The sequence below is a fragment of the Tamandua tetradactyla genome, chromosome 5, assembly GCF_023851605.1.
Source record: "Tamandua tetradactyla isolate mTamTet1 chromosome 5, mTamTet1.pri, whole genome shotgun sequence".
In the NCBI taxonomy this organism is placed as follows: domain Eukaryota; kingdom Metazoa; phylum Chordata; class Mammalia; order Pilosa; family Myrmecophagidae; genus Tamandua; species Tamandua tetradactyla.
The window spans coordinates 83,765,952-83,838,040 of record NC_135331.1 but is presented as its reverse complement, the minus strand read 5'-3'; the positions used below and the strand labels follow the sequence as shown (position 1 = coordinate 83,838,040).

At 36.6% G+C, this 72,089-nt stretch overlaps 2 protein-coding genes and 1 pseudogene across 2 annotated transcripts; 2 read left to right on the top strand and 1 right to left on the bottom strand.

Moving 5' to 3' along the window:
- Positions 1 to 13,422: 13,422 nt before the first annotated feature.
- On the bottom strand, positions 13,423 to 14,349 carry LOC143682569 (olfactory receptor 12D1). The gene has a single exon (XM_077159185.1). The coding sequence runs from the start codon at positions 14,347 to 14,349 to the stop codon at positions 13,423 to 13,425; it is 927 nt and encodes a 308-aa protein (XP_077015300.1).
- A 29,303-nt stretch (positions 14,350 to 43,652) lies between these two features.
- LOC143683176 (olfactory receptor 5V1-like) lies at positions 43,653 to 47,673 on the top strand (annotated as a pseudogene).
- A 4,425-nt stretch (positions 47,674 to 52,098) lies between these two features.
- LOC143682568 (olfactory receptor 12D3-like) lies at positions 52,099 to 53,052 on the top strand. The gene has a single exon (XM_077159184.1). The coding sequence runs from the start codon at positions 52,099 to 52,101 to the stop codon at positions 53,050 to 53,052; it is 954 nt and encodes a 317-aa protein (XP_077015299.1).
- The last annotated feature ends 19,037 nt before the right edge of the window (positions 53,053 to 72,089 follow it).

Sequence of the window (72,089 nt, the reverse complement as noted above, 5' to 3'; positions counted from 1 at the left end):
GGATACTCAATTACTCTGAAACTTCCTCACTGTTAGGTTGGGGGAACGGGGAAGGACACTGCAACTGCAGCTGTGGAGACTGTGTCGCCCCTCCCAACATGGCTTCTGGAACCGCCCCTTCTGGCCACCTGACTTCTGGAGAACCGCCCCTTCCCGATGTCACCTGACTCCTTTACTTAAAAACCGCGCACATCACCCAGGCGCTGACTCATCTTCCTCCATCTTGGGTTTGGTGAGCTTAGACCAGGAGCGCAGAAATAAACCTGCGTGGTTTAAATTTCCCGGTGTACCGTCCTTTTTTCCCACCCTTTCGACTCCTGAACCTTTCACTCACCTGTGACTTTCCCCACATTAACTCTGAAATAGTTCCGTCAATCTCCTCACTATTCTTCAACTCTGGCAACCATGTTCTAACCTTAACACTTTGCTCTAGCTGCTTCTTCTCCCTTACATACTTCTCTACTTTTCCGCAATTGCACCTTTTTGCTAAACGGCATCTTTTCAAAGAGACTTATCCTATTTTATACTGAAAACGATTTCCCATCCTTCTTATCCTATCCTACTTTCTATATTCTATGCAATTTGCTTATTTCTTTTGTTCATTTTCTTCCTTCTTTAGTATGTAAACTCTTTGGGGGTGGGTATGCTTATCTTTTTTGTTCATTGACGTTTTTCAACCTCATAAATAGTATCACAAACCAAAAGATAGTAGGTGCTGTATAAAATGTTCCTTTATTTAATATTACATCAGATCTTTGCTTCTCTATTGATCTCATTTCCAATTAGAATCAATAAATCAGCATCTTCAGGTTCATATTTAGTAAGTGCACACATTTAACTAAAATATTTTGTTTACGATATAGTGAACCGTTTTCCAAATAATGAAACAATAAAATTTTACCTAACCTGCAAAGTTTGTCTCTCGGACTAGGGTATTGGAGAGTTCATAATCTCCGTGGGTTGAATTGTAGTTATAGCAATCATCACAGTCTCCTCAAACCAAATTCCTTTGCCTCTTCCTTAAAATTACCAACAGTGGTGAAACCACAGAGTGTATGAGGTTAAGGTGAGTATTGTCAGTGTTTCTGCTTTTTTGCAACTTGTAATATAATGTATATAAAAGGCAACAACAATGTGAATGAACCTTGATGACATTATGTTAAGGGAAATAAGTCAGACACAAAAGGACAAATATTGCATGATCTCACTGATATGAACTAATTATAGTAAATGAACTTGTATAGTTAGACTCTAGAGTATAGGTTACCAGGGGATAGAATGCGGGTACAGAATAAGGAGCGGATGCTTAATTTGTACAGAATTTCTATTTAAGTTGATTGTAAATGTTTGGAGGTGGATATTGGTGATGGTAGCACAATTGCTATGAGTATAATTAACAGTGATAGATTATGTTTCTGAATGTGATTGAAGGGGAAGTTTTCAGTCACGTGTGTTACTAGAAGTAAAGCTAGAAGACAAAACATAGAACCGCATAACACAGTGAACCTTGCTGTTGACAATAGGCTGTGGTTAATAATATAAATGTAAAAATGTACTTTCACGAATTATAACAAATGTATGATACTGTTACAAGATGTAGTAGTTTGTAAGCTGTCAGAATGTGATATACTAGAACTAGAATGGCTTTTAAAAAGGGAAATTTAGTAAGTTACAAGTTTATAGTTCTTAACCTATAAAAATGCCCAAACTGATGCCTCCAGGGAAAGCTACCTTAATTCAAGGAAAGCCTGTGGGTCTAGAACACCTCTGTCAGCTGGGAAAGCTCTCTAATCTCATGCTGTTCCATTGGTCTGGGCTTTGTTGCTTTCAACCTCTATTACTGTGGAGGTTCTTACTTTGCTTCTCAGGACAGATTTCATATCTTGGCTTTCCTTGCTCTCTCTAGGTTTTGGCTTGCTTAACATCTTATGGTGATGTTTATTGTGGTCCAAGCATCTGCAAACACCTGTGTCTCTGTTCTCCAAGTGCTGGCAACTATGTCAGCTCTGCTCTTAACTTTCTATTAGCACTCTCTCTCTCTGATGGCTCTGGGGCTTCTATCATTTCTCCAAAATGTTTCCTCTTTGAAAGGACTCCAGTAAACTAATGAAGACCCACCTAGAAAAGGTGAAGTCACATCTCCATCTAATCAAAGGCCACACCCACAATTGGGCATGTCACATCTCCATGGAGTTAATCTAATCAAAATTTCCCATCCTATAGTGTTAAATAAGGATTAAAAGAAATGGCTGTTCCAACAAGATTGAATTTGAAATAAAACATGGCTCTTCTGGTGTATGTATTACTTTCAAACTGGCACATTCTACTCTCTGGTCCCTAAAAATGACATGTTTTTCTTATATAAAATGCACTCACTCCACTACAGTATCACAAAGCCTTAAAAGATTTCAGTAAAAATACAAATAAAACACAAAGGTAAGAACAGTACAAAGTCTTATCAAAAGTATGTTACAGGCTTGGTCTCTTGTAAGGCAAAAAGTTCTTCTTTGACTCTGGACTTGTTGAATTTAGAACAAATTATCTGTTGCCAATACAAAAGGAGGGACAGTCTTAGGATACATATTCCCATTTCCATAGGGAGAAATTGGAAGGAACGCAAGGGTCACAGGACCTAAACAGTTCCAAAAATCTGCAGGGCAAACCCCATTAGATTTTAAAGTCTGAGAGTCATTTATCCATGGGGCTTTAGAAAGTGGCAGTCCCACCCTTTCCAAGGGCCAATGCTCTTGCTCCAAATGCTGAGGTGAGTTGCACTGCGGTTTATTAGGTGCACAACCTTGTTCTTAGGTCCACCTTCTCCATACATTGTAGCAGCACTCCTGATATCTGCCATCTCTAGGGCACATACTCAACACTTTCAGAACAATGGGTGGCAGCCAGGCTTCCCCCAATCCCTGGTTTACATGTTCCACCCTCTCTGAGGCCTGAGGTGGTGCAACTCTTCCTAAGCAATGAAGTGGAAAGCCCACACTCTGCTTCCAGGGCAAACTCACCTTTTCCACCTGTATGGATGGGTCTGCTCTCCTAGCCTGAGGTTTCCTGGCTTTAGACCTTAGCTTCCATGGTTCTGCCTATGAAGCCATTTTTCCTTCAATTTGTGCATTTTCTATCTCTTTTAGTCCAGACTGGCAGTGGTTCCATTTATACAAATCTCACAACAGTCTTGCTGATTTTCTATGCAGTATACTGGGATAATAACCATTAGATAGTAGGATGTTCCACAAATCCTTTCTGGATAACTCAATCTCTAATCCTGGCTTTTTCTGAAATGACTAATACTTCAACGTTTGCTTAAATCCCGAAATGGGGATTTAGTCACTGGGGTCTCACTGTCTGGAAGCTTGGAATTTTCCAGACTATCAATTTCTGTTTTCATTGTATCCAAGAATTCAGTTCTCAACTTATCTCTTTCCTCTTGCATTTTACTATAAGCTTCAAGGAGCAGCAAGACATATATATATTTCCACATATAGTTCGGAAATTTCTTCTTCTAAATATCCAAGTTCATTACCCTCAAATTCTATCTTCCATCTACAAAGAATTCCTTTCTTCCAGTTCAGAGCAACATGCTTATCATTTCTGTCTAAAGCCTCATTAGAGGTATCTTTAGAGTCCACATTTCTACAAGCAGTTTTTCAAAGCATTCTAGGTCTTCTCTATCAAGCTCCTCACACCTTTTCCAGAATCCTCTCTTATCCATCTGAAAAGCTCTTCCAGCATGTTTGATATTTTCCAACTACAGTGCTCCATTTCTCTAGTATCAAAATCTGGAGCAGTTTGCAAGCTGCTGGAATGTGATATACCATCAAAAGAATGACTTTTTAAAAGAGCAATTCTAAGCCTATAAATATGTCCAAACTAAGTTTGGACATTAACATATAAATACGTCCAAACTACTGTTTGTCTGAATTTTCATTCATGGAGAGCTGCCTTAATTCAAGCAAGGCCTATGGGTCTAGAATAACTCTGTCAGCAGGGAAGTCACATGGCTGGCATCTGCTGGTCCCTTTCTCCTGGGTTCTGTTGCTTTCAACCTCTGTTCCTGTGGGGTTCCTCACTTTGCTTCTCTGGGGCTGGTTTTCTTCTGTGGGCTTCCATTGGCTCTTTCCAGGATCTGGCTCGCTTAGCATCTCATGGCAACATCTGATAGGCTTCAAGCATCTTTAAACATCTGTGTCTCTGTTCTCTAAGTGTCAGCATCTGTGCCACCTCTGCACTGAAGTTTCTGCTGGCTCTTTCTCTATTGGCTCTGGGGCTTCTATCATTTCTCTGAAATGTTTCCTCTTTAAAAGGACCCCAGAAAACAAATCAATACCCACCTGGAATGGGTGGAGTCACATCTCCATCTAATCACCATACTACATTACTAATCACACTACAATTGGATGTGCTACATCTCCATGGAGATAGTTTAATCAAAAGTTTCCACCAAACAGCATTGAATCAGGATTAAAACAGATGGCTGTCCCAACAAGATTGAATGAGTAATAGAACATAGCTTTTTCTGGGGTACATAATACTTTCAAACCAGCACAGAAGGTGTTGACTTTAAGGTGGTATATGGGAATAATACACCTAACTTAAACTATGGACCATAATTAACAGTATTACTTTAATATTATTTTGCCAATGGTAATAAAAGCACTATGCTATTGCAAATGTCAAAAATGGGGGGGTATATGGAAGTGTATTTTTTATATGGCTTTTCTGTAAACTTATCACTTCTCTAATTAAAAAAAATTATACAATGAATTAAGAAAACATTATGCTAAGTTAAGGAAACCAGACAAAATGAAGCAGGATAGTAAAGAGCATCTGGACTATTGTCATTAGTCCTCTTCCTAGTCAAGAACATGTTAAAAGTTTCAATGCTAGCATCCTAGGGTGACTTAAGACATGACATCATAGCTAGCTTGGATTGTGCAAATTAGAAATAGTTTCCTATTGGGCCTACAGAAATAACTCTTTGAAACAATTTGATGAACACATAATAAGAAATATCTAAGTGCAAGTGGTAATCAACTCTTCTGAAAGAATATGAACACGACAATTTTTGGGCAAAAACAAAAAAAAATCACTGTAGGCTAAAGCCACTATAAAACTGACTGACCCTACCCACCCCTGCTTGTGACTCTCTCTTGTACCCACCCATGCTAATTTCTTTAGTGTGTATTCTCCCTTCCATAAACTTTACTGTTTGTCTGAATGTTCTGTCATCCTTGAATTGTTGCTCATGGGAAGACTCTAAACCTAGAGTAGAGCTTGGTTCTGGTGTCAACAGAGCTCTGGTTACATCTTTTGGTGAGCCGTCCAGAAGCAGTAATTTTCCACGTAAGGCAGCGGTCCACAGAAACTGTGCTTCATTAGTCATTCCCCTTGACATTGATTCTTTCTGCACTGCTTGGCCTTTCTCCTTATCATTCTCTTCCAGGCCACTGTTCTCCTTTCTTGTATTCTTCAAAGCCATCTGTTTTCCCTTGGGGGTCTGACATGTCTGACCCCTCAGAAACATCATTATCTCATGTTTCCTCTTTCTGTTCCTCCCTCCTTTTCTCTCAACTTCCCCCAAGTACATTTTAGCTTTTTTTTCTTTGCATGGGCAGGCTTGGGATTTGAACCCAGGTCTCTGGCATAGCAGAATAGCAGGTGAGAACTCTGCCACTGAACCACTGTTGCCTGCCCCCAAGTACATTTTAAAAGATACACTTTCTCATCTCTTTCTCTGTGAATGGCCTAGAGGCCACTCTGGGAGACTTCTCATTGTCACTCTCCTCACACTCCATATTCATGCTGATGGCCCAGTTTTAATGCTAACCTACATTTTAGCCCTCTGGACAGTAGCAGCTACTGGCCTTGTACCAGGACATAAAGATCCAGTGTGGCCCTTATTTGGTTGCAATTCTTCTGTATTTTTCTTGTATTATTTGCTCTGTTGAATTTCTGAGGAATAGCATGGTCATTAGCCTGCTTTTGGTGCTCTTAGCAGCAGAGACTTCTGGCCTCATACCAACATCTACAGGGAGGTGAAAAGGTAGTGCATTTTTTACAGGGTAAGAGATGGCTCTCTGTTTTTATCTCCTTTTCTTTTTTTGTGCTTTTGTTTGTTAGGTCCTTGCAGGACCAGAGTGGATCCTGGCCTAGATCTTGAGAGCAGCAGCTTCCATTTCCCATCAGCATCCTGGCAACTTTGATAGGCAATGTACCTTCTTTATTTGGTGGGTGCTTTATTTGTTTGTAATATTTCCCTTACTTTTTCCTTTTCTTCTTTTTTCATTACCTTATCTTTCATTTTCAGTAGAAGTAGATTTACGAGGGACTGCAACGTAATACTTAGAATGTCAAGTTATTAAGGAAACATTACAAAATGTACATGTACATTTTGAAGACAGGAAAATATATCCCAGTTAGGAAAAAATATTTCAATAGAAATTATTCTGAAGAAAGCTCAGGCTTTGGAATTAGTAATAAAAAATCTTAGATCAATTCTTTTAAATAGGATCTTTGAATATAAAGTGAGTGACTTATAGAAAGCACATATATGTATCATGCTTTTCTAGCCAACCTGCCAATCTTTCCCTTTAATTGGAGACTTTAATCCATTTACATTTAGTGTAATTACTAATAAAATAGAATTAATGCCAATTTGCTATTTTTTCAAACTGCCTTATGTCATTTTATTCCTCAATTCCTTCATTAATTCTTTATTTTTTAATTAAATATATTTACTAGTTTAATATTTTAATTACCTATTTTTAAATCATATTTTTGTGTTATTTTCTAAGTGGTCCCTCTAAGGATTATAATTTTCATTACAATTTACAAGAGCCTTATTTATGTTAATATCACCTTATATTTAACAGTATACAAAAATCTTTGTTCCTATATAACTGTTTCCCAACCTCCTTTGTGCTGTTATTGTCACAAATTACATATTTACATATGTCTCTATCAATATAGATTCATCATATTTGTTCTATGGAGTTCTCTTTTAAGTTAGATAAGACAAAGAAGCAATATACCAGAAATACATATATACTTTATATTTACCTATACCAGAAATACATATATACTTTATATTTACCTATGCAATAACTTTTACTAAATTTCTCTACTCTTCAGGTATACTTGAACTACTATCTAGTGCCCTTTCTTTGCAGAGTGATGATCTCCATTTATATTTCTAATTGGGTATACCTGCTAGTGACGACTTGCAATTTTTGTTAATCTAGAAATATATTGATTTCTCCTTCATTTTTGAAGGATAGTAATGCCATATATTGAATTCTTGGTTGATAGTTGTTTTAGTTTGCTGTCAAAAGCAGATACCATAAAATGGGTTGGTTTTTAACAGTGGGAATTTATTAGCCTATAAGCTTATAGTTTGAAGGCTGAGAAAAATATCCACATCAAGACATTATCATGCGATGCTTTCTCCCTGTAGACTGGATGCCAGTGATCCTAGACTCATCTGTCACATCGAACATCATGTGGTGGCATTTGCTGATCTCTCCCTTTTTTCCATTTTTTCAAATTTCAATTTCTTTCTTCTGTGGCTCTCTCTCTGTTTTTCTCTCCATATTAATCCTCTGTTAAAAGGACTCTAATAAGAAGATTAAAACCCACCCAGGCTGTTTTGTAACTGAAATAACCTAATAAAAATTTTCTACTTAGAATAGGTTTACACCCACAGAAATGGATTAGCTTTAAGAACATGATTTTCTGGGGTACCTGGAGTTTCAAACCACTGCAATAGTTAATTAAAAAGTTTTACCTTGAGTATCTTACAACAATGTATTATGGTTTTGTTTGAGAAATCAGTTGTTAATGTAATGAAAGAGCCCTAATATTGATGAGTTGCGTCTCTCTTGGTGCTTTCAAGTCTCTCTTTGTCTCCCTCTTTTGACAATTGTATTATGATGTGTCAAGGTATGGATCTTTGGGTTAACCCTATTTACAGTTCATTGAATTTCTTGCATGTAGATCAAAATTTTTCATTAAATGTAGCCATTTTCAGCCATTGTTTTGAAAAATATTCTTTCATCTCCTCTCTCTTCTTTCCTTCTGGGACTCTCATTATTCTTATCTTTGATGTACATTGTTAATTTTGATGGTGTTCCACATATGTCTGAGGCTCTGTCCTTGTTTCTTCATTCCTTTTACTTTCTGTTCCTCAGAATGTATAATATCAATTGACCTGTCTTCAACTTTACTGATTTTTTAAAAAAATATTTTTATTGACAAATCTTCACACACATACAGTCTATACATGGTGTACAATCAATGGCTCACAATATCATCTCATAGTTGTGTATTCATCACCATGGTCATTGTTTTAGAACAATTGCATCACTTCAGAAAAAGGAATAAAAAAAAAAGAAAAAACTCATACAATACCATACCCTTTACACTGCCCTCTCATTGACCACTAGTATTTCCATCTACATAATTCATTTTAGTCCTTATCCCCCCTATTATTTATTTATTTTTATCCTAATTTTTTACTCATCTGTCCATGCTTTTGGTAAACAGAGCATGAGACAAGGTTTTTGCTATATACAGTCACATTGTAAAAGTTATCTTTATACAATTGTCTTAAAGAGTTAAGGCTACTGAAACATAGCTCAACAGTTTCAGGTACTTCCCTCCAGCCACTCCAATGCACCATAAACTAAAAAAGTAATATCTATATAAAGCATAAAAATAACCCCCAGGATAACTTTTTGACTCTGAAATCTTTCAACCACTGAAACTTTTTTTCCCCTCATTTCTCTCTTCCCCTTTTGGGTCAAGAAGTCTTGTTCAATCCCTTGGTTCTAGGTCCCAGCTCATCCCAGGAGTCCTGTCTCACATTGCCTGGAGATTTACACCCCTAGGAGTCATGTCCCACATAGGAGGAAGGGCAGTGAGTTCACCTGCTGAATTAGCTTAGAGAGAGAGACCATGACTAGTGATGCCTGTTCAAATATGCTGTTGAATTCCTCTAGTGATATTTTCATTTTGGCCATTATACTTTTCAAATCTAGAATATCTGCAAGTTTCCTTTTTTTGTGATGTTTACCTTTTTTTTTGCATGGGCAGGCACCGGGAATTGAACCCGGGTCTCTGGCATAGCAGGCGAGAACTTTGCCACCGAGCCACCATGGCCCGCCCAATGTTTAACTTTTTATTAATATTCTCTATTAGGTGTGCTAGTATTCTTACAACATCCTTTACTTTTTTAGACAAGTTTTCCTTTAGTTCTTTGATTTTATTTTTGAATGGTGTTTTGTAACCTTTCTGTACTAAAATGTGACATCTGTTCCCTCTCCCAATTTTCATTGCTTTTTTTGTTTCCTACATGTGGATTATGTTCCTTTTTGTTTACATGTCTTGAAATTTTTAGTTGGAAACTGTAGTTTTTAGGTAGTATATTGTAGTAATTCAGTATAGTCTTTTCCTTTACCCTCTCCAGGACTGATTAATTTTGTTGCTTTCTTATTTATTTGTCTTGTAAATTGGCCAGCCTATTTTAGTGAAGTCTGGTTTGCCCTAGATGTCAAGCCTTCTTTGACTTGCAAGCTTGGGCATGCACACAGTCACTTTTGTATCATTGTCTTGGCATGACTCTCTTTGACTAATTCTCTGATCTCTCCATTAAGCTGCCTGAATGCATTTACTATTACAACTCTCCTATAAGGTTCGTTAATTACTGGCTAATTACTCTATGGCTTTTACAATGCCCAGGGGTCATAAATTGATCAGTGTGTTGTCCAATTAAATTCAGATATTGGTAGTATTTATGTCATTAAGTCATTGAGGACATTTTCATTGAAGGGTTCCTCTTAGGTGTATAATTTCTTGGTTCTCTATGGTGAACTAGTTGTCCTATGGTATAGCTTATTTATTTATGAAGAGTACCTATGTTTACAAAAGCACTCTTAGGCTTAACCTACCACAGTCTGCTTCAAACAAAGTCAGATCCATTGACGAAAGCTCCAAAGGTCTCTTTTCTAATGGAGAGCCTCTCTCCTTGGGCCAACTCTCTAAGCCACTACTCCAGAACCTCTGTGGGGCAGTAGATACTTGTTTTTTTGTATGGCTTTCTCAGCATGGAAACTCTACACTATGAAGCAGTTAAAGTGAGGGCAATTGGATCCTAGTATTCATGGGTTGCTCTGCCTGGGGTAGAGCCTCCATCTCAACTTCATAAGCCACATTTACCAGGGATTTAGCCTCTTCAATGTAAAGATGGAAATGATGAAATATGTTGATGACCAATTCATCCTGGTTAGATTAACTGAGTTTGGGCAGGTAGCTGATGGAAGGGGGAGACCTGTGATCTTGGTCACACCAGCATGTAGTTGAGCTTCCATCAAGCTGAACTAGGAGGAGAGGAGGGATTATGATGGAAGTGGGAGGGAACATGCCAACAGAATCTGGTTGATCTTATCTAATTTGAGTAGATGCTCTTTGATGAATTTTTCTTGATTTGCTGTATGTCTTAAGAAAATTTCTAGTCTATAAAGTTGTTTTTTTGTAGTTTTCACCAGTTTTACTTTTTTGGTTAGAAAGTGGGTCTGCAGAACTACTCATACTGTCATCTTGTAGATGGAAATTATTCTGATTCCTTTTCATGAATTATTTCATGTAATTCTTATAAAACACATATTGATCTTTATCAAGTTCTTTCTCTATCTCTATTGATATAACCAGGTACATTTTTACCCTATTGGGACCTATAGCAGAAACAAGCCAAAAAATAAAATAAATTTGGGAGAATATTTTGACAATTCAGGCTACAATAGATTTCCCACAAAAAATTAATTCCTATTAAAGATTAGTGTACAATAAATATTGCAAACATGTAAGGAAAAAGTCCAGAATTAATCTATATGATCAGATATAGAAAATAGTTGGACAAGCATGTTAAGAATCTTTTAGATTCTATCTATCTTTGATAGAACAAAATTGGAAAACAACTATAATGGTTAAATTTTTAAAAGGGATAAAATGAGAAACAGACACCATAAGAAAAAAACATTATAAAAAAAGCACATTTGAAAAATAACCAAGGAGAACTTCTAGAAGTACAGCATAGCCATTGAAATAAAAACTTGATGAATGGGTCAAATTGCTGATTGAATTAAGTTAAAGAGAAAGACAGAAAAATGGAAGTTAGATCTCAGGTAAAAATTCAAAAGGTGATACTGGACAATCAGAAAGTGATGCATAAGAACACCACGTATTGTTTAAGAGAAAGACTCTGCAGTGAAACTGCATAGGTTTGTAGACCATCATCGTAAATTACTGTCTAAAAACTTTGACCACATTACTTAGCAACTATATATGTCTATTTCCTCATATATAAAATAAAGATAAGGGTTGTTGTGATGTTTAAATGAGCTAATATGTTTAAATTACTTTGAATAGTGTCTGACATGCAGAATGAACCATACGTTTTTAAGCAAATTGAAAAATAAGTCATCAGATTGAAGTGTTATTCTAAGTCCATACAGTAGCTAATTTCAAAAAACAGATATTATGAAAGCCATGCCACTTACTTTTGATGTCCTGGGGATTCCTTTTCCTTGAATGTGAGTGAAAATGTGCTTTTTTGATGAATGGAATGGAGAGGTGATATTTTAGGATTTTTAAGGGTAGGTCATAAAAAACTTGAAACCTCTTCAATCACACCCTCTTTGGCTGCTCCCCAAAAAACAAATATGCATTTGTCAAATAATGGCCACACACCATTTATCTGAAGTCTTATTAATCTTGCAATGATGCCATATACAGTATGACAGTTATGATTAGGACTACTACTCAGTTAAGTTTTGGATCTTCTACAGTCATTATCCAAAGTCCATCTGATTCCTGTAAATGACCACCAGTCTTTAGATATTGAAAGGTGGCACTGATCTTGGCTATCTCTCCTGGAATGTGATACTGCTTTTTATTTAACTCCCTGGCTATATGGGGGAATTTCAAAGCCTTCCCTTAGCCTTCCCTGGTGTGAAGGTCATTTAACATCACCTGAAATCTGGTGTAGGGTTTTCTTTAACTGTCAAATATTTCAATCCCAATTATAACCAGGTAGCTGGGGATATGCCTTTTGGATGTTTCTGCTGTAGCTGGAGAGCCAGTGTAAGCCAGAATTATCCATGACTCCATTTAATACATGAGCTATATGCTCCACTCTAACAGTGGAGTGGAAACGACAAAAAAACAACTTTATTTTGAGCCACGATGATGTTTTCACTTTTGAAGCATCAGTGTCAGACAGATCATGTGTCCAGTAGTTATTGAAATATCTGGTTAATTCCCCTTCCATAGTGTAAAATTTGGATCTGCATAAGTGAATGTAGAAAATCTGAATAGGGAGTTCAGCAGCTGTATATACTTTTTCATACTTTTGTCTGAGTGTCTTTCTCTAAATAAATATAAATGCAGGCATCCTATCATCTTTTCAGAGCAAACAGCCACTTATAGGTCTTAGAAGTGAGAAATGTAATAGCTCTAGAAATAACTTCATAACTTTCAATTTTATGACTATTGTGCCAGGAAAGGAAACTAAGAAGTTTTGATGAATTACATATTTCACTTTTTTTTACATCGTATTATGTTACAACCTGTAAGAAAGATATAAACAGGGAAACAAAACCAAAAAGTAGAAAGGATTTTGAAAAATTATAATTTTCATTGACCATAGGCTGAGGGAAAAATAATACAATGAGATAGAAAGGAATTCTTGAGATTTTTTTCAATCTGCTTACACCTTTAATGATATTTCATAATCATCATTGACAGTTTGGCCAGGTGACTTCTATAAGAGTTCTGGAATGAAGATGCAAGACCTCCTTAGTGAAATATTCATTACTTTATTTTTTTAAATCAGTGATTAAAATGTCATGGCTTTACTTATTTATCTCCTTGCATGGACAATAATCATGGTATAACTCTTACATTTTTTTCTTAATTAACATTTGGGTTAGCAATGCTTTCTCCAATGGGTTATCATGACCATAAGTAAAATTCTACAAAATGTAACAGTAATAATAATGATCATAAAGTAATTTTAATGCTTAAACTAAAAATAAAGGATAATACACATAAACAGTTTTAGATATTGACCACATAGACATATTTATACATCTGGTTTCAGAGAAGAATACATTAGAATATATAACAAATCAATTATTTCAATTGATATCCCCCAAGACAATTTAGCATTAGGGTTCCATGGCTAGTGTTCAATACATTCACCGTTCCCTAATACCTAGGAATGTTAGTCATTCCATTTATCTTTCCTGTATCCATTTCCCTCTTGAATACATATTGAGAGACATTGTACATTGACTGTTAGGGTGCTTTATCATTCCCTACTTATTTATGCCTCAGAAGACTTGTTTGTATTAGCAAAAATCAGAGCTTCTTTCTAATTGCTCTACTCAAGGCTCCCTTCACTTCCTTGTTCCTCAAGGTATAGATCAGTGGATTTAGTACAGGTGTGACCACAGTGTACATGATGGCAATGACCCGATCTTGGTCCATGGAGCTGCCTGAAGCTGGACGAATATAGGTGAAGAGAACAGGAGCATACAAAAGAATAACTACCATGAAGTGGGAGGCACAAGTGGACAGTGCTTTGTGAAGCACACTGCAAGAACGAGTCTTGAAGAAGAGATGGGTGATAATGTAGAAATAGGAGAGAAGTGTCAGAAAGAAGGGGCCCATGGCAATTGTCCCTGTTACAGTATTAAGCAGCCACTGGTTGAGATCAGTGTTTCCACATGCCAATTCCAACAAAGGCTTAATATCACAGAAGAAGTGATGGATATGGTTGGAGCCACAGAAATTCAAGTGAGAGGTCATTATGGAGTGCATTAGGGCATGGAAAAAACCAATGACCCAGACTGCGCTTGCCATCTGGATGCACAGCTGATGATTCATGATGTTTGTGTAATGAAGTGGTTTGCAGATGGCCACAAAGCGGTCAAAGGCCATCACCGCCAGCAGCATGGCCTCTGTGCTGCCCAGGAAGTGGAAGAAATGAAGCTGGCTCATGCATCCCAAGAAAGAAATTGCTTTGTGTGAAGAGAGAAAGTTCTCCAGCATTTTTGGCAATGTCACCGTGGAGTAGCAGATATCTAGGCATGAAAGGTTTCCCAGGAAGAAATACATAGGTGAATGGAGTCTTGGATCAGAGATGACAATCATCAGAATGGCTCCATTCCCCGCCACATTGACAATGTAGATGATGAGGAAAACCACAAAGAGAAGAGGCCGAAGATATTGGATGTCTGTCACTCCCAGGAGAAGAAATTCAGAGACTGAGGTTTGATTCAGCATCACTTAAAAGAAAAGCCAAAATAATATATGGAAATCTATTTCTTAATAAGCATAAGAATTCTTTCAGCCCAGGATTTTCTCTCCAAGACGAAAATGTTTTGAGGGAGTATATAATTATTTTAAATGACCCCAAACTCAGAGTTTATAAATCATGCACCTATAGGCTGCTAAATATTAAGGCTACATATGGCGTGAGAGCATCTTTTAATTAGTAGATTTTTCATCATATTTTCCTTTTTCTCATGTATTCATATGGTCAGTCTGCAATCTTCTGTGAACATCTACATTCTCATACAACTTTTCTTTCGTCTTTCTAACTCAGTTCTACCAAGTTGACATTTTTTAAGTACTCCACCACCCAGGTATCAAGCAGCCAAATTAAAAGCCACCTGAAGGATTTTCACTTAAAGAAGATAGTGATGAACTAGTTACAATTACAAACTCTATGAAGAAATAAAAAATCTTTTAAAACAATAATAGCTTCACCACATCTTATAATGAAAATAAGGATTTGAGATGTTCTGTTGCTGAACCCTTCATAATTTTATGCCTGCAAGCATCATAGAGCCCTAAATTGGTAGGAAATGAGGCCACATTATTCAGATATTTGATATTTTATCAGTGCCATTTTGTTGATAAGCTTAGTTTCTTCCTATAATCTGGGCCTTAATATTTTCCCAAAACAGGATCCCCAATTTTCTTCTCTGATAACTAATGATATTTTGTGTGCATTCTCCACTTGCACTGGAGTTCGTTTTCATATCACAGCTAGCTAGATCCCTAGATAAGGAAAGTCCTTTCTCTGATGGTCTCAGGAGTTCCCCCTTAGATAACACAATATTGACTTCTTTCTCTTGAGGTATCTGTGACTTCTGCTACTTCAAGATCCTCTCTTCTTTTACGCCCAATTTACTTAATCCAATTTTATTTTTGCCTAAAATGAAACCTCTCTTCAGATATTGATGAATAATCTCTATCAAGTGAAATGCAATATCAATGCTTTTAGTTCCATTATTATAAAATTGACACCATGTTGGCTTCCCTCACCCCATAAGTCTTCCTGCCTCACATCAGCACTTCTCATTTGAAAAGTGTGTTTTCTTTTTTGCCATTAAGAATCATGTGTCCTAAAAGAGGAATGCATTAATTTCCATTTCCTTTGCAGAAGTGAAATAATATTGTTTTCTTTAGGGATAGTAAACTATTGAGGAACTGTGAATAAGTTAATTATAATAATTTCATTAAAATATTCTACTAAATTTGGGCTATTTACTGAAAGGTAGAAAAACCTTTGAATCTACTTTACTATGTTATTTGCAAAGTATTTGGCATTATCCTCTTTAGGTACACTGACATAACAGATATAACTTGTGATATAGTTCCCTCTGTCCTTTTTGTTTCCAAAATAGTAGATTAGATCATGTGTATTGAGAGGGAAAAAGCAAGGCTTATGTCACAATTTTAGAAATGTGGGGATGCAGGGTGGAAATTGAGAGAAGTTCTTATAAGGAAATCTGAAGGGCAATGTGGGCATTGGGGAGGTTCTAAAAAGGGGGGATCATCAAGAATTTAGGTGAAGGAGGAGGGAATAAAATGATTTGAAGTGACCAGTTTAAAAAAAATGAATGAATTATGGATTACTTTTAGGGGGCCTATGGGTTTCTAGGTTTTATACAAGGTCATTAGTTTAAGAAATGACCTGATATCTATGACATTTCCATTAAGGATAGCTTTCAAAACACTCAAATACTTTTTTCACAGTCATGCACATTTTGTGTATTTAAATAATTTTGCCATCCATGTTTTAAAACCAGATATATACAAAATATCATTTTTGTTTCTCTGACCCATAAAACACAACTATAAAAAAAGATACTTAGAAAAAAATTATTTTGAAATTTTAAAGAAAACTAAGGGAAAAAATTGAATTTTAAAGAAAACTAGAAATCACTCTTCTTAGTACTAAATCATTCCACTGTAATTCTAATATTTAGAGACACAGATATGCTTTAGAGAATGTCCAGAGAACCAGGCACAGTGAATTGAGAATGATATATGGCAATAAAAAATAAGAAGTAAAGTGGTTTCAAAATCCACAACCACAAGGAGTGGTCTACTGTAAGATAAGAAACTGGCTTTAAATTCTGGGCAATTAACTTTTATCCTAGCAAACAGACAGACCACTCACTAACAGGTAGACAATAGGGGCAACTTCCCAGCTTGTCTCTTCTTTAATTCTTACCTGTGGAGTGTTCAGACTCACAGGCAAGAAAGGTTTTCAGACTAACACCCCCAGTGAGTATAAATAGTAGAATAACATTTAAAGTGATAATTCTTGTTAGGATTGCAGCATACGTTCTTCATCTTCCAAAACCTCTACTTACCCTTCTGAAATTCTGTCTGCCGTTTTATGAGTCACAGATCTCTAGACATGAAAATCCAGAGAGAATATGTCCCCTGGGTGCTGAGAAGAATTATTGTAAGAATAAATGGGTTACTGTTTAACACCTGCTATGTGAAGAAGTAGCTTTGGGGAATTTCTATGTTGAATTTCATTTTTCCCCATGCTTCGTATTTTTTTCCCTTGGAATGCTTGGCACTTTGTCTCAGGGTCATAGGCAAGAGCATAAGCCTCAATAGCCTTAGTTTATTTTCTTGTTTTTTTCTAGGTTAGAGGTAAGGATTTAGTTTCTCATGTGGGGGCTCCTTTGAAAAATACTTTTTAGGTTTTAAAGTGGCAAGAAAATCAGCAACAAAAGTTAGGGAATTTTGGATGGTCACATCCCATTGATAATATACGAAGATGATTATCTTTAATATTCTCATATTTTATTACTGCGGTTCTGTGGAAACAAAAGAAAAGGAATCAAGAGAAGTAGTGCTGCTTTATGTTCCTGCTAAATCTCACTCTTCACTTTGATAATAATACTAATATATTTCCTTTAAATTTGTGACTAAAATGATTACATTTCTCTCTGTTTAGAGAGATGATGCTTACATCTTCATTTTATATCTTCACTTCTTGATATATCCTTTAGGTAAGAGAATACTGTCTTTTTTATCTAATGAGTATCTCTGTGATCTTCCATTTGGCTAAGTTTCAACAGGAGTCATCAATGCCATTTTGTCTGTCCATCTTTGTATTGAATTTCCATTCTTGCTGCTTTGCAGAAGAGTTTATAAACATTCATCACATTAAAAGTCTTTGCTATTTTATATATTACAAATATGGTAATGATAAATAACACTTAACTTGTACTTTTTATGTGATGTTATCGTTCTGAGTTCTCTTTATGTATTAGTTCATTTAATACTTATAAAAATCCAATGGAGGAAGAAATAAAACCATTCCCCTTTTATCATAAGAAAACTGAAATTCAGAGGAGATAAAGTAGATGTGGTCTCTAAATGGACTAAAATATATTTTACAAAACTGCCTCCTGGATCATATAGTTAGAGGCATAGATTGTTCTACAAATCATTTTGACACTTTCTAAATATTTTGTTAATTTTAGTGTATTTCCCATGTGATCTATTACTTCTTATGACTTTTTCTAGGTTAGTGGTGCTCTACTTGCTCCACGAGTTGACAAAAGTAACAGCAACAAATTTACCAATGTCTTTCCTGTGTAATTGATACCCATTAGGTCACTTGTAGATTCAACAAATAGAGATTTTCTCTTGCCATGAATGATACTGTTCATGGAACTTAAAATTTTACCAACTTCTGCTGAACTGAAATAAATTCATTGGTTTTTTTTCTGGTTCTTATAATAGAGTCAGCAAAGTTTATATGGGCAGTATGTTTGTTATTGAAGTAGTAACAAATTTCGTTATGTGAAATGCCATATATAATTCTTATAAATATCTGTTCAACTTTAATCCCTAAACTTTTACACACTCAGTTGGATAAGTTTTTGTATTTAATAAATCAAAATAATCCACACAAATTTCTGTTCATCAAAACACACAATTAAAGGGATCAGAAGGCAAACAAACCTAGCAGTGGGGAAATATATTTGCCATCTGCCTTTCAGTCTGAGAGAATTTATTTCTATATTTGTAGCATGTCAAATTAATTTGAAAAGGCTTCAGGCCTGCACTTCTGGTCAACCAAGATCGTGGTATAACACTACAGAGTGCTGATCCCCTACAGAAACTTTGAACAACTAGCAAAAACTGGCAGATCGACATGCCTCAAAATTCTGGAAAACTGTTAAAGGGTTGCAGTAACTGTGTAAGTGCCAAATCAAGAAAATATAGCATGAAAAATGTGTAGGCAAAGCTCATGGTGACCTTGCTAATAATTCCCACACATCTACCTCAGAGCTGTGGCCCCTGGCCCTGTTCTAGAGGGAGCTTACCCTATGCAAAGACTTTTTTAAAAGATCCTCAATAAGTTCAAGGAGATAAAGAAAAACATAGGGAACTAAAGGATATAAGAAGAATAATGAGTAAACATATGAGAATCTCAATAAAGAGGTTGGAATTTTTTTCTTTGGCATGGGCAGGCACCAGGAATCGAACCCAGGTCTCTTGGTATGGCAGTCAAGAACTCTGCCTGCTGAGCCCCCGTGGCCCACCAAAAGAGGTTGAAATTTTAAAAGGAGCTAAACAGAATCGTTGTTTACAAGAGTCCCATCTTAGATACAAAGATATAAGCAGACTGAAAGTGATAGGATGGAAAAAATATTTCACGCAAATAGTAACAAAAATGTATTGGAGTAGCTAGTGGGAAATACCTGACACTGTTAAATTAATCCAATGGCCTTGATTCCAAAACACATTTGAATAACTATATAGCTTTTAAAGTGTCATCATTTGATTGTGAAAACATTGTGACCCACACTCCCTTTATCCAGTGTACAGACAGATGAGTAAGAAAAAAACACAATAAATAAATAAATAGTAGGGGATATGGGGGTATGGGATGTTTTGGGTGTTCTTTTTTACTTTTTTTTTGGATTAATGAAAATGTTTAAAAAAATCGGTTGTGATGATGAATGCACAGCTATATGATGATACTATGAATCACTTCTTGTTCACTGTGGATGATTATACAGTATGTGAATACACAATATATCTCAATAAAATTGCATTTAAAAAGGAAAAAAATCAGTACCCAAGAGAGGTCTGGATTGAAGATAGAAATATCAGAGAGAATAGACTTTAAGTAAAAAACTGTTACAAGAGACAAAGAAAAACACTATTTATCAATAAAAGTGCCAATTAAAAAGTATATTTAACAATTAAAAACAAGAGGGCTCCAAAATAGTTTATGAAAAATGACAGAACTGAAGGGAGAGATAGACAGTTCTACAATAATAGTTAAATATTTCAATACATCATTTTCAATACTAGATAGCACATCTAAACAGAAGAAATAGAGAACATAACAGCACTATAAATCAACTAGACCTAACAGATATATGTAAAACATTACACCCAACAATAGAAGAATGCAGGTTCGTTTCAAGCAAACATGGATCATTCTCCAGAGTGTGTTCCAGAAGTCTCAATAAATTTGAAAAATTTTAAATCATACAAATGAAATTCTTCAACCATAAAAAGATGAAGTTAGAAATCAACAACAGAGAGAAAATGGGAAAATTTAGAAATGTGGAAATTAAACACACATTGTTAAACAACAAATACATTAAGAAGAAATTACAAAGAAAACATAGAAAAGACTTAAAGACATATGTTGCATCAAAGGCAATGTGATATTTGTGGCCACTTAATTTATAGGCTTGGGTTCATGGACAATACACACTTCAGTAATATAAAAACAGAATTTATTAGGAAAGTAATTAAAAGATTATTATAAATGAAACATAGTTACATCACCAATGGGACAGCAACAACACCTGAAGAAGAGTGCTGGAGAATCTTGGAGACAGCATTTAGGGTCTAACTGGCAAAAATCCACAGCAAATCACCCTCTTCCAGATAAGATTCTCTCTCCCTCTCTCTAATGAGATTCTCCTTCCAAAGTCTAATTGCTTGCATGCAGTTTATATGGTGTCTTTATACAACAGTGGCCGGATTCCAATTAGCTTACATGACCTGGCCCAGGTGGTCCTCTGGGAACTGGCTAGGGACAGAGAGGAGTTTCCTGGGACCTATATAACTCTTCTTATCAAAATACATCTCTTTTCTGGGAGGATGGCCAGCCCTCCCAGCCAAAATGCACATTTCAACAATTTATTATCAAGGTCACTAAATGGCAACCTCAGTTGAGCACAACAGACTCTACAAATTTAGTTTGCCTCTTCAACATATAAAAATGAAGACTCAACAAAACTATTGGATGAAGGAAGTGCTTACAGGTAAATTTATAGCTATGAATATATATATATTCAAAAAAGATGATCTCAAATTAATAACCTGACTTCACATCTTGTGAATTAGAAAAAGAAGAGCAAGGTAAACACAACATTAACAGAATAAATGAAATAACTAAAATTAGGGCTGAAATAGAGGAGAGAAAAACAATTGAGAAAGTAAACAAAAGAAAAATTTAGCTCTTTGATAAAAATCAATAAACTTGGCAACTCTTTACACTGACAAGGCAAAAAGAGAAAAAATACAAATAACTAAAATCAGAAATGAAAATGGTGATATCACTACTGACCTTATAGACATAAAAAGGCTTCCAAAAGAATACAGTGAACAATTACATGCCAACAAATAAGACAATCTAGATAAAATTCAAAAATTCCTAGAAATATATCTAAATTGACTGAAGGAGAAATGACTTCAACAAACCTTTAACAACTAAAGCAATTAGATCAATGATAAAAAAAATTTCCAAAACATTCAAGATGGAGCACTTCCTAATTCATTTTATACTTCCTAATTCATTTTATACGGACCACTTTACACTGAGATCAAAGCCTCCCAAAGATATCACAAGAAAAGAAAATTACAGACCAATTTCCCTTACAAGTAGAGTTGCAGATATCTTAACACAGTGCTAACAAATTGAATCCAACAGTGCAATAAAAAGATTATATTTTATAACCAAGTGGATTTACCACAGGAAAGCAAGGGTGGTTATGCATATGAAAATCAATCAATACAATATACAAATGAATAGAACAAGTGAAGAAAACAACCCAATGAAAACAGCTCAATGATTATCTCAATAGACACAGAGAAAGGATTTGACAAAATCCAGCACCTCTTCTTGATAAAGCCACTCACAAAAACCCGGAATCAAAGGGAACTTTCTCAGCTTGATACAGACCATTTATGAAGAACCCATGAATGATTATAAGCACTGATGAAAGACTTTAAGCTTTCCCCCTCAGATTAGGAACAAGACAAGTTTGCCTGCTTTGATTAAAACTGTTCAATACTGTGCTAGAATTCTAGGTGAGAAATTAATGGAGAAAAATGAATAAAAGGCATTGGGGAAAAAACTATCTCTATTTGCAGACAGCATGATCTTATATATAAGAAATCTAAAGGAATCCACAAGAAAAGTATTGAACTAATAAATGAACCCAGCAAAGTAGTAAGATGCAAGATCAACATGTAAAAATCAATGGTGTTTCAGTCATGCAAGTGTAGCTCAGTGTTTGAATTTTTGCCTGTCATGCCAGAGACCCAGCTTCAATTCCCTGAGTGTGCATGTGCCAAAGAAAAAATAAAAAAAAAAAGAAAAAATATCAATGGTGTTTCTATATATTAACCATCAGTAATCTAAAGAGGAAAGTGAGAAAAAATTTCCATTTGCAATCATCTCTAAAATAATGTAATATCCAGAGTGCTGGTTTGAAATGATGTATGTCCTCTAGAAAAGCAATGTTTTAATCCTAATCCCATTTTGTAAAGGCATCTGTTTCTTCAAATCCCAATTCAGTATTGTATGTTTGAAATTGTACTTAGATCATCTCCCTGGAGATGTGATTTAATCAAGAGTGGTTGTTAAACTGGTTAGGTGGAGGCCAGTCTCCACCCATTTGGGTGGATCTTGATTAGTTTACTGGAATCCTATAAAAGAGGAAACATTTTGGAGAAAGGAAGATTTCTGAGAGAGCAGAGAATGACATAACCACAAGAAGCAGAGAGTCTACCAGCCAGCAACCTTTGGAGATGAAGGTGAAAAACACCTCCTGGGAGCTTCATGAAACATGAAACCAGGAGACAAAGCTAGCAGATGATGCCATGTTCACCACATACCCTTCCAGATGAGAGAGAATCCCTGACCGTGTCCACCATGTGCCCTTCCAGATAAGAGAGAAACCCTGACCATGTTCGCGATGTGCCTTTCCACTTGAAAGAGAAACCCTGAACTTCATCAGCCTTCTTAAACCAAGGTATCTTTCCCTGGATGCCTTAGATTGGACATTTCTATAGACTTGCTTTAATTGGGACATTTTCTTGGCCTTAGAACTGTAAACTAGCAACTCATTAAATTCCCCTTTTAAAAGCCGTTCTGCTTCTGGTATGTTGCATTCCGGCAGCTAGCAAATTAGGACATCTAGGTATAAAATTAATCAAAGATATAAAAGACTTCTGCACCAAAAACTATGAAACACTGCTAAAAGATATTAGAGAAGATCTAAACAAATGCAAAACACTCTATGTTCATGGATTAGAAGAATTAGTATGGTTAAAATGTCAATATTACCCAAAGTAGTCTACAGCCTCAATGCAACCCTATCAAAATTCCAGCAATATTTTTGTTCATTTCAGAGAGCTGGCCATTTAATGCATTTCCTTTGTAATTTCATAAATCAATTTAATGTATTATTCATATATATACATATACATTTTATATATCCACACAATTAATATAAATTCATTGTCAATAGTAAAAATTGAAAGATTATATTTAGTTACATAAAGCTGCTTCAAATAAGCCATGCATTTCAAACCGATGTTAATATGGTATTGATATATCATTGCATGTGCTTTCTGTTAATTTACTTTCAGAAAATTTGTTTCAACATTGTAAAATGTTTTAAATCTATGCAAGTGTTCTAGTTTGCCAGCTGCTGGAATGCAACACACCAGAGACTTATTGGCTTTTAATAAAAGGGGATTTATTTCATTAGTTCTTCAGAGGCAAGGCAGCTAACTTTCAACTGAGGTTCGTTCTTACATGGGAAGGCACAGGATGATCTCTGCTGGCCTTCTTTCCAGGCCTTTGGGTTCCAACAACTTTCCTTGGGGTGATTCCTTTCTGCATCTCCAAAGGCCTGGGCTGAGTTGAAAGTGCTGAGATGAGGTATGCTGAGCTGCTCAGGCTCCATCCACAAATGTATGAAAGCTATGATAGTCTAAAGAGTCCTACCACTAAAAAACAACTAACTTCTGGAATAAAAACTACCTTTTAGTGCAGACATATCTCATAGTAAGGAAGAGAAATCTGCAAACAGTCCTCTATCCCAACATTTTTAGCCAGTGAGCTGAGAGTTGACTGTGAGCTGTAAGTAAATGTAAAAGTAGGGAAACTTAAGGAAAAACAAAATAATATATTCAAAACCAAGAGGCTAGTCTGTGGGCAAGACTGGGACTCAAAAATATATCATTTCAAAAATAAGCCAGGAAAACAGGAAGGGATCAGTTATTCCATTTTGACAGCCTCCTCTTTACAGAGGATGAAATGATTGAAAATCCTCTGAGGAAGAAAGCATCTTCAATTTAGGGCTCAGAATTTCTATCTTAGGACCACCAAATATAAGGCAATAACCAAACATCATCAAACACATAATGAAATAGACAATTATTAGTAAAAATCAGCAGAATCAACTAATTATGTATTTAGACAATAAGGAACTCCAGACATTCGGAATGTTTAATTTAAAATATAAAATAACTATGTATGAAATCATTAAAAGTATAAAAAGGAAATTACAAAAATATACAAGCATATTACTTTCAGTTTTAAATTGAAATTTATAAATTAAATTGACAAAATTAAAACCATGGAGTATTTAAATAGCAGTTATATTTCCACTCGAAAAGAAATTAATGAACTGGAAGTTATATTTGTAGAAATTACCCAGAAGGTAAAATAGAAAGATAGTAAGGTGGAACGTATAAAGGAAAAGTTAAGACATAAAAAGATAGAATAATTAAAGTCAATTTAACACAGGTCTAATGAGAGAGTGGGGGAGAGGATGAGGGAGAGAGAGAGAACAGAGCAAAGGAAATAAGAATTTTCTACAATACAATTATTTATACACACAGGATGCACATAGAAAATTAAAGAAATCAACTCCTATGCATACTATATTGAATCTTTACAACAACAAAGACAAAGGGAGTATCTTAGAGAGAAAAGATATCATCCTATAAAGTATGACGATTAGATTGATAGGAGAGTTCTCAAAGCAAAACAGAACAAAACAAAAAGGAAGCCAGAATTCAGTGTAAGAATATCCTCACAGTTTTGAAAGAAAATAACTGCAATCTAGAAATGTCTATCAAATAAACAGCCTTTCTAAAATGAGGGAGAAAAAGGGAACATTTTCTGATTAAAAAAAGACAAAGTTTATCATCAACACACCTTCTTTAAAGAAGCTTTGAAAGAAAGTGCTCTAAAGAGCAAAACCGTGATTCAAAAAGATTGTCTGTGTTGCAAGATGGCACAGTGAGAGGCATACTGTTAAAATACAGACAAATGTAAAGAAATATTTTCTCATTCAAATAATAATATTATTATCAACAATTAATAACTGACTTATAGTATCTTAGCTAAGATTTATCCCTTAGCAGATCTTGTTAAAAAGTTTCAAGTGCAAATAGGTGTATGGGAGTTGATTCTAAAAAATGCCAAGGAGAAATGGGAAAGTGAGACAAGGAAGGGAAGAAAGCTGCCAAAGGGTGAACTGTAATGCAAATTACCACTGTGGGCAGTTGAAACTTATTCCTATAAAGGAACTTTGGGAAGCAGTATAGAACATGCACTTCATGATTATTCTGCTTGAGAGGCAAGGTAGTATTTATTCACTAATTTTAATCAGTCATTAGGTGAGGACCATTCTAGGGTTTTTTAATTCCTAAGCACTTCCATATTGCCCTGCACACAGACTCCAGTGATCAGAAAGAGTCTGTGGAAGATAAGATTGGTATAAGAAAGAAATTCAAGAGTAGAGTTTAGGGTGACCAAGACTTGAAACTAGAATAGCATTCGTGAGCATGACAGTGAGTCAGGAGTTAAAATTGCTGAAGAATAAGGTAAATAATAATTTTGGTATTGGTAGTGAAAAGTCACCATCTCCAAAAAATTTATTTCTGAAGAAACATTCAACTTAGCCCATTTATTTTACATTTAAGGTCACATTCTAAAACAATCATACACCAATACTGGATATTCTTTAACTCTGTGAGATCCATTTCTTTCACTTGTTCCCTACATTAATGTGCTAAGACTTGTCCCATCTCCCAGTTGTGGATTGGTGGGATAAAACAGTAGATTAATTAAAATCAAGCCCTGTAGACACACATTAGTTATGGCCCTGGAAAAATAACTTGCCTTTCTCCTCCATCCCCAGAATGATACTCATGGCATCTAATTAATGCATTTCCTTTATATTTGGGGCACATAAAGGTAAGTTTCCTCTTTTGTAATTGGAAGAAAACCTCATTAAATGTGATAAAATCTAGACAGAACAGTAACTTATTCTTTGCTACTTGCTCATTATAACTTATATAAATCATCTACTGGAAATGTAACAATCTGCATCTCAAGGCACCTCATTTTACTAGTGACATTTTTGAAGTCCATGTGCTTTACCTATTTTTTCCACACAGTGTTTTTCACTTTTATCTTTTCCTTTTTTTCAGATATCCTTTTCCTCCATAATCAAAGTCTATCCGCTTCACAACTATATTATTACATTAACCTCCAAGTGACTTTCTTTGCCTTTAGAATTTATCCTCAGGAAAATCCTGGCCAAGATCTTGGCCCACTGGGACCAGATTTTTTAAAGTTCTCCCAAAACATACTTGGAAATACCATGTTCACATATAGACACACATTTTCTTGAATATAGAAAAGGAAGCTTATCCAGAATTGTAAATATTGTTTTCCACATGGTAAATTCCAATGCCTTCACTTTTCAGTAATGCAACACATATATCCTGAGATCTGTGTGAAAAACTCCTCAATAAATTATTTCTCTTTTAACTTATAACATTTGATTTAGTGAGTATATTGAGATTAAGTTAGAAAATTTTTTTCCTTTATCTAAAATTTTTGACTGATTTTTGGTGAGAGAAATAAAAAAATTTATCAACAATCATATTGTTATTTCTCCTGCTGTATATTGATAATGATGTCATTATTTGTTTTTGATTTTTTTCCTCTTCTTTCTTCTTTGCCCCCTTTTCCATTATGTTGGAACTCTAGTGACATCTCAGACCATGAGGATAAAGAGCAGGTTGTGAGAATAGTGGAGAGTTCATTGCTGCAAAAAGCCTAGGTCCTCCAAGTCTTTCTGAAGAAGAGAAGTCACTGTGGACTCCCTGCACAGGAATTTTTTTTTAAATTAAGGTGAAATTCACATAATATCAGAATCTTTTAAAGGAAAAATAAACTTTTTTTTAGTTACTATTAATTTGGGTTTCTTACAGCTGAACATGTCATACCTGTCACTTGATACAGCTATTATTTTACCAACAAATTGAATTAAGGATAAGACACAAATGTGTCAAAAATTAATTTTTCTCAGAGAGAAATCTAATGTTAATTCTCTTTTCCTAAAAAATTAAACTTGTTTTGTGGTTGTTTAATACATATTTGTCAAATATATTAGAGATATGGAGAGTGCTAGTAAAGTAAATATTTCCAAGGTATGTTACCTGGAAATCAACTTTTGTTCCTTATATGATCCCTGTCCTAACCTGTGACTTTCAGTTGTCTTTATTTCTGTAACTCATCACTTAAGTTTTGATATAAATGTCAGTCCTTGATTCTTTACTTTATCTCATGATCTGTAATCTTCTATGGTCAGTATAACTTTATTCCAAGTAACAAACATGCAAAGCATAGTTAACTTCTGAGTATCAGTTTATTATATGCAATTGCCTTTTGGAGACTTCTACCTGAATTTCAATATTACTAACAAGAACAAACATTTATTCAACACTCTCTTTGTGACAGTCATTGTTCTTGTGTCTTCTATACAATTTTTAGAATTTAGTCTTATTTAATTCAGTGCCCTGAGAGGCCCTCAAAGCCAGTCTCATTTAAAGTTCATCTTTTGCCAAAATTAGTTGTCCCTCTAGATTTAGCCAATTTAGTCTTCTACCTTCTGTATTCAAGATTTAATCTTCAGCCCTTCTTTGATTCTTCTCTTCAATTTGTCATAAAAATAAATATGACACCAAAACTTACCTATTTTTTCCACCCAGTGTTTTTCACTTTTATCTTTTCCTTTTTTTCAGATGTCCTTTTCCTCCATAATCAAAGTCTATCCACTTCACAACTCTATTATTACATTAACCTCCAAGTGACTTTCCTTGCCTTTAGAATTTATCCTCAGGAAAATCCTGGATAGTATTTAATTAATCTTCTTAAAATAATGTTTTTTTCCTACCATATCACTACTTTGATTTAGACTCTATTACTGGACAAAGGCCATGGATTCTTCTGCCCCATGAACCCAATAACCAGTTCCTGAGACACCAGAGTTTCAAAGAGGAAAAGAGTTTCTTGCTATGCATGTGGTAGGAGAGTGGACAGCCTAGAAGCCCAAAGTCTGTCTTCCTGAGTTTAGGGGATTCAAGGTTTTAAGGATTCTAGCAAGGAGAGATGAGGTCATTTCAGATAGTAAATTCAAGTCAGACAAGTAAACAGTATAAATAGTAAGTTCAAAGCAGAAAAAGGATACATTGTTAACACAAGTTGAAAGGAAGGAAGGCAGAGCTATCTATCTTTAAAAGTAAACATTGTTAACATAAGTTAACATGAATTGACAGAAGGGAGGCTAGAGCTATCACTTCAGTACTACAGGTGTGAGCCAAAAGGAGGGGAAGCAAGTTGTCTTTCAATAGCAGAGCCTAGTGGATATGATTTACAAATGTAAGGGGCTGAGGCTGGTCAACAACTGACTTCATCAGCAATGACCATACAAAGGGCACCAGATAAAAGATAAGGGCTTTTATAATCCTTCCAGATGTCCAAACAGCTTAAATATAGTTTAGGGCTTCCAGGTACTCTTCTTTGTCTACTCAAAAATCCCAAAAAGCAAAAGGAGCATTTATATAATGATTCAGTAATTAAAATATCTCTTAAATCCTGATTTCTCAGTTATAATTCCTCCCTCTCATTTGATAATTATCTCTCAATCATGAGGGATATCTGGGTGATGACTCTTCCAACTGCTTCAAGGCTGTAAAAGGGTATTGTCATCAAAGGGCAAAGGGATGAACCAGTGAAACCAATTGATATTCTTTGAGAGTTCAGCATCTTTGGGTTTCAGAGCTTCTCTGGCATTGGAATAATCTGGTGGTTTCAAGTCTCTGAAAAAAATTTAATAAGTAAAAATTAATAGAGCACTGGATATCTTTTAGGATTTCCAGGAACACTGTTCATTGGGGTTCTCCATATTGTGGCAGTTTGCAGTATCTGACTGAAGCCTGCATAAGAGCAACCTCCAGACTGACCTCTCAACTCGATTTGAAATCTCTTCACCATTGAAACTTTATTTCATTTCCCCCTTTTGGTCAATTCATCCATAATGTCAGTGTTAGCATCAACCTTGGAATTATATCTCACTGTGCCATGGCCAGTTATGTCCTGTGATGCCAGTGCCAGGCTTATACCTCTGGAAATTATGTCCCACATCAGAGGGAAGCTCAGAGTTTGCCTTAGAGAGAGACCACATTTGAGCAATAGCAGAGATTTTCTGAAGATGGCTCTTAGGCACAAATCTTAAATAGGTTCAGTTTATTATTACAGAAATAAGCTTCATAAGGACAAGTCTCAAAACTGAGGCCTTGGCTTATTAAATTATGGGTCTCTCTTGCTTAAGAAAAACATCAAGGGTTCCCCAGGTGGGGAAGCCTAATACTTCTAGTTTACCAGTTCCTCAAGGGACTTTGCAAACACTTTTTCATTTTCTGCACAAAGTACTCTGAAATGCATCACTGCATAACATTAAATTGTACAGAACCCTTATTCCAGGTTCCATATTAAATAAAGCTGAATTATGTTGTTTAACTGACTGGACAGATTAGATTGTGCAAATTTTGGACAAAATAAACACTTATTTCCTCTCACACCGAAGTTAAATCTTTAAAATACAGACAATATTATTCTTTACCTTGTATATTGATTTACCTTAGTTTTAACCAGATTAGTTTTATCACATCTTTAATTGGAGCTTGATCTCTTTCAGTTTTATTTTAACTATTGCTGTGTGCATCCATGCTAATTTTCAGAACTGGAGAACGAAATCTGAGTTTCATGTGTCACACAGATAAAGTTCCAGGAAACTACCAGGATATATAAAGAGCAAAGCACCTCAGAATTTAATGATAACAGTTAAAACTTACAATCTGGGCTTTAATTTTTATAAGCATTTTTAAAAGAAGCTTCTTTCAGAAATAAAAAACATTAAACAGCTGTTTTATATTAAGAAACCATAGCAGAAGTTTTGTTCTGTTTCACTTTTACACATTTACCAGAGTTATGTTATTGGACAGATAAAATATAACATATATGTTTGTTCAACCTCTTTTTAAAGTTGAGCACAGCCTAGCCTAGATCCAGCCAATTGAACCTCAGCATGCATTCCTTCATAGGGCTGGTGTATGTCTGGCTGGTTAAGCAGAGGACTTTCCTAGTCCCATTAGCCACACACCATGCAATTATGAACACCCAGCTTTTTAGGACTACATCTAACACATCCTTGTAACATCTTTGGATTATTTCAATAAATATCTTTCTTAGTTGAAAAAAATAAAGTTGAGCATTTGTACTTTTAGATAAGTATGAGAGCAAAGCAGTGCAATGACAATTTGCCTGTTTCTGTGATCTGTAACCTTTTAAGAATAATTAAAACCATGACTGACAACACCATACCATTGCTTAATATCATACAGATTAGTATCATCCTATAACATGGCTAGTGAGAAAATTGTCAATTTTGGGGAATTTTATACAAACTCTAAATATATGAGTGGTATTTTTACCTATAAAAATTTAAATAGCAACAGGATAGAAAATCCCTTTTTCCCCCCTATTATTTATTTTTATTCCACATGTTCTACTTGTTTGTTGACAAGGTAGATCAACGGAGCATCAGACACAAGGTTTTCACAATCACACAGTCACATTGCGAAAGCTCTATCATTATTCAATCATCCTCAAGAAACATGGCTACTGGAACACAGCTCTACATTTTCAGGCAATTCCCTCCAGCCTCTCCATTACATCTTGAAGAACAAGGTGATATCTACTCAATGCATAAGAATAACCTCCAGGATAACCTCTCGACTCTGTTTGGAATCTCTCAGCCATTGACACTTTGTCTCATTTCACTCTTCCCCCTTTTGTTCGAGAAGGTTTTCTCAATCCCTTGGTGCTAAGTCTCAGCTCCTTCTAGGACTTCTGTCCCATGTAGCCAGGAAGGTCCACACCCCTGGGAGTCATGTCCCACATAGACAGGGGGAGGGTGGTGAGATGGCTTGTTGTGTTGGTTGGAGAGAGACCTGCCCATGTTTGGGGGTTGAAAAGGAAGAAGAGAGCCCACTCCACCCTTCTTTGCAGGAATGAAGAAGGGGCTCAAATGGTCAAGGGGCTGCTTCTAAGTGGCCCTGATGCTTGTCAGCTTTAGGGTCACCCTGCCTGTCTCCAGCTGGTCAGGTGGCTTAGCCGTCCCCAGGGAGACTAGGCCAGTCCAGGCAGCCACTTCCCTCCCACCAGTGACCTGGAGCCTCCCAGCCCCAGGGAAGTTCCAGCCCTGAGCCTTTCCTCCTGCCTGGCATGTCCCTGTCCCTTGACAGGCTCACTTGCACTCCAGATCTTATATTGCCCCCTTGCCCCCCAAAATAAAAGATGTAATTTGGGATGAATTTTGAAGTGCATGATGGTAGTTTGTTTTCACACTTTTGTCAAAACCTTCCGGGGCATGTTAGCCTGCAGTGTACGGGTGTCTTCCCACCAGTATAAGGCACTGAGTTAGAGTCAAGCCAGGGCTTGCTCACAATTTTGCATCCTAGTTATCAAAGTAGAGAAGTTGACAGGGATTCCTAATGCCTTTGCCCTCCTTTATGGTCATTCTTTTAATGGAATCATAAGGGAATTTCCTTAGCAGGTGTGGAAATTTTAGGCGCATACAGACCAAAATGTTTAATTCTTGGCTATTAGAGGAAGTCGTTCCCAATTTAATGAATTCCCCAGCAGAATATTCCTTTACAATGATAGTTTCACTTGCTGTCTAAGTAGGGCTCTTAGAGAGTGTTCTAGTTTGCTAGCTGCCAGAATGCAATATACCAGAAATGGAATGGCTTTTCAAAAGGGGAATTTAATAAGTTGCTCGTTTACAGTTCTAAGGCTGAGAAAATGTCCCAATTAAAACAAGTCTATAGAAATGTCTAATCAAAGGCATCCAGGGAAAGATACCTTGGTTTAAGAAGGCTGATGAAGTTCAGGGTTTCTCTCTCAAGTGAGAAGGCACATGGCGAACACAGTCAGGGTTTCTCTCTCAGCTGGACAGGCACATGGCAAATATGGTGTCATCTGCTAGCTTGGTCTCCTGGCTTCCTGTTTCATGAAGCTCCCCGGGAGGCATTTTCCTTCTTCATCTCCAAAGGTCGCTGGCTGGTGGACTCTCTGCTTCATGGTGCAGAGACTCAGGCTCTCTCTGAGTCTCAGAAAATCCCTTTTAAACACTATAAATACTTCCCAAACACCCTCTATGCAAAAGGTTAAACAATTTTAGCACCTTACTCATACAAGATGAAAGAACAAATTATTTGTAACAGTTTTCCCTTAAAAGTGAGGACTTATTTTATGAATTAAAGGATAATACCAACATAAATATTAACAAGGATATTATTGCAATGTTCACATTATTATAACAGGGAGAAAGCTAAACTTTAGTTTTGTATGAATACTCAACACAAAAGCTTTCTTTATAAAAAAATTACATGATACCCAAAGATTTGAACCTGCATATTTCCTTCCAATAGCAGCATTCATGAGGTGGGGAAAGAGGCAGTGATAGTACAAAATACTGAAAGAAAGGAAGAAATTTATGCCTGGATTTAGGACTCAGCCAAGCATCTAAATGTTTTTTACTCAGAACACACAAATAGTTACTTTATAATATACTTAAAATCTTTTGGCTCAATTTAGCACTTCTTCAGAGGTCAGAAAAGCCCCAAGTTTGAAATACAAGCAGCTTTTTGTATTTAGGGGATTTATATCCAGAGAAAAAACTTAAACTTTTCTCAACATTATTCCCAACTCCTAAATAACACCAGGAATATGTTAGTTCATAAAATTAAGTTATGGCTTCTAAAAACTAGTTCAGAGTTTTATCTGTTTAAATCCTATTTTCTTATTTAAAGATCTTACACATGTCACTTCTTCTATGAGGGCTTCTTAGGTCATTTTAAAAATCTATTTGCTTTTAAAATTCTTCCAGCATTTTTATTCCTTGGTTACTACTGTCTTAAAATATGCCTTAGTATGTGTATATTTTAACTAGACTATAGACTCTTTGAAGCTAAGATTTATGTATTTTCTATTCATGACAGCATTGACTAACTACAATATATTTGTTTTGACATTAACACAGCCACTACAAATTCAAATTCTTCCACACACTAAGTAATAAATGGCCAAGTATCCAAAAGCCAGATTCTTTGAAATTCAGGTAATCAAGTTTATAAAAATATTCATTTATATTTCTTATTAAACTTAACTGACTTCTTAAATAGAATATATTTGAACATTATCATATCCTTATTTTTATTAAATTTTATATAAGTGCCAACACTACCAGGTACATTGCTCAGTTTATGGAACCTGTCAATTAGGCCATTTTAAGAGGAATTTTGAGAATGTACTTATAATATTACCTTATTTTGTTAGTAAATTTAAATAAATTTAAGAAGAGCATACCTAAGCAGAATAAAATTGCATTTGTTCAATTTAAAAATTCATCATTCAATTCCTTCTATTGTTTCCATAATATCCCAAGATTACAAACAGCTTTAAAAGTACATTGACTATCAAGTTCTGGAAAATATACTGAAATCATTCAATTTGTTCCAAGTCTAAATTTAGGAAAATTTCTCCATAACTCTCAAAGATCTTTTACTTCATTTACTGCAATTTGATAATCAGATTTTATTCAATTGGTCCTATCCCAAGGTATTTACATTTTAATAGCATCTTGATGGTTAAGTTACCATTGGAAAGGTATTATTGGAAAAAATATTAGCAAATACAGCCTATTCTGTAACATTCTTTATGCTTAGCATTTCTGGTCTCTAGGCCCCATAAAGAAAAGGAGTTCTAAACTACTCCTTGCTATATCTTTCTGTGCCTAGCCCTCACCCATAACTACTTTATGTGGTTGGGCCTTAGGGCAGGGATAGGTTGCAAAGACAGAAAGATATCAGGCTTTTGGGGTTTAAAAGTTTTATATGAGGGCCATGGAATTTTGAGAGTTTCTATGAACTTCTTTTACCAATTATTAGGTTTATTTTACTAAAAGTTGTGACCAAGACCATTGGAAAAGGTCTTTGCTTTTTTCAAGAGGCAGCTATTTGGCTGTTTTCTGTTGCCTTAGGGAAATCCAGTGGCCATTTCCTTCTAATGTCCCCCTTTTTTTCATAGTAATTACAAAACTAAGGTTTTTGAATCTTGCTGTTCAGAGAGTTTTTCCTCTTTTACTTCGGAAGTACCAATTTATATATTTTCATCAGGCATTTAATTACTTCTAAGCAGTTCAAATAGAGCTGTTTAAGAATTGTCTGATTAATTTGCTATTATCATCTGGAGGTGTAAGAATATACATTGAAAATGCATACAAATACAAACAGAAAATTAATTATTCAAAAAAGAATCAGAAATACTTTATTAAATAAATTTTATTTATTTATTTATTTTTTACATGAGCAGGCACTGGGAATCGAACCCAGCTCTCTGGCATGGCAGTCAAGAATCCTGCCACTGAGCCACTGTGGCCCACCCTCAGAAATACTTTTGAAAGGGACAAATAAAGGGTTGAATATGTTATCTCACCCCATTTTTACCTTTTTGTGGCACACTTTTCTTTATTTTCTTTTTTCTTACATGGGCACACACTGGGAATCAAACCCAGGTTTCCAGCATGGCAGGTGAGAACTTTGCCGGCTGAGCCACTACGGCCTGCCCTGTGGAGCACTTTTAACTGCAATATCTTTAACTATGTGTGTATTTTCATTTTAAACCATATTGAGGTCAGATCATGTTGTAAGAATCAAGCTGAGTTTAGCTTTCACACAAGGTGACACAGTCAGGAAAAGGAGAGGCCCTCTGACACAAGCCTAGAACTCGTGCCAAATCTTTAATGGCCAGGATCATTAAAATGTAAAACATAATCAAAGGGGAAACCTTAGATGGGAAATTGAAATTAGTTAGACTATCCAGATAGGCCATAACCTCTGGGGTATCCATCAGCAAAGAAACAGGGGAGGGTCTGTGAGCTAGGCCTACGTATAACCATTTTAGCATTTTATTGTTTAGTGTACCAGCCACCATTTTTCGGTTACACACTCATTCTTGCAAGATCATTAATAAATTGTTTTCTCCTCCACAACTGGATGAGCATTTGTTCTCCTTCAGGTATGGCATTCTTTCTAACAATTTAAGGATTTGTCTAGTATCCAAGGCTTCAGAGGAGGACCCCTGGGGATGATGAAGGGAAGGTGCACCCCACTGATTAAGCAGTCTCAGATTCCACCATAGGGGGCCCACCTCCAGCAGCCAGAAGAACCCAAGACTGAATGCTTAGATCCACCCATTGTGAAGGAGAAAAGGAGGAAATCTGCCTCACAGTGACCAGATTTACCTTTGTGCAAAGACCAAGGTAAGAAAAAGGCTATTACTTATTGCCTTGGTGGTTGGGATAAATTCTGATGAGCCTGGTGGTAAGCAAGTGCAGAGTTGCAATTCATGGTTTCCTTTTCCTGTAAGGGAAAGGGCTGCAGTCAGATGAAGTAAGATGGTGCTGAGACCAAGGAACCCAGGCAAGACTCAGAATGGGTAGAGGCAGTTGGCTGGCTGAGGAAAAAGGGAGAGGGTACTTATAAAGTTTCCTCCAGGAACATTCTCCTGGATAGTCCCTTACGAGAATGTTGGAACTTTGGCAGACCAAGGGAAAGAAAAATGTACATTTGGACAAAAGAAAGCATTGTGCCACCCAAAGAACAGGGCAGATGAGGATTGACTTTGTGTGAGATCTTTAAGGCATCACTATACAGGGTATAAAATTTGTTACACTCAAATCTCAGAACTTAATTAAGTAAAGCCTTTGAGAGGCCTCAAGTAAAAGGCAGCTTGAACTATTCAGTAATTTTTAGTCCTTAAAAGGGACTTGAAGAAGCCACCAGTGTTACTGATATTCTGGTAATTTTCTAGTTTTGTTTCTTTGGTTCAATAAAACTATTTCCAATTGGTATGTGACTACTTTGATGCAGAGTCTGGGTTTCTCTATAATAAATTCCTTTGCCAAATGCAGGAATTGCAGACTTACTACTAATAAGAGTGAAGCAAATGTGTGAATAAAACTATCTTGATGTGGGAGCATTGTCCTGTAGGAGCTCAGTCATGATGAAAGTGTCAGTGCAGAAATTGGACTCCTAGAAGGGTTTTGGTGTCTTCTGAAAGGACCTATCAACTACTTCTGAGCAATAATATTGGCATTACTTGAGGTGGCAGGAAAGATGCCTACTTTCTTATTTATTTAGGCAAGGAGTTGAGCCAAGGAGAAGTTGGATGATTAAAGAGGCACAAGGGATTCTTGGTTAAACTAAAGATGCAACTTTTCTAGAAAAAGTTTGTTGGGTATTATATTTTTTTTAAGGAATGAACTTAAATAAAACTCCCTCTCTGCTTATCTGCAAAAGTTGAGGGAACAAGTAAGGAAATATTCAGGAACAGACCCTGATAGTCCTGTGGCCCAAGGATGTAAAGGGGTCTTGGGCTGACATTCAGAAAAAGTTCCAGAAAATAGATAGGTGGAAGGATAAACCACTAGAAGAGTTATTAAGAAAGTTTCAGAGTGCATTTTAGTTGTGATGTTTTGCAGTATTCAACTTTACTGGTGATGGCAGCCTTTAAGGCCCAATCAGACTCCTTTCTTTGCTTCCACATTTTATTTTAGATGCAGGATCATCTGTTCCTTCTTTGGTGTAGGTGTGGGCTTTGTTTGTGTTGTCTGCTCTGAGGTGTTGTATGAGAGGGGGCTGGGAAGCAGGTGAGAAGTGGGTGTTCAGAACTGTTCAGTGTCAGGCCTATGAAAAGACACGCTGGAGCTCCTGGCTTCAGATCTGTTCTGGAGCAGTAGTGTGAGGGGATCAAATCATCACTGGGTGTCTCCTTGGTGCCAGTTACCAGGGGTCTTGTTTATTCAAAAGTGAAGCAGAAAAGAGGTGCTGAGAACAGGCCATGGTTGGAGTGGCCATGGGGCACATGCCTGCCCCACAGCTCTGTAGCCAATAGCTGCATGCTGGTCACTACTGCAAGGAGGGACCCAAAGTCTCTGCTGAGCTCAGGAATGTAGGCAAACCAGAGTCACCTGGCAAACCAGGGTTGGGGACAGAGGCACTGCTTCTGAGAGCATGGACTTGGCACCCACCCGGCTCCCTCCTCTAAGCCCCAATACCTCTGCCATGTGTGGCCCACCCCAGGGTCCCAGGACCCCTCTAGGGGTGGGACCAGTGCCAGGGATGGGCCAGCAGGGGTGGGCCAGGTATGGGCTTAGTTGAGGGTCCAGCACAAATGCTGGCTGGGTGTTCCCGAGGCTGCCTGCCAAGTGCAGAAACCAAGTCACTTAGCTGGATCACTTCCTCTGCCATGCCATTGGTTATAGTGGGTTGTGAAAAGGGAAGAGGAAAGCAGAAGTAACAAGCTAAGTCATGTTGAGCATGGCCAAGAAGGGATTAGAAATAAAGCAGGGAGGAGACAGGCAGAAGCAAGATAGAGAAACAGTCTGGGTCAAAGGGGATAAAGGAGTGTCGAAGGCACAAGTCTAAGCAGGGTATTATCACTGTGGGAAACCTGGTCATTTCAAAAGGGAAGGCCCAAATTTAAAGAAAGAAGGTCAAGGGATACCCCTGATGAATTTTGAAAATTAGGGAGGTTCAAGCCTCCTCATCTCAAGAGCCCACTGCGAGTCTTTGATAAAGACTAGTAAAGGTGGGCCCATATCAGGGAGAAATTACATTTTTGGTTGATACTAGGGCAGCTCGATCTTCTGTGACCCATACTGCAAAGAAGATTGAATTCTTGATAGCTCCCTCACAGTTTCAGGGGTAAAAAAGAAAGATTTAAAGTCTCCATTTTCAAATCTACTGATATCTGGTGGGAAGATAACCAAATTATAAGCCCCCTTGCTGTACATTCCAGAAGCTGGGAGTAACTTGTTGGGAAAGTGCCTAATAACACCTATGGGACTGGCTAAAGGGCAAGACCTGAAACGACTACATAGAGGGGCAGCAAGAGTGTTGCAGTGTCTGTATAAAAAAAACCACTGCCAGCTGTGACTGGAATGGACAAGGAAGGGATGTATAGGTGGAAAATGGCTTCAGAGGCAGAACTACGGAGGTCGGGGTCTGAAGTTGGAAGGCCTTGGGCCCAGAGAGTGGACCCACCTAAGCACTTGGAGAGGGTTAGTTTGCCCCCAAAGCAGAGGGTGGGCCCTCTACCTCATGGTGAAGGAATGATGCTGCCCCAGGCCTGGGAGAGAGAGTTAAGCACATTCCTTAGGGATTGGGGGGAGCCTGGCTGCCACCACATGGAGGGGCTGAGAATGTGCCCCAGAAATGGCAGAGAGCCCAGGTGTGGCCCCAATGCTTGGAGAGTGTGGGGTCAAGAGGGATGTGTTCTCCCCATTGTTTCCCAGGGGTGCATTTGGAGAGAGGCAGGCTGCTGTATAGGCCGGTGGTAGTTAGGTTTAGGTGTCAACTTGGCCAGGTGAAGGTGCCTAGTTCTGTTGCTGTGGATATGAGCCAATTGGTATGTGAACCTCATCTGTTCCTCATTACATCTGCAGTCAGCTAGGGGAGGCCTGTCTGCTGCAATGAATGATGTTTGATTTAGTTGGCTAGTTCTTAAATGAGAGAGCTCAATTTAGCACAGCCTAAGCAGCTCAACATACCTCATTTCAGTACTTGCAGCTCAGCCCAGGCCTTTGGAGATGCAGAAAGAAATCACCCTAGGGAAAGTTGTTGGAACCCAGAGGCCTTTAGAGAAGGCCAGCAGAGATTACCCTGTGCCTTCCCATGTAAGAAAGAACCTCAGTTGAAAGTTAGCTGCATTTCCTCTGAAGAACTAATGAAATAAATCCCCTTTTATTAAAAGCCAATCTGTCTTGGTGTGTTGCATTCCAGCAGCTAGCAAACTAGAACAAGGCCCTTGGAAAGGGTGGGACTGCTGCTTTCTAAAGCCCCAAAGATAAATAACTCTTAGACTTTGAAATCTAATGAAGTTTGCCCTGCAGGGTTTCAAAACTGCTTGGGTTTGGTGATCCCTGTGTTCCTTCCAATTTCTCCTTATGTAGATGGTAATATGGATCCTATGATAGTCCCTCCTTTTTATGTCAGTACCAAAATAACTTATTCTGGGTTTTACAGGTACAGAGCCAGAAGAGAATTTCACCTTAGGACAGACCATACCAGTAGCTGACTTTGCAAAGGTCCTCTTCCTTAAGAATTATATACTGGCTTTGTCCTCTGCTCTGTCATCTCTCAGGCACCTTGGCTTGCTGGTCCAGACTCCACTTCTTGAATTGGCTGCCCATCAACATCAACCTGGAAGTTGGGTCCTCATGAAATTGTGGAAAGAATACATGTTCTAACCAGCCTGGGAAGGATGTTGACAACTGAAATAGCCATCTGAATGGCAGAGAAAGGCTACACTTACTACACCCAAGTAGAAGGACCATTACCTAAGCTGGATGATAAGTACCCAGCAACACAGTCTGATTCCTGGAAAATAACTCCAAGTCCAGCCCTTTTAAAATCACGTTAGACAGACAATAGTTAGGGGGTAAAAGAGGCTTTTGAACTTGGAGTTTGGATTCTGTACTTTAATCTGACATAGTTAATAGTGACCCTTGCCAAAGAAAATTTTTACCCAAGTAAGACAGATGAGGGATCTGAGGCCCTATCTAAAAATGAGAATAATTGTACTAGTTATAATGTTCCAAATTGGGGATGCAACAAGCCCTGTCAAATTGATAATGAATATAACTGAAGGTTTAAAGCCCCAAACTGCACAGTTTGATGAAAGGCAAACTCAGCAAAGCCACCAAGAAGGAGGTGCAACAAGAGTTTAAGCAAAAGCTTTACTTCAGGGAAAAACAGAGCTGCCCAAGCAGTGTTTCAAGAGATAGAGAAAAACCATTGACCTGAAATGGCAGTGGGGCTGGGGGGGGGGGGGGAGGATAGGGTTTTTAAAGCTTAGGGTTAAAAATCTGAGGGGCAAAGGTTAGGCAAGTCCTGATAGGTTAGTTTTCAGAAATAGGGAGCTAAGTTTGGAGTTGGCAGTTTCCTATTGTTAAAGGTTAACATTTCAGTGCTGCCTTAGGCATGCAGGGTAATAAATAGTAGAAGGTGAATAATAAATGAGGGGACTTCACACAAAAATGTGTTTGCTGGAGTGTGGAGGTTAAATAATGGGAGGCTGTTGCAAGAAGGCAGCTGATGGAGGGTGAAGGAGATGCCGAGATGAGGCAGTTTGGGGTAAGAGAGGCTTTCTGAAATATTTACCAGGGTAGGTTACATCTTGGGAGGAAGGGGTCCTCTCCTCCAGGTCTAACATTTGATGCTTGGCAAATAACAGAATGTGGATACTTAACAAATCAATGGCAATTGAGTGGGAAAAACAAATACAGAAGGAGTAGAGGGGAGTTGCAATCAAGCCTCTTATTGCCCCTCCTGGGATGATGTATGGTGAACTACCCAATTTCAAGGGTGAACCATGAACATGGAATTAATTTCACAGACCTGAAGGTAGTATAATCTAGTGGTTTTAAGCTACAAGAAAGCAGACAAACATCCACCAGGGTGTGGCAGCAGAGATGCAGTAATAGTTGATAGAATATATGGGATGGGGGCAGACCTCACTGGAAAAGACCCTCTAGGAAGGTTTAGGATACAAGTCTTGTCTTTAACACCAATAACGCCCTTTCCAGTTAACTCTTTGTATTAGTTAGGGTTCTCTAGAGAAACAGAATCAACAGGGAACACTTGTAAATATAAAATTTATGAAAGTGTCTCACGTGACCGTAGGAATGCAGAGTCCAAAATCCACAGGGCAGGCTGCGAAGCCGATGACTCCAATGGATGGCCTGGATGAACTCCACAGGAGAGGCTCACCAGCCAAAGCAGGAATGGAACCTGTCTCCTCTGAGTCCTCCTTAAAAGGCTTCCCATGATTGCATTTAGCATCACTAATTGCAGAAGACACTCCCCTTTGGCTGATTACAAATGAAATCAGCTGTGGATGTAGCTGACGTGATCATGACCTAATCCTATGAAATGTCCTCATTGCAAAAGACAGGCCAGTGCTTGCCCAATCAGATGAACAGGTACCACAACTTGGCCAAGTTGACATCTGTCCCTAACCATGACACTCTTCAATAGTGTCTAAGGACACTCAAATAAAGATTAGTTCCCCAGTACAAAATAATCCCAAAGTTATCAGGGTGCACAGAGCAGAAAATTTGGAGCAAGACAGGGTGCAGAGATACAAATGCCTGGGTGGAAGGGATCCTAATACAGTCCAGAGCCTAAACAAAAGCAACTGTTATTTGGCTGGCCCTCTGTTCTTGTCATACCCTTTCTGATGAGTATGGAGGAACACAAAAAGGAGTTCAATTACGTGGTACATTTTTACTCATGGTGAAAATTGTAGGACGTTGTCCTCTCTTTTTCTTTCAGTCAGGGGTGGAAAAGTCAAGACCATACCAGCTTCTTGCCTCAGTTCAGGAAACCACTCTGCCTGTCTCTCTAGATGGGAAGAAGGACTCCAGGACTTTGGGACCATGGTCTCACATATCCAAGCATGGGATGTGACTGAGGACAGTACTAGCAATTTCTCCAGTTTAACCACATCACAATCAGTCCTTTGGTGGTATTGTGGAAAGAGCATCCTCTGACCAGTTTTACTCAGGAAGTAGAAAGGAACCTGTGCTCTGGTCCAATTGGCCATTCCATTCATCCTGGCATTTGAAACCGAGGAGGATCAAGTTGATTTAAGCAATGTAGGGTGCCAAAGGAAGCCTCAGATGAATTTAAAGCTAGAAATTAAGTAGGTACAGGATATAAGTCATCCTTATTCTGGTGGGTCACCATCAACAAAAATGTGGATTGGATTAATCACATGAGTTACACCAAGGATACAGTTAAAGGAAGGGCAGAAGAGTTGGATGCTACTAGTCAAATGAAATGGGAGAATAGGACAGCCCTAGACATGATGTGAGCCAAAAATGGAGGCATTAGTATTATGGCTGGGGGTAGTTGTTGTATATTTATCCCCAATAATACAGCCCCAAATGGAACTATCACCAAAGCTTTACAAGGTCTGAGGGCCTTATCTGAAGAATCAGCAAAAAATTCAGGAATTGATGACCCCCTCATGAGATGGTTAGAAAACTGGTTCGGGGGATGGATAGTGGTGGCACTGTCCATGCTAACTTCTTTAACCATCCTAGGTGGAATACTCACAGCACTTAGGTGCTGCATTATCCCATGTACCTGAGGGTTAGTTAAGAGACTCATCAAGAACCCCCTTTAAGAAGAAGATTCCTATGATGAAGAGAGTGAAAAAGCTCTTATCAGGTTTTGAAGAGAGACTACAATATGAAAATTAAAAGCTTGAAAAGAAAGAAAGAGGATTTGTAAGAATCAAGCTAAGTTTAGGTTTCACAGAATGTGACACAGGCAGGGAAAGGAGAGTGCCTCTGATGCAAGCCTAGAACTCATGCCAAATCCTCAGTGGCAGGGTCATTAAAATGTAAAACATAATCAAAGGGAGAACCTTCAGTAGGAAGTTCAAATTAGTTAGACTATTGGGATAGGCTGTAACCTCTGGAGTATTCAATCAGCAGAGAAACAGGGGAGTGTCTGTGAGCTAGGAATAGGTATAACCATTTTAGAATTCTTTTTATCACCTAGTCAAGATAATCTTACATAATTCTTACACAGCCTTACATAATCCTTTAAACATTGACCTAGATTGCCACCACCATTTCATCAGAAATGACATTCAAGATGAAACCTATTTTGACCCTAGATAAAAGAAAAATTACTGATGGCTATTTGAGGCTAAAACAAGACAAAGTATTTGATGTGCTGCTTTTTTTTTTTTTTTTTTTTTTACCAAAACTGGGGCACAAAAGATGTTAATTTTTCAATTTTAAAGACTTCTGGCCACTGGGGAGTGATGTCAGTGACTAACCACACTGATGCCCTTCTTATTTCCAAGTCTTAGAGTCAGGGATTGTAGAAGGGATTTTATGAAGGTTAGTAAAGGATATGGTATCATGACTTGTACTACTTTATTTTTACATATTTTCTTCTTTCTCAGTCATCTTTAAAGGATATATACCTTTTAAATTTTATATATATATATATATATATATATATATATATATAATTTATCATATTAAAATTGTAAAAGGCATTCTACAAACCTGCAAAGGACAATAAGAAGACATCATAAATTGATGTTCAAATAACCTCAAGACTCTTATCCAAACTATTTGATGGTGATCTTCATCAACCATCTCCAAGATACAATGGTATATAGGGAAAGAGGTCTGCCACGCTCCATCTTCAAAAATTGTCCTTAAACTGCATGCAGACTTGTAAATCTTTAGCTTCTCCTTTAAAGGTTCTGCTACTGTTCTGTAAGAGACATGTCTCAGTAAAGGCTGTGTGATGATTGGTGGGTGCAACATGATTTCCATGAATTCTATGTGCTGTGTTATTATCCTGACATAGACAATGATTATTTTGTATAATAAAGCAATATGTTCTTGTTTTGTAGTTACTACTATTGCAGTACATGCATACCATAATTTTTGTAGTTTCTTTCTCAAGTCCCAAGAGGAAACATCATGGAAAGAGAAAAACAAACAGTTCTCTTGGAATTCATGATCTTGGGATTCTCCAACCTAAATGATTTGCAATTTTTGCTCTTCAGCATATTCCTTACAATTCATCTCTGGATACTGGGAGAAAATATCTTCATTATTTTGGTAATTGTGGCTGGTGCTCAACTCCACACTCCTATGTCTTTTTTTCTGAGGAATTTAACACTTATTGGTATCTGCTATATGACCAGAAATGTTTCCCAGGTGATGGTGAATCTCCTATCACAAGAGAAAGTAATTTTCTTTGGGGATTGAGTGACTCAACTTTTGCATTCCTTTTCTTTGTGGGAGTAGAGTGTCTTTTTCCAGCAACAATGGCATATGATCATTCTATTGCAATCTGTAAACCTTTAAGGTACTCAGTTATGATGAATAAGACTCTGTATAGCCAGTTAGTAGCTTCATGTTGGGTTAGTGGTTTTCTCAACTCAGTGGTGCACAAAATGTTGACATTTCACATACCCTTCTGTGGTACAACCAGATTAATTATTTGCTCTGTGACATTCCCCCTTTGCTGATCTTGTCTTGTGGAGACACTTCTATCAATGAGTTCATGTTGCTCCTCATTAGAGTCCTCATTGAATGGGCTTCTTTCGTGGGTGTTATAACTTCCTATGTTTATATCATATCCATCAACCTGAGGATCTGCTCTTCAGATGGGAGATGTAAAGCCTTTACTATGTGTGCCTCCCACCTGGTCATTGTTCTTGTCTACTGTGGCAGCTCTATATTCACATATGTGTGGCCCATCTCATCGTTGTCAAAAGACCAGCTGATCTCAGTACTGTACAGAGTAGTCCCTCCCATGCTAAACTCTATAATTTACACTTTAAGGAATAAAGACATCAAAAATGCCCTGAATGGGTGGGCTACAGTGGCTCAGCAGGCAGAGTTCTTGCCTGTCATGCTGGAGACCCGGGTTCAATTCCTGGTGCCTGCTCATGCAAAAAAAAAAAAAATTCCTTGAATGCTATGGGAAAAAGAGTAGCTGCCTTCAAATTTCATTTCTCTTGAAATGTGTTTTATTTTTCTGGGAAAGGACAAGTAATACCAGAAAACTGTCTATTTTACTGATACTACCTGATTCCTTCTTGTCAACATTAACAAAAATCACTAAGAATTAACAGTTAATTTCAATGATAAAGTTAATGCAGAAAAATGTTAACCCTAGATGAATCTGGGTAAATGGTATAGGTATGTTCTTTATGCTTTTCTTATTCATGAAACATTTCTGTATTTTGAAATGATTTCTAAATAAAATGTGAAAAAGTACATTTGAAGTTTATTAGCATAGCTGAATATATGACCTCTACATTGTGCATGCTATTTTGGTTGTGAAATATAATTCTTCAGTTAATTGGTGGTTCTTTATTTTTGCTCTTTGTGTGGGTAACTTCCCATTGGCTTATGCTTCTATTTATTGCAACGTTTATCTAAAAATGTTCTTCCTTTGTAAACTTCCTTCTTATATTAACTGTATTTTCAAATCATTAGAACATTTCTCCCAAGGAATTTAGAAGTCCTTCTCATTTTCATACTCTCAATACATTTTTCTATTTAGACTGCTTAAATAATAATAGTTTAGTTGACTGGTGCTTCATATGGGGTGATCACAAATAAAATTATTTTATCCCATGTTGTGTCTACTGCTGCTCTTGTATGGTTTTTTTTTTTTCATGTTGTTGTTGATTGTACTTTAATTCCATACTGTTAGTTTAACCATTGGATCTCCTAAATATCACATCATTGCAGATATTACACACATTGTGTTCTCCATCCCTTAATTCTCTCTCATTCTACAGTCTTATAACCAAATATTTACATTTCCTAACTCAAATTTATTATGTTTAGGTTCAAATAATCTTCCTTTTTCAAAATCAGCTTATTCACCCTTTCTTTTAATAGCACTGCCCTTAGGATAAAAGTTTCTTATTTTATTGGTTCTTACTTTCCAGTATGTATGCATGTACTGTTTATTAAACTATTTACTTAGTATAAAACCCACTCTTCCATAATCTTATTTTTGATGCTGGACCTTGGATGCTGCAAAGTATGTTTTTCCTTTGCTGGTTGGCTCCCTGTTAAGTCCCATCCATACAGGGCACTAGGCAGAGACAGGAAAACTGAAACTTACTCCTTTCTGTTTCTCTATTGTTTTTGTCAGCATTATCCCAGCAATGTTTTTTGACTTTGGCAGTCATTATTGCATCCAGTAGTAGTTGGTTCTACTTTCCAGCTTTTCACCCCAAATTTCTAGTCTGAGTCTTATCATATGCCTTCAGAGGTTGGAGCACCAGGCAGGCATTTTACTCTGCTAAGACTTTGGATTCCAGCTCTACTAGGATTTTATTTTGAACTTTTAAGACACTAATGTCAGTGTGGCAGTGGCCCCTTCTCAGAAATCTGTGCTGCATCTCAGAAATATCACTTCCTAAAGGTTCTACTATTTCATTCTGTCAACCTTCCCCCTGACTATTTCTATATTGCCTCTGATCTGTTTAATTTTTATTCTTTCAACACCTGTTCAATCAGATGCATGTGAATGTGAGTGCATACAAAAACACACTCACACCATTAATTAATAAAGTCAATCATTTCCTAAAAATGTTTCTCAGATATATCCATTTCATTTCTATGATTACCATTTTCCAGAACTTCATTTTAAGACTGAACTAATCCAATTATTCCAAACTATCCTTTCTGTCATTAGTTTCCCTTTATAATTTATTTCATTCATATTCCCTGGATTAGCTTCCTACAATACCTTCTTCTAATTCAAACACTTGAATGCCTCTCCAAGGGTATAATTTCTGAGTGCATTATCTTGGCAAACTGTCTGCTATTTCACCAATTTATCCAAACTATTTTTGAACACAGATCCTTTTCCTTAACCTTCATGCACATATCGCATTTTACCTTCAGTTGGTGAAAAAGTCATAAGGGTTGATGAGAGGGAATGATAAAATCTTTTGCATTGCATCTTTTCAGTTAGGATTCAGTCAAGTAAGAATTTTTTCTTTAAACCTCTTTACTATACCAGTGTACTCTAAATGACCTACCTGTCCCTTGATCTCCTTTTAGAAATACATCATGTACTATTCAATTTAGAACACAATTCTGCTTTATATTTTTATTATTTAGTATTTTTAGTATTGTCTCATAAAATTAAAAATGAAAGGAGTCTGCAGTTGAGAAAAGCAATATAACTGAGCTGGAATTATAATCCAACAATGCAAGGGAGTCAGAAATCATGAATATATGAAAATTAGTTGGTTAAGTAGTTACTTAGTTTTTTTAACTAAAGTTATTAACTCAGAAATAGTCACTTTTCCCCATGGCTTGGAAGTCAGTGTAATGCCTCATAAACACAGCAAAGAAGGGAAATAAATTGGTATTTATAGGAAGAGAAATATGACGTGTATAAGGCCTTAGAGAGAGAAATCTCAAGACATTTATCCCTAAGCTACCACTGGGAAGGTCTATAGAGGGTCCAGCCTGCTTATCCTTTAGTCAGAATAAGAGATGAGATCTGCTAAGATTTAATTTTGCACTTAGATATAGGCTGTTTGTAATAAAAGTGAATATAAGATGCTTTGAGCAGCTGGAACTCACTGATAATTTTATTTAAGAAGACAATACAATCTCTGATCCCTGATTTTGGGATAGTCTTTTAAAGTTAAAGGTAATATTCATTTCAAGGTATTCACAGAGGAAGTGTAAGGAAATTTGGCTCAGAGAGTAAAAGAAAAGAGAGAAACTTAGATGAACAGTTTTCTGATGGAAAGGTGTTGAAACCATTGAAATGTGTGACTGAGAGTAACTGGGAAATGTTTTTGAATTTAAGCTTTGCAAAATGCAGGGTGGAACAGCAAGTGGACTTTTGGCACAAGTTATCTAGAAAAACTTTGAATTTCGTACTTCTTCATTTATACATTTCTTTCTATTTGTTTTTTATTGTTTTAGGGTAGGCTCTCTGAGTGACTGAATATAGGTGTACGCTGTAATTAAATGTCTGGATGTATATGATGTTGAGTGATGTGTGTGTGTGTTTGTGTGTGTGTGTGATAACAATAAGTGAAGATATTAAGGGAAGAAGAAAATGGGAAGAATAACTTTTAATACATACCAAAATCAGTAATTATAAAAATTACAAGTTACATTTCTAGCATTAGATAACCTCTTAGATTGCATCCAATGTTAAAAAATTACATTACTTTGCATTATTATTTTTTAGCAGAAGAGACATGATTCTATTATCCAGAAAAAAAGAAAGAAAATATTTCAGAACTGGAGTATAAAGCATTTACCTATATGAGTTTCACATACATCCCTAATTCTTGATGTATGCGTCATTTATAATGTCTTTCAATGATGTTTATGGTTCCTGAGATTAATTTTCTACCCCTCCAGTATCAACAATTCCACTTATAATATTTCTTCTCTATACATATCCATGGAATGAAGTTCCTAGCCTTCTGTTTTCCATCACCAATCAGGTAATTATTTACATTTTAAATTCTGTTTACTGATGTTAAGTGATTATAAAGAATCATTAGTGCAATGAAGAATAGTCCATGCCAAAAATGAAATGCTAAAGCAATTGGCCCTATATTGCTAAAAACCATTTACTTAAACTACAAATATACATTACTCACTTTCTTGGCTACCATACACTCTGATAAAAGTGAGAGAGTCCTTTGTGAGTTTTGCATCATGATCAGGGAAATTTTTTGTCTACAGTGTACATTAGGATGCTTAAAAATGATAAATCTGACTTCATGAGGGTAGCTTTCATGGCTGACTAGCATTGAACAGGTAATGGCAATTAGTTAGTTAATTTAGTAAATATGTATACAGAGCACCTACAATGTGCCAGACACCATTTCAAGTGTTGGGAGTGCAGTATTGAATAAAGCTGACACGATTGTTTTCTTATCTGGAGATTACATTTAAGTGGGAGAAAAGAGACAGTATGTGTAAATAAAACCGAATATACATAATTAAAGTAGGTGCTATTGATAACTACAAAGCAATCAGAGAAAGAAGACAGAGTATGTTTTTAAATTTTCTTTGTAATTTAATATACAGAAATAAGGAAAGATCGCACTGAGAAGGTGGACTTAGTGAAGACAGATGTAGGACCTAGCCAAGTAGAAGAGCACTCCAGGCAGAGAAGAGAGCTGGTGTACAGATCTTGAGATGGACTGCTAATTTCTATGACCAATATAAAGATCAGTCATATCGAGTAATCAAGGGTCAGTAGATGTGGATACAAAAAAGTATGTAGGGGTCAGATCATATAGGATCTTGTAGGTTACTGTATTGATTTTGAATGTTTACACTAAATAAGATGAGAATCATTAGAGTACTTGGAGTATTCAATGGGTATTTTACAGAATAATCCTGGATACTGTCATAAGAATAGTGCTAGCTGGAAAAGAATAGAAATAAGATCATTCCAATAATTCCAATAAGTGATGATGTTAACTTGGACAAGAGCAGAAAAGATAATAAGAAATGGTTAAATTCTGCATATACTGTTGAAACCAATAGAATTTACCAATGGTATGTGAGAGAATGAGCAGGGTCAGGTATGATTCATGGTTTTGGCTTGAGCGCCTGTGAAGAGGGAGTTGTCATTTACCAGATAGATAAGAATGCATGCGGCTTGTGCAGAACTCCAGGTTTTAAGTTTTGTATGCTTAATACACATTCCAGTGAATTATTGTGTAGGCAGTTATAAATTCAAGAATTCAAGGGAGAGGTACCAATTATTGGTATAAATTTGAAAATCATCAGAGAATAAATTGTATGGAAAGTCATTAGATTCATTGAGCTCACCAAGGGAAAGAAGCAGAAAAGAGAAAAAAGAGAAGAGGTATACAAGACCCCTTTGGAACTCTGTCACTAAGATACAGGTAAAGAGAAGTGAACAAAGGAAGTGGAAGGAGAAGCTAGTGAGCCAGGAAGAAAACTAGAAGCATATGATGTCCTGGAAATCAAATGGTGAAAGCATTTCAAGGCGGCAGGATAACTGATACTGTTACACAGTTTTGAAAAGTCAAGTAAACTGAGAGTTCACCTTTTCATTTGACATCATAATTGTTAATGTTGAATTTTATAAAATAAATTTTAGTGGATGCATTAAGGGAAAAACCCAGTTAGTGTAGACTTCTGTAGAATGGAAGGCGATGAATCACAAACAGCAGGCATAGACAAATATTCAGAATCTAGCTGAAAGCATAGTAGAGGAGGAGGAGGGAATAACTGGAGCAATGTTCTTGAGAAAATGAGAGGGAATAGGATCCTACACACAAGTGATGGAGATACTCATCAGAAGTTGCAAGGATTGAACTATTGTAACCACAGTGTAGGCAGAATATATGGGCACAGTTACAAAATGAGGGTAGATGTATTGGAAGGAGAGTTATGGAAGTTCTCTTCTGACAGCCTCCACTATTTTAAGAAATAGGAAACAAACCCTTTAACTCAGAAATAAGACAACAGAGAAGAATTAGAGGTTTATGATGAAAAGAGAAAAGGGAGATATGTGATTGCTTGACATCTTCAAGATCACATGGAGTTGAGTATTCATGAATTTAGAGCTTGACAACTGAATATACAGGTGCTTTCCTCTGTTCATGTTCAGCTGCAAAGATAAAGATAAAGAATAAGTAGATTGGTTTGGGTTTTGCCAGTTGAGGACATGAAGTAGAAATAGGTCAGTGGATTTGAGGGTATATACAAGGAAGTGGCTAAAAAGATCGATCATTGAATTTAAGGGGTGTAAGGAGCTTTCAGTATGAGTTGCTGGTTGTATTTATTTATTCAGTCTTCTTGAAATGGACATCTGTTCACTTATTGAATTTCAACATTTCTTTTCTAACATATTAAGACCAACAATTTTCCCTCTGTCTACCTCTTTAGCTGCAAGCCAAAAGATTTGCTATATCTCTTCTGTATTATCATTCAGTTCAAAATATTTTCTAATTTCTTCTTTGATTTCTCTCTTTATTGGTGAAGCATTTAGATACGTATTCCTTAATCACAAACATTTTGTGGGTTTCTAGATCTATTTTCATTATTGTTTTCTAATTCTATTCCATTAAAAAAATTCTTTGAGCTGCTCAATCTTTTAAAGATTCTGAAGCTTCTTGTAAAAGCCATCATATGCTTGATTTTGTAAATGCTCAATGTGGACTGAAAATAATGTAAATTATTTTCTTATTGGGTTCAGTGTCTTATACATGTTAATCACATGTACAATATACAAACGTCGATTTTGCAAATTGTGTTGATCACATTTCCTAAATATCTACTCACATTTCTTAAATATTTTGGCTGATTCTTCTATCAGCTGTTGAAAGAGAAGTGTTAAATCTCCTCATTATGATTGTGGGTTTAACTGTTTCTTCTATATTTCTGTCAGATGTTGAAACTATCTTATTGGAAGCTTATATTGGAGTATGATAGTCTGGATGAATTATTAGAAGAGGGATATTAGTGGATATAAGTGCTGAGGTGTATAGGTAGCTTTTTCAGTTCCTCAGATGAAGGGCTCCCTCTTTTTTGACACAGTGATGATTAACTTCCTTTAAAATAGAAGTGCTTTTTTTCTTTTCCTTACATTTGCAATGCCTTTTTGCTTCATCTCTCTCAGTGCCTGGGCTGTGCATTATAGCTTTTGTGTGTCCCTCCTTCCTCCCTATAGAAATTCTCATTAACTGTGAGTCACTCTCTTGCAACTGAACATTTTTTGGTGTTTCCAAAGTTTTCTTATGTGGAAGATCCAAAATTTTATCCAACTACAACCATGGCCCCACCTCTACGTGGCAATCTTATGACTCTTCCTGCTATTTATGCTAGGGGCTTTCTCTCTCTACTTAAACAGTATTTAAAATTTCTTGCTTTTCATGTCTCTTAGTTTCACTGAAGATTTAGATTTACAATTGAGATTTAATTGCGTGTTACTTTTGCATATCTAGGAGAACCGGGAAGTAGAGAAATCGGTGTGCCTGCTAGAATTCAGCATCAAAAATTGAACAACTATTTCCTTTGTAGTTTTAAGTTTGTCTAACCCCTAATTCTAATGCTATATATGAAGTTATACTCATTTCCTAATTTTTCTTCTTTTAAAAGGTTCTCATTATGCATATTTGTTATATTCACAATACAATGATCCTATTAGTTTAATACCATTTTATTCATCCAAAATTTATCAGCTTGTTCATCTTCCTTAAATTTGTTGTAAGTAAATTTATCTCTACCATTCCTAACCCTTTGCCACATTGTAGCTCACCCCAGGCTCATTCAAATTGTGAATTTGCTTCATTTAATACCCACAGAGTAAAATTAAAAATTCAGAAAAATTAACGTATTATTACTATTATATTTTTGCTCTTTCAAAGCAATGGAGAATGACACTACAGTGAATGAGTTTTTTTTGCTTGGCGTGACCGGTGTTCAGGAGCTGCAGCCTGTCTTCTTTGTGATTTTCTTCATCATTTACCTGATAAACTTGGTTGGAAATGGAGCTACATTAATGATTGTTATCTTGGAGCCAAAGCTCCACTCCCCTATGTATTTTTTTCTGGGGAACCTTTCTTGTCTGGATATTTGCTATTCTTCAGTGACACTGCCCAAGGTGCTTATAAACCTCCTTTCCACTCACAAGGCCATATCTTTCTTAGGCTGTATCACTCAACTACACTTCTTTCATTTTCTGGGAAGCACAGAGTCCATCTTACTTTCAGTCATGGCCTTTGACCGTTTTGTTGCCATCTGCTATCCACTTCGCTATACTGTCATCATGAATACTCAGGTGTGTATACTGTTGGCAGTTGTAGCCTGGCTCATCAGCTTCCTTTATGCTCTGATGCATTCGGTCATGACTGCTCACTTGAACTTTTGTGGCTCTCAGAAACTCAATCACTTCTTCTGTGATGTCAAGCCTCTTTTGGAACTGGCCTGTAGTAACATACAACTCAATCAATGGTTTCTTTCCATTGTCACAGGCAGCATATCCATGGGAGCTTTCTTTCTGACTCTTCTCTCATACTTTTACATTATCAGTTTCCTTCTGTTCAAGAACCGGTCCTGCAGGATACTCCACAAGGCTCTGTCCACTTGTGCCTCCCATTTCATGGTTGTTTGTCTCTTCTATGGACCTGTGGGTTTCACATACATTCGTCCTGCCTCAGCCTCCTCCATGATTGAGGATCGGATGGTGGCCATCATATACAGTGCAGTCACCCCAGTGCTTAATCCACTGATATACACCCTTAGGAATAAAGAAGTGATGCTGGCTGTGAAGAAAATCTTTGTGAGGAAGCTTTTGTTTAAAGAACACCAGTATCACCACTAGGACTAATGAGAGTTGTAGCAATTTCCATGAAGACTTTCATCTCTTAGTCTGTAATAAATGGTTCTACTAAGCAGCTATGGTTACTGATCTGGCAATTCCGTGATTTTCACTACTCATTAATAAGGAGGATCAGAAGTACTTTGTGTTTACTTGACATGAACAAAAACACATTTACAATCTTGTCTCAGAGCTATATTTATTCTCTGGCTCTCTGTTACAAAATAGTCCCAAAGGATCTTCACCATCTGGAAATAATGCAGAAAATATCACTGGCTCACTACATTGGTGCCATCATATTAAGTGGACCTGTTGAATAGGAAGTGGTGAGAGTCTATGATGAGAAATAAGTGTTCCAGATGCTGTGAGACAAATCCTCAAAGATTCATAGGCTTTCTGCATTTGTAAAGATTTCACAGGTTCAGTGATCTGGGGCATGCTGTACATCTCTGTCAGTAAAAAGGATAAGTTACTGTAATTTCATGATAATTTACTATCATTCAGTAAGATACATTATGCTTGGTGGACCCTTTTTGGGTCGTATTTTAGATTCCTTCTCCCATCCCTTTATTGACTACTTAGAAGCTAATGGCACTGAAAGTGCCCAGAACAACAGAGAGATTTTCAGTATGTTCAGATGCTGTTACACATGCCTCTGTTGCTTGGACCTATATGATCTAGGTGATCCCATGGTGCTAGTGGTGTTTGTACTAGATGAAAGAATCCTGTGGACTCTCAAAAAAGCCCCAAATGCAAAGTTATAATGCTGATGCCTTCAGGATCTACTGTGAGTCTATGCTATCTATAGCATGTTTATTAAAACAGTTTCTGCCATTTTACTGGACCTTGATTGGGTGTAAGCATCTGATCATTGGACATCAAGTGCTTATGTGAAGAGAAATTCCCACCATAAATGAAGGATTCTTACACACACTAAGTTATAAGTTTACACAAGTACAGAAGCAATCCATCACTCAAGAAAGTGTCATGTTTGGAGTAAGGACATTGCATGCTCAGAGGTCACAATAAGTCCATGAACAAGTTGCCCACAGCCCATGTCAATTACTTTGGTTATACCACAATTGTTCCTGTTACCTCACAAAGATGTCCAACCGTCAGAGAAAGAAAATACCTTAACCTAGTTAATACATGACTTTGCTGTCCAATTAGGGGAGTCCCTGAAAATAGTGCTGAGGGGAAGTATCTTCAATGGGCAGAGGTTCATATAAGGCATACGGTCATCATTTGTGTGAAGAGAGAAGTGACCCAAGTCAACTGTTTGCATAGATATATGAACAGTAGACTATATCTTGGTTAGTTGTTAAAATATTGGAGACAAGGTGATCTGGGGAAAAGAAAAACAAACAAACAAAAAACAGCTATTTAGAGATAGACATAAAGTATGTGAATATTTGTGTTGTTCACCAGAGAGTCTACACACCAGAAGAGGCACTAAACCATCACATAAATAGAATCATTCCTCCAATAGATGTCAGCCAACTTCTATTCTTGGTCACCGGAGTACTTGCACCACGGTTATTAATGGAATAGCTATGATGGCAAAGAAGAAAGCCACACACAAGCCCAAAAATATATCCTTCCCTCACCAAGCTTTATTTAACCGTACTTAAGTTTCTAAATATATGACCTATAAGCAATAGATAATGATCCTTGCCATCAAATATAGTACCATCTTTCAAGGAGACAAATCAGCACAAACAAACTGATTTGGTAGGAAGTTGATTATATTGGATTTCTTCCCACAGTGCCTTGGTCTACACCACTTTCTGATGGTTCGCAGAGTGATTTATTGACGTGACATGCTTGCACAACAGCACCTCAGACTGATGAACCCACTTGACTACATATCCACTAGTTCTATTATATGCCACCTGTAAGGGATGGTGGACTCCTATTCAAATAAGGAAGCAATGTAAGTCTCAACCTCCTAACCTGGCCCAAGTTTCCCAGAAACCATGTCAGCATATGCTAATGAAGGATTAAATTTACCAGAATGCAATAGATGCTTAGGGTATGAAGTTTACTTGATTGGTGCCCACAATATAAGGGCAGTCAGATATGCAAATGAAGGATTCATACCCTAATCTGTGATTGGTCAAAAACTAAATGAATAATTATGATAATAAGGTGTATAAAACTCACTTTTTGATTGGCTAGTTTCCAAGACTACTTTGTAACTCCTAAATAGTCAGTCGATGGTGAACTGGGGGGAGGGACTCCTTAGCATTAGGGACTAAGATAAAAGGGGCCTGCACACTCCCATACTTTGCACACTCACTTGCCACTTGTTCCTGTGAGTGTCTTTTCTCATGAGAAAGAAATAAAAGAGCTCAATTGAGATGATAACACTGCACGATACACACCCAGCTTCCGGCTCATGGTATGAAAGATATTGTATGATGCTATGCTCTTGATAGGTATAAAGAGAAGGGACAACCAAGATGTGGAAGTACTAGTGGCTTCCAACCTCATTAGTTTTCATTTTCACTTGGGAACTTTTTGCTAATCCAAAAGCTACGACTGGTACCTGGTCATTTTGGATTCCTCACACACTAGAATACTAGGTAAATAAAATAGTTACATTAATGTAGCAATAATTTACTTTGATCATCATAAATTAGAGTTCTTGCTACAAAAGAGGGCCCAGAAATAGTGTGTTTGGAACTCGGAATCTATTGAAGGATCTCTTGGTGTTCACATAGTATCTTTTAACTAAGATTGTAAAAGATAACAACCATAGACTGAAAGGAGCATGATAACCAGAGGCTCAGCTCCCTCATATAAATTACCCAGATAAGCAGAAATGTTGGCCAAGGGTTAGAGGAATTCAGAATGGTTGGCAGAAGGAGGAAATGATGAACATTGATTATGGCCTAAAAATCAAGTGCAGTCATGGGGACCATGGCTCATCCCACAAACCTTTTATTTGTTAGTGATTATTTTTCCTAGAAATTGGGGGCCAGCATACATCCTAAAGAATAAGTGAAATGAAATTAATTCACTTAATATGCATCTGAGTGGTGCAAAAGTACAATGTTGAAGATGCTCTTGGTTCTCTGCCCACATTTCCTCAGAAACCATAACTGTTTTCATGCTTACCACTTTGTTTTTTCTTTCACTTTCAATAGCCAGTAGCTTCATCTTTTAGTCAGATGCAGATAGAACCTGCATTTCCTGTGTTTTAAAAGACCAAGAATATACGTTCCACTGGAGGTTGCTATTAATCAGTAACTGGCCAAATACTCCTTTGGTTCCTGATTGGGACGACTCTGAGAGGTGACTTGTACCGTGTCTACAGGGCATTTGTAGAGTTAAAGTCATGTTCCTTGTGATTTTGCTTGATTTCATATCTTTGCTTGGTTTATTTTTCTTTTGTTATCTCTTCCCCACTTCCTTAAAAGTTTTTCCTGGCAACATTTACTGATACATGGCTTTCAAGTTTAAGGATAGAATGGATCTTGACTAGGCACACAATTTGATTGTATAGCTGTACTCATGATGAAGTAGGGAGGAAGGTCCAGCTTCCTCATTTGAGAACACTTCTCAATAATTTTTAGAATCAGTGATATTGAGGAATAATTTATATACATTAAATGCATCCATTTTAAGTGTGCAGTTTGACAACTTTTAGCAAATGTATACATTTATGCAACTACCCCCTCAATCAAGATATTGCACAAGTGGATATATTCTTAGTTTTACTAGACTGCTCTAACGGACACCACAAACTGGTTCTGGCTTAAACACTGGAATTCATTGCCTTATGATTTCAGTGGCTCTAAGGCTTCCTTCCTCCTGAGATCAGTAAATTGTTTGACTGGCCTGAATTCCTTGGGTTACTTGGCTTTCCCAACACATGACAATACTTTCATGTGTAAATTGATATACATAATTCAAACTACCACAGATAGTCATATGCAAAAAGAAATTAATCTTTATCCCCATCCCATAGTATATACAAAAATTAACTGAAAATGGATGGTTGATCAAAATGTTAGACCAAAAATTGCAAAACAACTCGATAAAAATATAGAGGAAACTTTTTGTAACGTTGAGTTAGGCAAAGGAAATGTGAGGCATTAAGAGAAAAAAATATAAAATGAATTTCAAAAAATTAAAAACGCTTGCCTTTCAGATGATATTGTTAAGAATGAAAAGCAAAGGCACACACTGGGGGAAAATATTTGGGCATCATGGATTTGTTGAAGGACTTGCATGCAGGATATGTATATACTTACACTTCAGTAAAAGGACAGGCAACCTACTATTTAAAAATGGACTGAAAGTTAAATAGGCATTTCCCCCTAGGAGATATATACATTGCAAAGAAGTATGTGGAAAGATGCTTGACATTATTAGTCACTAAGGAAAGACAAATTAAAACCACAATGAGATACACACCCACTAAATACAGGTAACATTTTTAATGTGTTGAATGAAAATTAACCCTGTCTGAATCTGAATATCCAGTGATATCCTCTTTCAAGAATGAAGTTTAAAAAAAAGACATTTTATACAAAATATAACCTGAGAGGAATTATCATCAGTAGTGTCATGCTAAAGGATATACTTAGGCGAAAGGTAAATGATTTCATATGGAAGGTCAATAAGACACAAAGGAACAAAAACAATGAAGTATAGAAGTCAAGAAAGAATATCCTAATTTGTTTTTCAATTGGCCCCAATATTTTAGAAAAAACAGCAAAAAGTTTCAGCATTGATTGAGCATGTAAGAAATTATTGAGGAAAAATTACTTGATCTTGCTAGTATTGTGTATAATTAGGGCACAAAATATGCAAAATTTACCTGTAAAATAAGGTCTTGCTAACAATCTCAATGTTATCAGAGCTTTTAAAATTAAGTTCAATCTGCATGTAGAAATTATTAGAACTTCAAGTAATCAGGGCAGAGTAGGTTTCAGGAAAGTTGAATGAAGCCCTCAGTCTCAGATTAATGAGAATTAATTATAGTGTAAACTGCTGATGGCAAGTCAGTCATTAAAGAATAACTTAAGAAGAAAGGGGAGACAGCCCAGTTGAACTAATAACCTCAAACAGCAATGCAGAATGCAAAGTGACAATGCAAAAAGTCCAAACAAAGTTTGAATTAGAGTGTTCTAGCGAAGATACAGGATCAAAATTAGTGGTGAAAATATTTCTAATCTTTGAATTGACAACTGTTCCTTGAGAGATAGGATGCACACATATATAGAAGAGTCTGTAGTTGAACTTCAGAAAGTTAGTTTTATTATATTCATAAGGCTTTGTCATTAAAAAGGCTTCCATTTCACTCCTCTTCTCAGATAATAAAAATTGAATATTTACTTAAATTGAACATACTCTATGCCATATCATAGTTCATGCTGGAATAACAGTTATTGAAGTCAGTTATTGAGGTCAATAGAGACAGACGTTGTTAACTAATTTGTAATTATAGTATATAAAATGTAAACATAGAACTAAACTACTTTTGTAATAAGTTTGTATCTATATATATTCTCATGCAATTTTGATGCTTTTTTGTTGCCTAGACCATATCTTTATCCATCAACTAAGTATTTATAAATGTTATGTATTTAAGCCCAAATTAACTTGTGATGTGAATGAATTCCAAAGGAAAGGTGCTATATGATAAAATTAAAATTTCTCCTGTGCAGAGCATGTGCTGGTGTTGCTGTGAGACAGAAATTGTGTTAGGCACAGAAGTCGACATAGATTTATTGGGAGTCAACATGAGAGATTGTCTGGTGGCACACAATCTGGAGGGTTAGTGTTTCACAAAGGATGATGGGGGAGGGGTGCAAGGAGCAAAATATAATTTTAGAGCAAAGGCATTCCATACATTATGAGGATATCAAGTCTCTGGTATAATAATTAGAGGACCTGATGTTTTACAAAGATTAGTGTTTAAGGCTAAGATACAATCAATGCCATTTTTACATCCATGGCTACATTCTTTTCCCTCTGGAGAGATTGTTTATTTTCTTGGCCATTGTCTTTAGCTAAGGCAGGTGTGTTGTTGGCCATTATGAAAGGGTCTAGGCACTGAGCTACCACATTCTACCTTTCTGTAACAGGCTGCACTGATCATAGGCCAGACACTGCATCCATATTCAAAAGCAACGATATAAAAGACAACAGAATAATACTAATCCAACACAGAGCAGATAATTGGGTCAGTATACAATTGATTAATATTGTGTATGTGCTTTTATTTTGTATGCTGCATGGCGGGGTCACATGTTATTCTTTTTCCCATTATTGCAGCACCATTTGTTGAATTTTTTTGTGTGTTTTTGTTTGTTTGTTTGGGAAGTACATGGGCCAGGAATCAAACCCAGCTCTCCTGCATGGCAGATGAGAATTCTACCACTGAACTACCCTTGCATCCCTGTGTTTGTACTTTTGCATATGATTTAAAGTTTGTGAAATATTATGTGAGTGATCAGGAGTATATATACACTGGAGTATATACATATTGTATGTTTATAAAGGCACAGGTTACATCTTGTGCCACAGTTGAAATGTCTAAAGTTATTCTGTTTTAAGACTACTTTCCATAATTGGGTGGTCTTGTCATTTAACAATTATATTGTAATTTAGATTTATTAAGGGCATGAGCCATGTGGTTGGCTTCAGTCTGTTATATACTTTTCAGTAACTATTGAACGTTCTTCTGGAGCAAGAGTAGCTAAAGGGTAAAACCACCATGGGATATACTTTACTCAATATTTAGATTTAGCCATTTCCTAATTGCTAGGAGTGTGTGGTAAATAATCATATAGTGTGAAAGGGACACATGGCTGCTCCTGTGCACAGCATCATGTTAAATTATAAGGTAAATAAGGCCATATATACTGCCCACAAGTCCACAGCCACCCTGCAGGTGCTCCATGTCAGTTGGAGGCATATGCTCCATGTCAGTTGGAGGCACTTTGCAATGGAAAAAGCTATCATTTTGTAGCTTAACAGTAAAATTACATTCTTCTGAGGATAATGACCCCATATCTCACTTCCTTTTAAGACATTCTATGCAGACAAGGACATTAAGGTCTAAGGTTACTGCTTCTGCTGTCAGCCATCCTACTCCATCATACACAGAATACCCTACAACAGGTCAAGGTTTATTTACTTGTTTCCTCACAAGGGAATAAAATATAAGCCTGAGTCTCATAAGATGATAATTACATTTCAGTCTTAAAAGAGAAAATCTCACTCCAAATTTATTGGGATGTCAAATTCTACCACATCAACAGGGCATTCCACATAGTCCAGTTTGCAGTAGCTATGGTCCAGGGAAGCACGGTAGCATATGAAGATGGCAAGTCTGTGCAAAACTAACATTGGGTTTAATTGTGGGCATGAGTTACTGCTGAAGCCTACTGTAGAAAGCTGTTTGCTAGGGTGCTCTGGTTAAAAGAAAGATGTTTATGGGAAACAATAAGGGGTAAATGTTGTTGATGTAATAATATACATGCAAGAACTCTATTGATAGATAGTTAGGTATTAGGCAGAGAGACATTGTGGGGAAATTTTAAATTCCAGATATTCTCCTCCTGTCAATCTTGAGTACTCCACCATGGCATCAATTGTTGTTCTAGGCATAAGAAGCGTCCATGAAATTATTCATAATGTTCCTATGGAAATATGTGACCCCAGAGTGGTGATAAAAATTTTAACATGCATTTATTGTATAAATTGTGGTCATATTACAATGTTTTGAGCAACTTCTATTCCTCATGGGATTAAGATTCTTAACCAGCATGGCTGCATAGGCCAGCACCAAGGCCAAAATATTTTATTTTCTCTTGACTGTGTGGTCTGAGACATAGTCAACCAAAAATTATTGTTATTCCCCCTTATAGGCTGTAAAGTGGCTAGCTTTTTAATTTGTATCCTTAGTGCTTGCCCTTCTAGACCAGCCCATGTTTGCTTGTGTGAGACCCAATTAGTGCCATCGTTTTTGGAGAATATTTCCTGTGGCCCTCATTGCTCTTTTCTGGAGCTGCTCTGATCCCCCAAGATCTGCTGTGGCTTGAGCAGCTCTTAAAATGGCCTGTCCCAGGGCAGGCCCGGTGGCTTAGCAGGTAGACTTCTCACCTGCCATGCCAGAGAACTGAGTTCATTTCCTGGTCCCTGCCCATGGGGAAAAAAAAATGACTTTAGGGTGGACAATGGTGGCTCAATGCCTTGCCATGCCAGAGACCCGGGTTCATTTCCTGGTGCCTGCACATGTAAAAGAAAATAATAATAAATAAATAAAATGGCCTGTCCCTATAGAGGATTAAAAATGGACACGAGGGTCCATAAAACTGATCAGGATTGGTGTGCAGGATGGTGTCTTTCATTCCTACTGTAAAAGTTTTATTCTTGGGAACTGCAAAAATCTTAGAATGCATTGTGTTTCATCCCCAAACCCCGAAAAACATCTTGCAGTTCTCTATAGACTGCCACTGGGGAGTAGAGTATGGGATATTTTCCTCATTGGGTTAGGCACTCTTGGATGCAGCTATTAGCCAGGCTAATGAAGATACGATTTCTACTTGATTTAGGGTGGTATACAGGCACTGCTGCAGAAATAGGTGTATTGTGATAGATGCTAAGTTACTCATTTCCATCCCATTTAATATTATGCCCTTGGCTCTTATGTCCCATAATTGCAAAAGCTATCAGGTAACAACTCCCTGGCTTTCTGCCTATAACGCTGCCTGAGATCACCTAATTCAGCCGCAGTAATGGTAACATGGAGTTTACGTATTCTCATGGTTATGTGGAATTTCTCTTTAGGAGGCTGTAAATTCTGAGGGCCCACCTTGACAGGTCATGCCTGGGCTGTTTTTACATTTTGCTGTCGTACCAGGCATACCTGTTGAGGGCTCATTTTCCTTTACATCTCATACTTCTTTCTTTTTCTCCTCTTCATCCTCAGTTGAAGAATCTATGGGATCCCAAGCTTTTGGGTCCCATCTGCAAATTATAACTCTGGACTTGAAACTGACCGTGGGCATGAGTATATCTATATGCTAAAATTTCTAATTGATCATCCACATGATGCAAGTGCTCAGTTAAAGCATTTTCATGTTCATTTGAGCAAGCTGTGTATTCCTTTCTAGTTTTAATTGCTCCTCTAGGTGCTGAGCAGTTGTTTTTACCACCTGTTCTGCCTCTGTGGCCATATAAATGACTCCTAAAAGGGACCAGGCTATGGCTACCACTACTTGGCATTCTTTTTCCCTTTTACCTAAGATTTAGTTGTACAGTTATCTGTTACAAAACAGTTAGCAACACTCCCAGGGTTTTTAGACATCTCCATATTCTCGCCATCCATTCAAGAGAGCAGCCAGCCCTGCCTACATGGATGATGCAGGCCAACCTGGAATTTCCCGTCAAGTCTCCCTTCCCTGAACCCATATCTATTGCTGCCAGCAGTGTCTTGGTCTCCAGTAGCTCACCAAATCTTCATATACAGACTGAGTTCATGCAGAACTTGGGCTGTAACTGCCATGGGACTAAAAATACACACTAGGCAAATAAATAGACAAATTTATTTGTACTTAAGAACAGGAGAGATTCTCTAATGGCAGCTGTCCTGGAGGGTTAGCACTTCGTAAGGGATCAGGGTTGGGACTGTGCAAGGAGCAATATATGATTTTAGAAAACAGACATTCATTATACTATAAGGACATCGAGTCTCTAGCATAATCATTAGAGGAACCTGAGACCTGATGTTTTACTAAGATTGATGTTTAGGACTTAGAAGCCATCAATGCCATTTCTACTTCTGTAGTTACATTCTTACTCCTCTGAGATTGTTTATATTCTTGACCTCTGTCCTTGACTAAAGAGGCTTGCTAAGGGCCATTTAGCAGGAGTTCCAGGTCCCAGGCCACCACAAGCCTAGATACTGAGTGCAGTGAAAGCAGAGGCAATGCTTTTTTTTGTTCCCTACTGTACCTAGTACTTAGCACAGTGACTGTAAGATAGCAGGTGCTCTCTCAGTATTCTTGAATGAACTGTCATTTTCATAATTTACCTTTCATAGCACTAAGTTCATTTTAAAAAATTTATTTATTAATTAAAAAAATTTAACAACAAATGAACTAAAATATTAACATGTGATCATTCCGTTCTACATGTATAATCAGTAATTCACAATATCATCACTTAGTTGCATATTCATCATTTCTTACTAAGTTAATTTTTATTATCATGGTTCAGAGCATGGAATCAGGAACTAGATTGGCTCTATGACTGACCGGATGTGTGGCCTTGGACAAGTTACTAAACTTCTCTATGCCTCAGTTTCCTAACTTGAAAATTGTGATAAGTAGCATTACCTTATTGTGTTGTTATGACAATGAAATGTTTTAACATTTTCAAAATGCTTAAAATGAGCCAGACACATAACATTTTGTATGTTTGTTACATAATTAAATATTTTTATTAATCATATGGGAGAATATTTATGTCAAAACCTGAGAATGACATGCCATTTTACTCTGCAATAATTGTACCTAAATTTTTTTGAGAACTGAAGTCACTTCAAGTTCAAATAATAGACATAAGATTTGATCACATGTTTTTCAGCCATTTTTTCAATGAAAAGTTGTTGTAGTAACAATATTTGACTTTGTGCATATCCTGTTTTTGATCTCTGCTTATGCCTTTGATTTTATTTCTAGCTTGTGGGCCTTCTCTGTTCTAAGACATTAATACCTACTTTTTCTTTGCTGTCAAACAACTGTAGATTAAATCACCTGACATGAAAACTTGACCCTAGTATGTGCAAAAAACCCATGGTCCTCTTGCAGTACAGGGTGCTCAAAGGCATAGACTCAAGGAACCCTGGACTTTCAGGAACTGCTACTCATTCTGTCCACTGAGTATTATCTTCCTTAGATAAACTGACTTTCTATGACAACCTGTAGTCTAGAGATGTCCACCGGGGCAGCTACAGCTGGTTTTCAAATACTGTACTCAATATCTTGACTGGAGGTATCAGGGACCAACTTCTTCTACTTTACTGTTAATCTCCTCCAAAAGCTGCTGATTGCATGCAGTGGCTAGTGGTATTCTCTAGTGTTTTGCCCATCTATACATCTTTGATACCTAATGTTACGTTTCAGCTGTAGATAATCCAGGTACTATTGAGAGAGCTGTGATCTGAACTCAGAATCCAGACCTCCTTGTATTCTCCATCAGCATCGACATCCCTAATTACTGCTTTGCCATTCATGGAGTAGCTTGATAGCCTTGTACTTTGTCCACCAGCTACCCTTGTAGCTGAATATATTATGCTTTGATTTCTAAGCAGTGAGAATAACATACATTGCCTTCCTGATTTGTCATAGATTGTGAGAAATACCTCAGATCAATATTACTATGGTAGGCATAATCAATGCTCACCTATGTTTTTGGCTTTCCTCTCCATCTAGGAAAGATTTCACTTCATGACCTGCCTGCAATTAGTCTTGGCCATGTGCCTTACCAATCATATGGTATCTAAAGTGATAGATATTACTTCTTAGTGGATGTATTTATGAGCTGGTGGGCAATTGTCCATCTTTTCCTTTGCCTAGACATGTGAGATTTCAGAGTATATAACAGTTAAATAGCTACTGTCTTCCTGCTCTAAAATACACTTTATATATGTTAAAACCACACAATACAGTATAATTATTTTTCTTTATAGAATCAATGATCCTTTCAAGGAGTTATAAATGAGAAAAAATTATTTCATCCTTAACACATATTTATCTTTCCTGGCTGTCTTTATTCTGAGGTGTTATTCCTGACTTCCATATAGTATCATTTTCCTTTTGTCTGAAACCTTCTTATTCCTTGTAGTGCAGTTCTGGTGATAATTTATCTCAGATTTTATTGATCTAAAAGGTCTTCATTTTGCCTTTGTATTAAAATATTTTTCTACGGCTATAGAATTTTAAATTGACAGATTGTTCTTTCAGTAATTTAACGATGCTGCACCATTGTATTCTCTCTCACACAATTTCTGATAGGAAGTGTGCTATAACTCTTATCTTTGTTTCTCCATGTGAATGAGTCAAATTTTCCTTGCTGATTCAAAAATTTTCTCTTTATCACTCTTTTTTAGAAGTGGATTAAGACGCACCTTGGGATTTTTAAAATATTTTTATTCTATTGCGTTTTCATTGAACTTTTTGAATTTGTGGATTATATATTTATTCAAATTTGAAAAATTTCAACCATTATTTCTTCAAATGTATCTTTATCATCTTCCACTTCTTCAGGATTTTAATAAGATGTATATTAGACATTTTGTTGGCATGATATAGGTCACTGATGATCTGTTCTGTGTGTGTGTGTGTGTGTGTGTGTGTGTGTGTGTGTGTGCGCAGTCCAGGAATCAAAACTGGGTCACATGGAAGTGACCATTCTACCTCTGAACCACCCATGCACCTGATCTGTTAATTTTTATAAGCTTATTTTTCCCTGTGCTTCATTTGTGATATCTGTCTTCAAGTTCACTGATCTTTTCTTCTATAGTAATTAGTCTGTGGTTAATCACATGCAGTTTAGTTACTGGAAATCAGTTCCATCTTTTCTTCAGTAATCAAACTGCTAATCCCATCAATGTATTGTTCACCTTAAACTTTGTATTTTTCATTTCTGTAAATTCTACTTGGATATTTTTCCTATATTTCATTCTCTACTCATGTGCATTTTCCCCCTACGTTCCTGTGCCTACAGAGCATATTTGTAATAGGCTTATTAACATTCTTGTGTGCTAACTCCATTATCTCTGTCATTTCTGCCATCTGCTTCTATTAATTAATTTTTTTCCTGTTTGTTGATCATATTTCCCATCACCTTGCAACTTGTCACTGGATTTTGTCCTATTGTGTAACTAGTGTTGATTTTTTTCTGGCAAACAAGTTAGTTACCTGGGATTAATTTTATCCTTTCAAGACCAGTTTTGTTTTATTTTTTAAGAGGACCAGATAGTTCTTAGCTTTGGATTAATTTAGCCCCATCACCAATGTCCTTCCATGGCTTTATGTGAAGTCCTATATTAGAAGGTTTTATCCTCAGGCTTTTGCAACATCATATATATATATGCTGCCTTATATGAGCTCCAGAAGTTGTTGACTATTGTTCTGCGATGGTTGGTGGCCTTGGCCTACCTGAACTTTGATTTCTGTCACCTGAATTTACCAGAACTTCTGGCCACTGATTGATAACTCCTCTTATGCTGTGGCCTAGAAACTGCATCTGAACATCTGAGGACACTTATAGGCTCACTATTTTTATTTCTATACTCTGAGACGTCTTGGTGATGTAGCACAGTGGTTTAAAATCACTACTTCATTTATTTTATTCAATGTTTTGAATGTCAAGTCAGGACAGAAAATCTGGCCCTTGTTACTTCATTATAACAAAAGTAGAGTCCAAAAGCAATACTTTATTTACTCATTAGAGAAGTTTGAGGTTCAAAAAGTAGTTTTTTGAAGTGCTGTGAGACATAGATTTTCAATGTATTCTTCTTTGAGGATGTGTATTTTCTGATAGCAAAGACATCAGTGTGTTACAATCCAAATCTAAGCCCTAGTTTAATATTCAGTCATAGTGATCAAGTTATGATATATGTAGCATTCTTTCCAGGGCTGGTCCTTATCTTCAATTTACATCAGGTTTACACTTCTAAGCTCATCTATGGTAAAAAGCAGAGCAAATATTTTAGCGTGGGTATCCTTGTCTGCTTATTCTATTGTATGGGTCCATCACTTTTGCAGAGCTAGTTATCCTGTTCTTTTACTCTTAACTATACTTTCTTTATTATTTTCATTTTCATTATGTTGGATACCTTCCATTGAGAAAGGAGGTGAAAATCTTTCTCTTTTATCCCTAACGTATTCAATTTCTTTTCTGTATGGCAGTTTTATGTTGATCATATCAATGACTTGAATGTACTCACTGGAAATACTTAGCTGATCTAATTGCTCAATCCCTTATTGAACACTATGAAGAGTGAAGATAGCAAAAAACTGAGTTCTGTAATGAAAAAGTGGCTTAATTTTTTAAAAATGGGCTTTTTGTTCTGATAATATATATCAATATGGAAAAGAAAAAGAAAATGTTCAATACAGCCAATAAACAGAAAATGGAATTTGGAAATATTCAATTATCTGTCATACGAGATGAAAATAAGTACAAATATACAAAAGTAATGAAAATGCAAAACCTACTAGTCTTTTTTTTTGAGTGAACTATCCACATACCATAAGTTATTACCTTGCTGTGTGTACCTAAATGTCCCAACTCAGTATGAAAGTCAGCAAGTGTTAAAAGCTGGATAATCCCTAGCAGAAAATTAATTTGTTGAGAATTGACAATTGATTTTATACCATAGGTGATTATTAAAATCCTTATGAACTTAACAATAACTCTTTCTAAATCCAATTTCATCATATTGCAGGGCAAGTAATGTAATTGTTGCAGGTGAAAGTATTCAGGAATTCCTATCTTCAAGAGTTAGTATGATCTCTAATTGGCTTAATTCTCAAATTATTACACTTCTAAAAGCAAACTTAATGTAAGATTTCTTTTTTTATTCAACATAAGAATATAAAACACAAACATTCTTACCATATGATCATTCAATTCTTGATATATAATCAATAACTCACAATATCATCACATAGTTGTATATTCATCATCATGATCATTTGTTAGAACATTTGCATCAATTCAGAAAAAGAAATTAAAAAAAACAGAAGAAAATTCATACATAACATACCTGTTACCCCTTCCTTCATTGATCTCTAGCATTTCAATCTATTAAATTTATTTTAACATTTGTTCCTCCTACTATTTATTTATTTTTAATCTATATGTTTTACTCGTCTGTTGACATGGTAGATAAAAGGAGCATCAGACACAAGGTTTTCACACACAGTCACATTGTGAAAGCTATATCATTATACAATCATCTTCAAGAAACATGGCTACTGGAACACAGCTCTACATTTTCAAGCATTTCCTTCCAGCTTCCCCATTGCACCTTAACTAAAAAGGTGATATCTATATGCATAAGAATGACCTCCAGGATAACCTCTAGACTCTCTGGAGTCTCTCAGCCATTGACACTTTATTTTGTCTCATTTCACTCTTTCCCCTTTTGGTCAAGAAGGTTTTCTTCCATGCCAGAGATCCGGGTTTGAATCCTGGTGCCTGGCCAGGCAAAAAAAAAAGAGAAGGTTTTCTCAATCCCAATACAAGATTTCTTGATATAAATAGAGTTTTCAAATTAATTTCAAATCAAGCATCACAGTTTTTAATTGGCTTTTAATTTCTAAAATTAATATTTTGGACATTACAAACTATCAGAAAATATGTGGATACTGTGCCTTCTTTGATAAATATTTAATTCATTTTTTAACTTAAATTGTGAAATATATATATATAAAAGCAATAAATTTCAAAGTACATTGTAACTGTAGTTATAGAACAGATTTCAGTGTTTGGTATAGGTTACAGTTCCACAATTTCAAGTTTTTACTTATACTGGAAACTAAAAGAAATGTCAATATAATGATTTAGCAGTCATATTTATTTGTTAAAACCTATCTTCTCTGTTATAACTCCATCTTTCCCTTTGATCTTTCTACCAGTCTTTAGGAGTATTTGGACTATGTCCACTCTAACTTTTTCATGTTGGAAAAGTCTGTCAATAATATTTGATAGGGGAATGGAGATGGTTGACGTTCTGGACAGACTGGGGCCTCTGAATTTCAGGACTTATCGGCCTAGGGACCTGTCTGGGGGGTGTATGCTACTGAAAAGTAATCTTAGTGCATGGAAATTTACAGAATATCAGATAGAGCCACAGGTGTTTTTAGGGTTGGCAACAATGGTTTTGTTTGGGGTTTGGCAAACCAGGTAAATAGCACCATCTAACAGGGGTTTGTGTAAAAGTAGCCACCAGAATAGTCTCTCTACTCTATTTGTACTCTTTCAGCCACTAATACCTTATATTGTCACAATTCTTTCCCCCCCATTTGGTCAGGCAGGCATTGTTGATCTTATGGTGCCAGGCCAGATTCATCCCTGAGATTCATATCCCATATTGCCAGGGAGACTTTCACCTTTACATGTCATGTCCCACATAGGGAGGCTGATAATGATTTTACTTGCAGAGTTGGGTTTAGAGAGAGAGAAACCACATCCTTGCAACAAAAGTCGTCCTCTGGTAGCAACTCTTGGGCATAATCATAGGTAGGCTTAGCTTCTCTACTACATAAATAGGCTTCACAAGAGCAGGCTTCAAGATCAAGGGGTTGGAGCACTGACTTGGGAGTCTCGAATGTTTGTGAGAGTATCAGGCAATTTCTTGGTGGTAAAACTTAATTGTTCCATATCTTTCTCCCATACCTTAAGGGATTTGCTAGCACCTGTTAATTATCTGCTCAACATACTGTGGGATATAACTGGGTATTACATTAAGCTATACTGAATTGTTAAGTCCTCATTCCTATTTTGGACTTCATGTGTTTTGGTTGTTTAAATTATCTATCCGGACAGGTTGATTTAAATTATGTGCTACAGAAAATTTAGGCTTTGTACACAACGAACTTCTCTTCCTTTGGCCTCATTGTATAGGTGAAGTTCTATAGTACAGACAATGTCCACTTTACCCTTGTATTTCTAATTTGCCTTACTACCAATCAGCCAGCTTCACTTCATTAACAATTGTTGTATGTGGTAATGCTGACTCTCAGACCTGCAGAAACCCAACTCTTGAGTTTTAGTGTCACACAAGTACCCAAAGTTCCAGAGAACTACCAAGTTATACCTATGTAACAGAGCCTCTCAAAATCTAGAAATAACAATTATAACTCAGGACTAAATATGAATGTAGTAACAGTTTACAATCTAGACCCCAAATTTCATATAAGTATTTTCTAAAAGAGACTATACAATATTTGCTCTTTTGTTTCTGGTTTATTTTGTATCACATAATGTCCCCCAGGTTCATTCACCTCATTGCATGCTTCACAACTTTGTTCCTTTCTGTAGCCACACAGTATTTGATCATGCATACATATATATATACATATATATATATATACACACACACATACTACAGTTCACCATACTATTTCTCAGTCAGTGGCTACTTCAGCCACTTCCATGCACTGGGCATCATGTATAATGTCCAAAGTCAAAAATCCATGTATCACGTTATCCTCACTTAGTTGTATAATCAACACTCTCCATTTTAGACAATTTTCACTGTTCCCAAGAGAAAAGTACTCAATAAACGCACTCTCATCAACTGGAACATACACACCTCCACTTAACTCTTGCCCCCTGCCCCACAATCATTTACTTCTGGTATTGCTGTGTTACTGATGTTTTCCTGTTAAATACAGACTACAGCATGCACCAATAATTTTCCCTCATACCCTGATATTACTTACTCTCTGTACAAGATTCATACATTTGAAGTAGTTCATGCAAGTAGTTATTTATATTTGTCATGTTAATTCATGGGATACATGGCTCTATAAACCCTTTTCAGTCATTTTCACCTTCAATTTGGCAATATTACTTATAAACCCACTAATGAACTGCCTTCACTTCTATCCATTTCTTTACATTTAAGTTCAGTCTCATTAGGTAACCATTCATCCATTTCTGGATTCCATGTATCTGTATGTACCCTATATTCTATATTATAACCTTCTGAATTTACCTTTTCCAGAGTCATAAATGTAGAATCATAAAACATCTCTCCTATCCTTTTGTGCCTGGCTTATTTCACTCAGTATTATGTCTTCAAGGTTCATCCATGTTGTCATATGCTTCAGGATCTCATTTCACCTTACTGCTGCATAATATTTCATCATATGTATATACCACATTTTGTTTATCCACTCATCTGTTGATGGGCAATTAATTTGTTTCTATCTTTTGACAATTGTGAATAATATGACTATGAACACCAATGTGCAAATGTCTGTTTGTGTCACTGATTTCAGCTCTTCTGGATACATACTGACTAGGGGTATTGCTGGGTCATAGGGCAGCTTGATATTTAGTTTTCTAAGGAGCCATCAAACTGTCTTCCATAGAAGCTGCACAATTATACATTCCCACTGGCAGTGCATAAGTGGTCCAATTTCTCCGCATCCTCTCCAACATTTGTAGTTTCCTGTTGTTTAATGGCAGCCATTCTTATAAGTGTGAGGTGGAATCTCATTGGAGTCTTGATCTGCATTTCTCTTATAGCTAATGAAAATGAGCATCTATTCATGTCCTTTTTAGCCATATGCATTTGCTCTTTGGAAGAATGTCTATTCACATATTTAACCCATTTTATAATTTGTTTGTTCTTTTGTTGTATAGTTGAATGATTACTTTATGTCTGTAGAATATCAAACCTGTATCCAATATGTGATTTCCAAATATGTTCTTCCATTTGGTGGGCTGCATCTTCACCTTTTTGACAAAGTCTTTTGAGGCACAGAAGCATTTGATGTTGAGGAGTTCCCATTTATCTATTTTTTCTTTCATTGTTTGTGTTTTAGGTTTAATGTTTAGGAAACTGCCCCCTATTGAGGATGTTTCCTTATATTTTCTTCTAGTAGTTTTGTGGTACTGGCTCTTATATTTTATGTCTTTGACCCACTTTTGAGTTAATCAAAAGGGTGTTAAGAGTCCTTTTTCATTGTTTTGACTATTGTTATCCAGTTCTCCCATGCCCATTTATTGAAAAGACTGATTTATCCCAGTTCAGTGCATTTGGGAACATTAGTGAAGATCAACAGACCATAGATTTCTGCATTCTTGATTCAGTTCCACTGGTCAATATTTTTGTTTTTGTGCCAGTACCATGCCATTTTGAGCACTGTGGCTTTATATTAAGCCTTAAACTCAAGAAGTGCTAAGCCTCTCACTTTCTTCTTTTAAGGATATTTTTAGCTATTGAGGTCTCTTTCCCTTTGAAATGAATTTGATTACTAGCTTTTCCAAGTCTT

What these genes read in the sequence shown, in the direction of transcription:
- LOC143682568 (XM_077159184.1), top strand. Translation starts at nt 52,099, where the DNA reads ATGGAGAATGACACTACAGTGAATGAGTTTTTTTTGCTTGGCGTGACC.
- LOC143682569 (XM_077159185.1), bottom strand. Translation starts at nt 14,349, where the DNA reads ATGCTGAATCAAACCTCAGTCTCTGAATTTCTTCTCCTGGGAGTGACA.